The sequence below is a fragment of the Heterocephalus glaber genome, unplaced genomic scaffold (genome assembly GCF_053883595.1).
Source record: "Heterocephalus glaber isolate CG9 unplaced genomic scaffold, H.glaber_assembly_v1.0 deba00001504, whole genome shotgun sequence".
Lineage (NCBI taxonomy): Eukaryota > Metazoa > Chordata > Mammalia > Rodentia > Bathyergidae > Heterocephalus > Heterocephalus glaber.
In genome coordinates, this window is record NW_028258324.1 from 72895212 (window position 1) to 72966735 (window position 71524).

Genomic DNA, 71524 nt, shown 5'->3' on the forward strand with positions numbered 1-71524 from the left:
CAGTGAACTTTCTCATGCTAAGGACAAATGGTTCCCAAAGGAGAGAGGTCTGTGCAGGGGACGGTGTCCTTTGCATCCTGCTGGATATCCCCTTCCCATGGGGGCTCACTCTGTCCCAGTCAGCTCTGTTTCCTACAAGCTTTTTGGAGAATTTGTGAGCTCAATTCATTTTACAATTAAGATAGCTGCCAATCCAGATCTGAATTGATTTCCAGCAGTCTTAACTTGACAGATTCAAATACTAAGAGATTTTTTAACACGGGCACAGAAAGGCTCCAATTTCACTCTGACTTGGGGCTGAAAGGCTCGGTGTCCAGGGAGTGTTGCTCTCGGGGGCTCAGTGCCATCAGGGGCACCCTCTCTGTCCTCTGGCACCTCATCCTCCTTCGATGGGGAAAGCAGCCCCTTCCTGTCCCCCCACCCCGGTCCTCAGCAGCCCTGCACGTGGTTGCAGGTGCTCACCTAGCTGGCTGTTTTGTCGCGCTGTCCTGTGGGTCATCACTTTCCCATCTTGGAATTTGGAGCGGGGGGGGGGGGTCTCACTTTCTGCCAACTAATTCCTACTCTCACCACTTCCCCGGAAGTTCTGTGTCTGCAAACACTCATTTCCATACCCGTTCATCTGGATTGATAAACAGCCCCGACTTCAGCCAAGAGTGACTGCACGGGCCCAGTTTGGGTGGGTCTTTATAGAATGGACAAGGAATGACCACCAGGAGGCACCTGGACCTCAGCCCTGGACGCTCATGGAGCCTCTCTAGGCCACAGGCAGAGAATCGATCCTCCCCACCCATTCTGTGCCTTCATGGCAGTTTTCACTTCCAATTGGCCTAGCTTGGGTCAGGCTGGGATCAACAATTCCAGAGAGGAAGTCGAGGGAAACAGGGTCATGGCCACAGCAGGAATCACCGTGAGCCAGCAACCCCCACCCCCAGGTTGTATCCTGAGCAGTGTCACACCCATGGCCCACAGGAAGTGGCATCTACAGTCTTAATTCAGACACCAAAGTGCCGTTGCTTCCACACCTGCCTTTCTAATCTCCCAACCTGCACAGTTTCTCCATCCCACTCCGAGTGTCAGTCCTAAGCTCTCTCTGTTCCGGCCACCTCTGCCTCTGCTTGCTGCCCTCTTCCTTCAGGAAGCCCTGCCTGGAGAGCTACCCAACCCCTCCTGTGTCTTTTCCTCTGTGATCAGCTTTCCTGCCTGGGCTATAAGAGGTCTCCTTGTATCACTCAGGGTCCCAGCAGGAAACAGCTGTCACACTCAGGCAAGGGAACTTGTGGAGAGTATGTCAGAAGGACCATTTACAAAGAGGGCAGCAGGGAGAAGGGAGAACCAGCCCCATGAGGGGAACAATGGCAGAGACTTGTGACCAATTCCTGGGGCTACAAGTGGCACCTCCTTTTGCCACACAGGTGGACAAGGTCAGACTTAGGCATTCCAGTTTCTTGCTGTAACTTCACCAAAATCTCACCACCTACCCAGCACAGGAACTTACCGAACACAGCCCAGGGCTGGGTGTGGCGGCTACTCTGCCGCTGGCCAGCGCCCCCTAGTGTTCGCTGGTGTTAGGAAGCTGATCTGCACCCTGGGGCGGACTGGGCCAAGCCCTGAGTGGGCCAGGAGGAATCACGTCCACCAACAGGGGACCCTCCCCTCAACTCCACAAAGTCCAGACTGCATGAGGCAGCTCTGCTGAGGAGCAAGGGGCAGCGGGCAGTGGACCAGCCCATGGCTGGTTAGGAAAAGCTAACTGAAGCAGGCAAAACCAAGGTACATAAGGTTTTATTCAGAATTTCTGTAGTTAAGTCCATACCTATATGAGGGGTGATGGAAATGTATGGGAATGTTTAACTTTTAAAATACATGCTACAGTAAAGACACATTGCCATTAATTCCCTCAAAGTACTCCCCTCGTTTTGAATGCTCCTGAGCGCTGTTATGAGGTGCTACCAAAAATATGATGAATGCTGCTGCTGAGCGCCATCCAACAGAAAGGCAGCTCGTAAAAGTGCGACTCTGTGACCCACATCCACCTCTTTCACCAGATCTGATGCCGTGTGACTCCTGGCTCTTCTCCAAAGTCACAAAGACCGCAAAAGGTCAATGTTTTGAATCGATTCAGGACATTGAGGCAGCCAAGACAGCACAACTAGAGACACTCAGGAAGTGGCAAGAAGGGTGAAGTGAGTGTGCTCAAAATCAGGGGGAGGATTGGGAGGGGGGTTCATGTGATACCTTTTACTATCATAAATGTTTTTTTAAGTTAAACATACACCACATTTTTCGATCATACCTCATGTTTATCTTCATGTCCTATGTTTATGTCTACACAAATCTTTTTTTAATATATATATATATTTCTCAGTCAAGAGCTGGGTCTCTAACAGCCATATAATTTCTGCAAATTCCTGTAAGCTGCACCTGGACCTCAGAGAGCTGAAATTTGGGGGTTTTGTTTGCTCCCAGTGCACTCAATGGACCGGACTCATGAGTGCCAGCTGCTGTCGTACCCACTGTGCCTTTGCATTGAATTAGAGGCTGAATCTCCTCTCACCTCCAGTGAAAACCTGGGCAGGCCCCTGACTTGTGTTAAGCTCAGGTACAAAAAGGGCCATGATCATTTGAAGTTACAGTACAGTTTCAATTTGAAATGGAAGAGTCATCACATGGGAATCAAAACTCAGCTCCACCTGACGTTTTGATCCCCCTCCCCCTCCTAGGAGGCGGGAGGAGAGTCAGGGGTCCCTGGGTCCGATCCTACCTCCCTCTCTCCCCAACCACATTCCTGCTCCTTCCCCAGCGTGCTGAGTGCTCCTGCTGAGTCCGAGTCAGGGAAGGAAGAAAAGTGGAGGAAAGGAAGGTTGGGGGTGACCAGCTGTCCTGAGATGCATCGCCCTTCTGGCTAGTGTTCAAGAGGTGACCCTCACACATAGGCTGCTTTTGGGGTGTCACTGGAGACACCCCTGGGAATGTCACACAGAGCTGTGACTTCAGAGGATGAATTTTCGCCGACTATCCCCTCCCCTCCTCCTGTGGCTCTGGCCACCATCCACTGCACACGTGTGTTCTCCAGGTCCCCGCAGAGCACCCCCAGCCTGGCGTCCTCGGGAGAAGATTCCGAGCCCTCCATCGGCTCTGTCTCCTCCGGCCCATGGGAAAGAATTCCCCATTCTTGGCAAAATCAACTGCCCGAGTCCACAGCCATTCGATCAAGAGGCCACCTCATCTGCAGCACAGCCTCAAGTGGTCCCCTTGGCCTGATTCTTATCTGGCTTGAGGTAGAAGCAGGTGCCCACCAGCCTTCCTTCTCCCTTCCTGTCCAGAATGGGTGGCACACCCGGGCCTCAGCAGGCCTCTAAAAAGAACCTTTCCTAATACCTCCTGATTTCATCATCTAATCCCTTTGTCCCCTAGGTGAAATCTCTAGATTTGACTCCAGAATGGTGAAGTCTTCTTTCGCAATTCTTTGGTGAACTCTTTACTTTGGGATCTGGCATCTGTGGACCCTGTTCTCAGTGACTTCCTGTGTGATGTTTTAGCACCTACTGCTGGCATTTCGCACCAGTGAGCAGCTGTGGGCTAACACAGTCTAACTCTCGTTTGCTTGTTTTTGCACCCAGGCATAGGGTGAAACTGACGAGATTTCACCAGCTCGTCAGCCAGTTTTTCTCCCACCACCGGTCTCTGGGCATGGCTGTGCATACAGAGACTGAGGGAGTGTGGGGCATGGATTATCAGGACCCAGAAACTTCTTCCATAGGAAGAAGAAAGTAAATATTTTATGGCTCTCCTGTGACAAGTACCATAGGCTGTTGTGGCAGTACAGTCTGTTGTGGCGAGGTGTGTTAGAAGTGCACAGAAACCCTGTGCTACCGACAAGAGTGTGATGTAGCACCTGGTCCCTGGCCCTGGCATGGGAGGACGGAGAAGTGCGTGTGACACAGCACCCCACCATTCTCTAGTGGCTTTAACCTCGTCACCCCACCCCACCCACCTGCGTGTGCTCTTTGTGACCATCTTCTGCTCCTTTTTTACTTCCCCAATCCTGACTGGAGTTCCCCGCTTTTTTCAAATAAACTCATTGCTTTCAAATTCTGACTCAGGGTCTGTGCCTGGGGAATCCCACTGAAGCAGAGTGTCACTTTCTCTGTGTTCCTTTCCCCAGAGTCTCCATCCTGCAATCCATGGCAGGGACCTCTGGGCACTCAGCTCGCCTCGTTACAGTCCCATGGGTCAGATGGGTCCCTCCCCCAAATACCAACAGGGTTTCCAGAAATGTGTCCTTATTTTGCATCACTCACCTTTCCTTCCTCTGTCACCTGTTTACTGGCCACAGGAAGCTTCCTGTGTAGGTAGGGGAGAGGCCCAGAGGCAAGTTCGAAGCAGCCAATGCTTTGCCACAAACCACAACGGAGTATCCACTGGCCACACTGGCTACTTAATTCTAAACCCAAAGTTAATTAAATTGTATACAATTTTAAAATTCAGTTCTTCAGTCATATTACCCACATCTCAAGTGCTTGATAGCTTGCATGTGGCTCATGATAACCAGATTGGTTTCAAAATATTTCCATCTTTGCACATCATTCTATTGGGCTGGGAGTAGAATAGAGACTGCTGGATTCATGAATTGGTGGTGTGTGGTTTTGAGTGGGTCTCCAAGCTCCTAAAAGCTTCTGGGTATAAACAAGATATAAAGCTTGCAGGTATAAACCTGTACCCATCATTTGTGGTTACCTAAGGGCAGACAATATTTCATAACGCAAGAGAGAAGTAGTGGCATAGAGTTAAATTTGTAAGTCATGTTTTATTTGGATTCTGGCTGAGCCACAAAAAAAAAAAAAAAAAAAAAGAGCGAGAGAGAGAAAAGTACTTCAAAGTCTCCCAGTCAACTTGAGATTCAGTTTCGTGGTTTAGAGTGCTCCAAAGTTCACTTCCTGTGGTTCCCGTGTAGAGCTTTCAGGTAGAGAGAATGAGAAGAGAAGTCAGGGCCACTCACTGAGGCTGGGGCCAGACAGGAGGGACAGCAAGAAGATGCACAGCCCTCTCCACGCATTTGGCTGGGAAGGGAAACATGCTTCCTGGTTTGACACGGAAGTTTCTCTCATTTGGGCTAAAATTAGGTGCTGGCAATTCCTCTATAAGACCTGGCTTTGGACCCTGGCAGTGGGGGACAAGAACAGCGTGCAGTCAGTGGTGCACTCAATGCACTTTGTTCCCTCAGGACGTAGCTGAGAACTTCTGCCAGGTTTGCTGAATGAATGAATGAGTGAATAATGAATGAATGAAGTCAGATGACCAAAGGAGCAGGCGCCACCTGAGTACACCCTAGTGAACAATGGCGAAGGTACCTCCAGCTCCTAATATTTTTGGCAAGATCACAGTCTATCTCGGATATGGGGCTCATGGAAATGACCTAATCCAGCTTCATTATTTATTATGTGGATGAAGAAATTTGAGTCAAAAGAAGTCAGCGAATTTGTGCCAGGTTGCAGGTTAATTTATGGTGGGACGCTACAGCTGAACATTAGAATAGCAGCATAGCATTTTATTTTTTAAATATATTTCTGAGGTTTTATTTGAACAGGTAGCATGTTTCTACAGCTCAGAGTCCAAACAACACAAAGACTTGTTCTCCAACCACCCGTGTCCCTCCTAAAGACTTTATTGGCACTGGTTTCTTTGGTATCCTTTAGGAGACAGTCTGTACATCTAAGTGCAAAGAAAAATACATGTGGTTTTAGTGTACTGACATGCTTTGAATGTGGGTAGTGTCCCCAAAGCTGCAGGTATTAAAGGTTTGGTCCCCGGGTGGCAGTCTTTGGAGGGCTGTGGACCTTCAGGGGGTTGCCCCGATGGGAGGTCCTTTGATCACAGGGTGGGGTGGGCAATGGGGTGCCCCTTAAGGGATCGTGGACCCCGGTCCATCCTCTCTGCTCAGTTCCCTGGTTCATGATGAGGTTCACTCCAACATCCGCTCCCTGGTATTGCCATCTGGCACCCTCACCAGAAGCCCAGAGTTATGGTGCTACTGGATCTTAAACTGAAACCTCCAGAACCTGAGCTAAATACCTTTTCTCTTTATAAAGGATTGCCTAGGGCATGTCACTGTAGTAACACAAAGCTGCCTAGTACACACATAATACACTCACTCTGTCTTGTCGTTTGATTTTTATAACTAACCATATATTGCTCCTAGTGCTTTGACTCTTCTTTCATTCCATTTTGTGGTCAAATTGTTCTCTGGGGGCTCCTGGCACTTCTCAGCCACTATCATTTTTTTGTCTCCACATTTGCATTCACCTCCTAACTTACCTCTCTGCACAGTTCTGGGGTCTCCAGCCATTTACATTTATCGTTTTATCCCCCTTTTCTAAACCCTTCCTGTTCTTTCCTAACAAAGCCCCTGATCCTTTGCCTGAAATTTATGACCCACATCAACCTGTTGCTCTCACCCTACTGTGGACACAGGTGCATGTTCTCCTACCTTACCTTTCAATTGGGCATTTCCTTGACTTACAGTGTCTTCTCCCACATTCTTTCCCTTTCTAAATGCTGCCTGCTCTTCAGAGGACTTCTCAGGAGCCACTTCCTCCATGAAGTCTTCCTTCCCTCAAGTTCCCACTGGAAATGAATTTTCCCTTCCTGGCCCAGTCATAGCAGTAAGTCCCCACCCCGTTGCACTGGGGTCATTTGTTCCTACCTTGTACCTTCTACTGGACTGAAGGTTTAAGGGGAGCAGGGATTGTGCTTATGTATTAGTCAGCTTTTCAGTTCCTGGACAAAATACCTGATAAGTACACTCAAGATCTGCCATTAGTACGAGCAGTAGCCAGGCCTCCTCAAACCATGGCTGCAATGACTTCTGACTGGCTGGATTGCTGGGCACCATGAAATGAATTGTGGAGAGCCAATTCCCTAGATGACCCTTCTATAACAAGGATCCCATAGACTCTCTTTTCAAATGAAAACCTTACACTTTCACACCTTGAGCCTCTGTGGGTGTGTCTGTGTGTGTGGAGGGAGGACCTTGCTGATTCCTGAGATGCCCTCTAGGCATCTTTCTTTTTGTCCCTGCTAAAAATATATTTTTTTTATAGCACAATCTCCTCACACATGGTCCCTTTCAGGCTAAAGTTTAAAATTTTCAAATATTTCTGTTCAACTTTTTGCTCCAGTTCTCACTATAAATCTGGCTAAAAGCAGAGAGGAGCACTCATGCCACAGCCTGAACATTGGGCTGCCTTGAAATTTCCCCTATCAGATCAATGAATCCACTACCCTTAATTTCAGCCCTGTGCAGAGTCGCAGGACAGAGCAAAATATAGACCAAAAAAGGGTTTTTTGGGGGTGTGTTTTTTGTTTTTGCCAGAAAGTAACACTTATTGTCTGTAGTCTCCTGCTGAATAACGTCCTAAATCCCAACTGAAATGTCCTGAGCCTGGCCTTTCTTATCTGCATTCCTATCAGCATTCTGGTCTTCAGATCTCTGAGCATAACCACCCATCAAGCTCTTACAGCATTGGCCTAGAGCTTCTCTAGGCCAAATCTCCAAACCTGTCCAAACTCCTCCCATAAACCAGTTCCAAAGACTTCTAACCCACATGGTCACATAAAGATACAGCAACAATCACACCATCAACATCAATTATCTATATTCGTCATCTTTCCCATTGCTGGACAGAATGCATGACACTCATAAGTTAAGGGAGCAGATATTTATTTGGCTGGTGGTTTCAGAGGATTCCATCCATGGTCAGCTGGCTCCAAACCAGCATATGATGGCAGAAAGATGTAGCAGAGCAAAGCTACTTAGTTAATGGTGGTGGGGAAGCAAAACAGAGAAATAGTGTCAGATAGGAATGAAGTAAGGACCAGATGTAGTCCCCAGGTCACACCTCCCTGATGCGTGCAGACACACCCAAAAGTGTGCTTCGCAAATCCCCTCGGGAGTGCCCAAGTCAATCAAGTTGTCAAGCTCAGCTGTCACAGTCTGTCATAGATTCTTGAATCTTCATTTAAACTAAAGCAGTGTTTGTGCCTGATGTCCCTGTCACCTAACAGGAGGATGAACAGCTGGTGGGCTCACTTGACACTGTCTGATGTGATGGTCTCTAGTGAGAGGCACATATTTAACAGAAATGTAGAACTCACTTTCCCAAGAAGCTATAAGCAGCAAGAAGAAAAGGAAATGAGGACCTAGTCCACTCCTTTTTTTGTTTTGTACCAGGGATTGAACTCAGGACCTTGTGCTTGCAAGGCAGGCACAGTGCCACTGAGGTAAATACCCAGCCCTCCTTTTTAAAAAAATACTTTTACATTAGAAGTTGCATTTCCCTCCTTAGGATGTACCTCACCCAAGTTCCATTTGTTTCTGTGTCTCCCACTGCTTTTGGTACAAGGTATTAAATACTCAAGGAAAGCTCAGCCAAGTAAAATTGGAGGACTAGAAATTCCCACTAGACCACTTGGTTTTGTTTTTTTAAAAATTCTTTTATTGGTACATTTTAGGTATACAATACATTTACATTTCTCATTGGGAACTTGTACCTTTACACGATGTATCTTGGTTCTTGTTTTTTCCCCATTCCCAGCCCACCCTTCCCTATTTACAAAGACTTTGTTTCCATTTCTCATAGTTTTTCCTTTCCCTTCTTTCCTTTCCCCCGCCCCTCCCACTTCCCCTACCCCTTTGGACCTTTTCTTCCTATTTCACATTATCAATTATTTATTCTAATCATTGGTACATTTTAGGTTTACAATATAATGACATTCATCATTGGAAATTTGCACCTTTACATAATCTCTCTTGGTTCTTATTTTTCCGCTTTCCCCTGCCCTCCCTTCAACCCCTCCATCCCTCCCTACTTTCAAAGATTTTGTTTCCATGTTTTCATTTTCTCATATTAATTCCATTCCCTTCTTTCCTTTCCCCTACCCCTCCCACTTCCCCTTCCCCTTTGCCCCTTTTCTTCCTATTTCACTTTATCTATTATACCTTTTAGTCCTTATTTACACTTTCAGTTTCTCACACTAGAGAAACTATTTGGTATTTACAAATGTGTGTCCTATTTATTTCACTTAAGAGTATTGCCTCAATGTGCATCCATTTAGCTATAAATGTCTCTAATTTCTCATTTTTTATGGCTGAGTAGTACTCCATTTTATTTAAAAAACCACATTTTCTTTGTCCAGTCTCCAGTTGATGGGCATTTGGGCTGCTTCCAAGTTTTAGCTATTACAAATTGTGCTGCTATGAACATGGGTACACATATATCACTTTGGTATGATTCTTTTAATTCTTTGGGGAAGATCCCCAGCAGTGGAATAGGGGGGTCAAATGGGACTTCCAGTCCTAGTTCTTTGAGGTATCTCCATACTGATTTCCACAATCCTTGCACCATTCTACACTCCCACCAGCAGTGGAGAAGGGTTCCTCTTTCCCCACAGCCCCACCAGCATTTGTTATTGGTTGATTTCATGATAGCAGCCATTCTTTCTGGAGTGTGGTGGAATCTCAGCATTGTTTTCATTTGCATCTCTCGAATGACCAGTGATGTTGAACATTTTTTCATGTATTTATTTGCTATTTCTACTTCTTTGTCTGAGAAATGTCTGTTCATTTCAGATGTCCATTTTCAGATTGGGTCTTTAAATTTGAGAGGTCTGATTTTTTAAAGTTCTTTACAGATTCTAGATAGTAGACCTTTGAGGAACTGCTAGTGAAAATTTCTTCCCACATTGTGGATTGCCTCTTCACACTGCTGGTGGTTTCTCTTGCTGTGCAGAAGCTTTTTCATAAGAAGAGATCCCACTTGTTGATTGTTTATGGTAGTTCATGGGCAACTGAGGTTCTGTTCATAAAATCTTTTCCTACACCCATGTCTTCAAGAGTTCTACCTAACCTCTGTTCCAGCCAGTTCAGCGTATCTACTTTAATATTTAGAACTTTAATCCATTTTGATTTTAGTTTAGTGCATGGTGAGAGATACAGGTCTAGTTTTAATCTTTGGCAAGTTGAAACCCAATTTTTCCAGCACCATTTATTAAAGAGGCTATCTTTCCTCCAGTGAGGGTGTTTGGCTCCTTTATCAAAGATGAGATGGCTGAGTGTGTCTGGAGTTGTTTCTGCATCTTCTAATCTGTTCCACACGTCCTCAGGTCTGTTTCTTTGCCAGTATCATGCTGTTTTTATCACAGTAGCTTTGTAGTATAGTTTCAAGTTGGGGACTGTGATACCCCCTGCCTACGTCTCTGTAACCTAGAATTGATTTTGCTATTCTGGGTCTCTTCTTGTTCCCAATGAATTTTTGGATTGTTTTCTCAAGGTCCATGAAGTATGCTGCTGGGATCTCAACTAGGATTGTATTGAATCTATATAGCAGTTTTGGAAGTATGGCCATTTTCACTATATTGATCCTTCCTACCCAGGATCAGGGGATTAGACCACTTGGTTTTGGAGACTGACATTAGAGGCTACCCATCATGATGACTATCCTTAGCACAGCTACATCCACAGGGCCTTTGGCATTTCCCTCTGATCACTGTGTAATCCTGTTTCAATGATAAGGCCAAGTGTCTCTAGGAACCTCTTGGCCAGAGCAGTGGTTCTCAAAGTGTGGTTCCAGGGCAAGGCGGACAGTCACTGAGCTAGAGCTGCAGAACGGTCTTTTGACCCTAACCTCTCCACTGTGCACACATGGGACTCGTGTGTAGGGGAGGCCCTTGGCCTGCTCTGTCTCAAGAAGCTGGCATTTAAGAGGACAATGTGTACCTTCCTGGGCTGTGGGAATCACTCATGAGAAATCAGGTCATTTGGTATAAACAGGAAATCAATGATCTAGAACTGGTATACCATGCTATTATGTTGTTTGGGAATATTTATCCATATACCCTCCCCCCACCACACACAGAAGAGCCTTTCACTAAGCAGAGAGAGAGAGTGAAGCATGTCAGGAAATAAAGTAGATAACGTGTTGCATTTTGTGCAATGTGTCACTTTTGTCAATAGCTGGCTGAAGTAAAGCTCTGAGTTATGAAATGTGTTACCTGTTTGTGGCTGAGCATAGTAACTATCTAACATCTAGGTGCATTAAAATGTAGGTAACTCTTCAGGGAATCAAGCAGTGGTTTTCTTGCTTGATGAGGAGGAAACTGCCCAGCCCTTGGCCTCTGGTGATGACCTTGGGGTGTGAGCACATCCTGTCACCATTGTGTGTATTGTAAAGATTTCAAGAGCTTCAGCATTGCGCTGCAAGTTCAAAGGACTGGGGAGAGGTCAATGCAGTTGACTTAACCTGTTTGCTTCTTCTGCCCAGTCCATCTTTAGGAAGCTTTCTGCAACAGATCTAAAACACAACAGAGAGTTCTGGGTCCCCTGAAGATGGGGAGATGGAGCTGCTCCTCTCCAGTTTCTCACTAGGGAGGAAGGGGATATACTTGCTCAAGTGCACAGCCACATGCCTGTGGAAAAAGTGGCGTAGGTACTTCTGGAACCTCTCACCCACAAAGGCATAGATGACGGGGTTGACGCAGCAGTGTGTGTGGGCGATCACCTCTGTCACCTGCATGGCCACGTCCAGCTGTTTGCTCTTCTCACAGTCGTTCAACAAGCTCACTTGAAAGGCAGAGAGAAGGAGCACCAGGTTGTAAGGTGCCCAGAAAACAAAAAAGACCACCATAATGACAAAAATGAGCCGCATGGCCTTGTACTTCTTTTTATTGGGACATCTCATCAGTGTTTTAATGATTCCTGTGTAGCAGACAATCATAAGGAGCAGAGGAAGTGCGAGGGCAAAAATGTTCATCCTGAGAGCTTGGAAACGCTTCCAGTGGTCTTCTTCATTCTCTGGGTAAGCAGGGCCACAGAAAAATTCTTCGAAGTCCCCCTGGGTCCCCTGGAAGATGAACTCAGGGAGGGCGGCTAGCCCCGCCAGACCCCAGGTGATGACACTGGTTATGACACCAAAAGTCACAGTCCGGGCTCTCAGGGCAAACACAGCATGGACAATCGCCAGGTACCTGTCGATGGTCAGCAGGATAATGAAGAAGACCTCACTGTACAAGCCCAAGTAGTAGAGCCCGGAGATGAGCTTACACATGAAATGGCCAAACATCCAGTTATTCCACATAACATAGTGAATCCAGAAGGGAAGCGTGAGGAGGAAGAGCAGGTCAGAAATGGCCAAGTTGAGCAGGTAGATGTTGGTCATGATCCTGAGCCTCCTGTACTTTGCGAGGATCACTATCACCACCACATTTCCCAGGAGGCCAACAATGAACACCAGGGAATACAATGGGGGCAGGAACTGGGCCCCCAGATCCCGGATGCTGATTTTGAAACAAGGCAGTGCAAACACATAGTCATAGGTTGTGGTCCTATAGGACTCAGCTTCAAGCTCGGCCTCCTCTGGGTAGGTTGCCATTCCACTGGTCCCTGTGATGGAAGAAACAACAATCCCATAATTAAGCACACTCATCTCTGGTGAAACACGCCAGTGAATTGTTCATCCACCCAGCAGAGATGCGACATGCAGCCTGGGCATTGGAGAGGTTCTTTAGCACACATTTCAAAAGCTGTATCAGAAATGCTATGAGGAGGGACCAGGAAGTGAGACCTGAAGATGCAGGGATGGCAGGCAGATTAGGGCAGGGGCCTGGGTAAACTGAGATATGAAGCCTCAGGAAACTGGAATGCAAGGGACAAAGTTAGTGCCTTGCATTCTGCTAATGACAAGGAGCCCAGCAACAGTGACAACTGCATACCTGCATTTTCACACACCTGTCACATTTAAAAACGGCACCTGGTGACACCTGCCAATGGCAAACTGCCTCTTTCATGCACCAAAGGCTACATATGGGCCCCTACATGTAGGTGCTTCCTCTCTCAGAGGTCCTCTTGGTTAGACAGAGCTTTTCTTTGTTCTTTCTAATAAACCACACCCAGTCCATTTCCCACTGCTGTGCTGTCAGCCTCATTTCCTCGTTGTTCCCAGGACAGGGAAAAATTGGTTGTAACTTTGGTGTCCAACATGAAGCTCAACTTCTCTATGGAGCGTAAATGTGGTGGAATGGCTGGCTCTCACACACACTCTTTTTCTATCCTTGTTATGTTCTAAGAAACACTAGGTACCTGCTGCCAGTTAGAAGCTACCAGAGTGGCAGCCACTCTTGAAATTAGGGAGGGACCGGCTCCCCAGAAAACTCCTACTCAGTGCTCCACTGATTCCCAGGGACACTGGAAATGTTGGCCAGACAGTGAGCTGGATTCTTTTCTGAGGCAGATTTCTGGATGTGGGACTTGCAAAAGTTGGGGTGACAACTTCAAGAGTCGGGTGGGAGCTAGTCCCTGGTGGGTGCCCAGAGGTCCCTGGTTGGAACCTGGGTCCTGGCAGCCTGACTGGGTATTCAGCAGAGAAACCTGTGCTTGCCTACTGCGTCCAGACTGCATGCCTCTGTGAGGTAAGAGGTGCTCTCTGGGTGTCCCCTTTTCAGAGTGACCTGAGACCCCTCAGTCAGAGCCCTCTCATAAACCTCCATCAAGGCTGAGGGGGAGTCCTTAGGCCTTGGTCTCATCACAGCACTCTGGAGATGTGTTTGGTTCTAGTCCAGAACCTTCTCCGGTGCTCTTCAAGAGCCAACTTCCGACCCTGTCTCATAGACTCCACGTCTTGGGGTGGGGCTGCCTCCTGAGTTGCAGTCAAGTCGGTTACTATAGAGACTGATACTCATTATACAGAAACTGATACTGGAATACAGACCGTATTCATCAGTTCCTCCAGTTCCTGAGAGAAAAACTCCTGCCCCTCTGACAGTGACCACCCAGCATCCTGTCCCTCCTGACTGGAGGTGGGGCTGAATCCTCACCAGGTCCTTCGCGACTCCTGGGAAGCCCTCAAAGGGTAGGTTGCCCAGGCTCAGTTGTCCATCCTGAGGATCAGGCCCCAGATGCTCCCTCCCAGGATTCATCGGCACATGGCGAGACCTGTGGAGGGGTTCCTCTCCTGCTGTTGTGAGCAAGGAGAGGTGGAGAAGAGAGAGCAACAGGGGATGGAGGGGAAACCTCTCCTCCTGTGTCTCTTACAGATGGGGACATGAGACTCAAAGTTTTCTGGCTCCTCCCCACTGGACTACACCCTTAAGAAGAGGGAATTGTTTGACTCTTAAGATTTGGAGGCAAGGTGGCTAATCTTCCATACATGCACACAGTGGGGCTACACCTTAGGGGATGAAGAAAAGTGGCCACTAGGAGGGAACATCAGTTATAATACAATCCTCTAACTAGACCTATTTTGCAAAAAGCAGGGTAATGTCCCAAAGCGCCTTATGTGCAGGATTTCTTTGCTTTGAGGGACAATCCTGAGCTCTGCAGGTCATGTTGCATAGACTCAGCCCTGTTGACAGCTCTTACTCCTATACCTCAGGAGACCCTCCTCCCCAGAAAACTCTCCTGCAGGGTCTTCCCATCTTCACCCCCTCCCCTCCCAGGGGGACCCTCCTAAAGAGCCCTTCTATCCACCCAATCCTGGGCCCCCAATTCATGGGTAAGAACAAGGACCCTCACTTTGATTCCCCTCCAGGTGATGGGGACAAAGCTAGAGGGGACCTCCATATGGGCTCATGTCCCTTTCCCCCTGGGAGACCTTCAAAAGATCAAAGCAGACCTGGCAAGTTCTCAGAGGACTCTGATAAATATCCAGGGTGTTCAGAGAACTGTCCCGTAACTATGAATTTTCATGGAGAGATGTGATACTTCTTTTAAATTCAATCCTCTCTGACTCGGAAGGAGAGGCAGTTCTGAGAGAGGCATGGATGTATGGGGATGAACTATGCCTAGCCCAGAGACCAAGTGAAGGCCAGGTCCAGGCGGGGCTCCTGGCAGTTCCCCAGCGGGACCCTATGACTTGGTGGAATGAGGGATCTGGAGACACAGACATTGCCTGAACTGTGTATTAGAGGGCCTCTGTAGGACCTGAGTCAGACCTCTAAACCATTCCAAACTATCTATGGTGATCCAGGCAAAGGAAGATAGTCCCTCAGCCGACCTCAAGTGACTCAAGGAAGCCCTAACCAAACACACCTCCCTGCGATCTGAATCACTTGAGGGACAGCTTATTCTGCAAGATAAATGTATTATCCAGTCCACCTGCATCATTCAGAGAAAGCCACAGAAGGTAGTGGTCTTTTTCAATCAAGATCAACAGGATGCCAAGCAGCAGAACTGAAGGGATAGGAATGAGGCCACCTCCACAGTGGCTGCCCTACAGACTCACCCTACCAGGGGTCCTGGGAGTCCTTCACAGGTAGATGTTATAAGTGTGGAAAGCCAGGATACTTCCAAAAGGAGTGCAAGTGGCTTCTGCTGGACCCTGTCCTAGCGTCCAAGGAGACCACTGGAAGGCTATTTGTCCACAGATGAAGGTCCCAGGGGTCAAACTGGGCTGACATAATGATTCAGCAAGGTAAGGAGTTTGGAGTCTTCACTTGTGGTTCCCAGGACCCAAGACAAAAGGCCATCACAACAGCCTGTCAGCTACCTAAGCAAAGAGCTAGATGTGGTTGCCAAAGGCCAGCCAGCCTGTCTTCAGGAAGTTGCTGCTGTTGCCCTGCTAATTCCAGAAGCTACCAAGCCTACCTTGGGTAATGAGCTGACTGTGTCCTCTCCTCAGCATATCTTAGGACTGCTGTCCTCCAAAGGAAGCTCTGGCTCTCAGACAGCCAACTCTTGAGGTATCAGGCTATGCTGCTGAAGGAACCTGGTGTTCAAATAAGAACTCACCCTTCCTTAAACCCTGCTACTTTTCTTCCAGAAGAACAAGGAGAATTAACCCCTGATTGTAGCTAGGTGGCATGGAAACTTATGCCACAAGGGGAGATTTGAGAGATTACCCATTAAAGAGTCCAGATTGGACACTCTTCATAGATGGAGCTCCTTCATAGAACAGGGTGTTTGAAGAGCAGGATATGCAGTGGTGTCCTTCACAAAAGTCATAGAAAGCTCATCCATTTCTCCAGGAACAAGAGCTCAGCAAGCAGTAGTTGCTCTTACTTGGGCTCTTACACTAAGCAAAGGGAAGAGGTCTAACCCATACATAGACTCAAAGTAAGCCTTCCTGGTCCTTCATGATCATGCTGCCATCTGGGAAGAACAGAATTTCCTCACAGCCATGGGGTCCCCAATAAAATATCACCAAGAAATCGACCACCTGGTGTGTGCATTATTCCTCCCCCAGGAGACAGATGGTAACCCACTGTACAGAGCACCAGAAGGGAGCAGATGAAATAACAGATGGAAATGAGATGGTCAACACTGCAGCTCAAGTGGCAGTGTGAGAACCCCTACTGGACAATGCCACTTTAAATCCTTTACTCTGAGAACATTCCCCAGGAGAGGCTGAGGCCCAGTACGCTCAGGTGGAATCTGAAGAGGCTCTTGGCAATGGGCTGCACTCACAGCCCTCAGGATGGTTCCAAACAAATAGGGAAAGTTGCTCTTCCCAACAGCTGGTCAATGGAAGGTCCTTCACCAATCCTTCCACTTAGGGAAGGAAAGGACTCGTCAGATGGCAAATCAACTATTTACTGGCTCAGACATTGAAATTACTATAGATCGAATTGTCAGGTCATGTGAGTTGTGCCCCAAAAAACAACACTTTCTGTTTCACAGGAAGGCTCCTGCTGGCATCCAACAAGAAGGGATGTACCCTTGGGAAGGCTGACAGATAGATGTAACCTGCCTGCCCAGAGTAAAGGGGACCCAGGTCCTCCTGGTCTGGGTAGACACATTCACTAGAGGCACAGAGGCATAGAGGCATCCCCTGCAATACTGAAAAGTCCACTAGGTGGTCTGAATACTAATAAATGAGATCCTCCCTCGATTTGGCCTTCCCCAGGGGCTCCAGAGCCACAGTGGCTCACCCTTACAGGCTGAGATTCCTCAGGACATTTCAACAGCCCTGGGTACACAACATCACTGACACTGTGCATGGAGACCCAGGTGTTCAGGGAAAGTAGAGGGCCAACAGGATTTAAAAACCAATCTCCACAAATTAACCCAGGAGCCCAGGCTTTGCTGGATCCCTTGTTACCCATCACCTTACTTAGGACATGGAACTCCCTTCAGCATTGAGGCCTCAGCCCCTTGGAGGCTCTATAGAGAAGGCCATTTCTTCCCAATGACTTCTTATTAAATCCAGAAGTAGCTGGCCCACCTCTCTGTCCCACTTCCAGAGGCCCCTCCAGGAAAACAGAGGCCCAGCCCAGAGAGGATGAGCACCATCCTGCCCTCCCATTTAACCCAGTTGACCAGGTCTTAGTAAAGTCTTTGCCCACCTCCACCCACTTCCTGGACCCAATATGGAAGGGACCTCATACAGTAATTCTCTCTACCCTCTCTGAGGCTAAGGTTTCTGGACATTGCAGGAATCCAACAACTGCCATCATAGGCTGACCAGAGGCCACTTTAAGCCTTTTCCAGCCCCTTATACTTTCACATCCACTAAAAATGTTTAATCATGGGTTAATAAGGTCCAATAATCTCAGCCTCACCCTATAACTCCATCACATTCTTCAGTCCTGCTCCAGGCAGATGACCACCATACCCTGCATTTCTCAAGCCTTATCTTTACCAAACAGCCATGACTCCTTTTTACTGAGACTTTTCTCCTCAGAGCCCCATTTTGAATTTTCTCTTCACAGCCCCCCTTTATGCTCATGACCCTATAAAACACCTCAAAGCCTGTATGAGAGTGACCAGTCTGGTCTACATGCCAGGGCAGTCCCTCTCAGGTTTTGTCTACATAAAGCTGTCCTGATTGCTGAGCTTGTATCTTTGTTCCTCCTTTTCCCTAACAGTTGGTGGCCCATAAGGTCGAGAGGACTACTCCAGTATGCTTTACCTCTTCCTCTTGTGGCCCTACCTCTGAGGCTATCTCATACAGCATAAGGCAGTCCTGCAGGAACTCACTATCCCTGGTCAGATCTAGTCAGGGGCTTATAGTGACCTGCCAGTAGCCAAGAGACACCTTCCAGTAGGGCCTTCCTCTCCCCATTCTATCTCTCTTCCTCAAGAACTCCAGCCAGCAGAAGATGAATTTGCTGTTTCCTGCTTGGTCTCAGGCAACTCTGGACAACTAATTAAGCCCAGGACTGGTAAGACTAGCCCCTGCCTCCCACAGGCACCTAGAGAGGGCAGGTTATCCATCCTGAGGTCCCTGGGGGGTTCTCCACTGGGACTACCTAGAAATCAAAGTGGGAATGCCTGCCCAATCCCTCAGGAAACCACTTTGCCTGACATGGCCAGGTCCCTAGTCTTGTCCAGGGGATGCCCTGAAACAAGCTACAGATCCCCAGCCATTCTTTTATCAGTCACCATGGGCTCCCAAAATTCTCAGATGCTGGCTGATTCCCCTTTAGGCTGCCTTTCCCACGGGACATGGCTGGAGAATTCTCTCAGTATTAAAAGAGGCATTTGGCCCAAACATCTCATATTTTATTCCCTCATGGCTTGGCCTAAAGCCCATGGTCTAAATTTGGTGTGTTTCATTTCCAAATTCTCCATGACCTTAATAACTACTTATCTTTGGAGAAGTGGCAAGTGGTGAGAGGTCCTGGATGTCCTAGCCTTTTTGACTCCCCTTTCACATCCCTCTTTCTATGAAACCTGTACTGCCATCCAGTCGTCCTCCTGGAGGAAAAATCTACATCTAACCTCTTAGATGCTGACCTTAACCCAGCAGACGAGCCTCTGCCAGACTAGTTTACCCCCATCCCCACCCCTCTTGAGCCAGTGTCCTCCCTTGAGGGTCTACTGAGGTTGACCAGCAGTCTGCAGCCTCACACTTACAGATGCAGCCTAGGGAGTTGCAGAAACAGCTCAACCCTCCCCTCCCTCCCCTTGGCCTTCTCTGCCATTCACCTGCTCCTATTCCACCCCCACTATCTTCCCAGGTGGCAGGGACCAAGAGATTAGTATGTTATGTATCCATGTCCCTTTATTCCGTGATTGAGGGATTCTTACATGCCTGTATCACTTTTTTCCATAAAGAAACACACCTGGGATCCTTCTTTGAGAAATCATGCTAGGTATAGAAATTACTCAGGGACCTGACCAGAATCCGGTTCTTTTTATGTCCTACCTAAAATATACTGATAAAAATCCTAAATCCAGTGAAGGACAGATCTATCTCTACCTCCTGATATTAGGAAAAAATCTTCAGGGCCTGGGATGTAGCTCAGTAGCACCCTACCTGCCTGGCAAGCATAAGGCCCTGAGTTCGATTCCTGGTACTGGAAAGAAAAAAAAAATCTTCAGAAGTTAAAAGAAGGAATTCATGGCCCTAGAAATAAACTCATAAATTCTGCCTTCTATGCATTTGGTTTTGTTTTGTTTTTTGGTACCGGGGATCAAACTTGGGTCCTTGGGGTTGCACAGCAGGTGGCGAAATCACTGAGCTAAATCCCTAGCCACTTGCCTTCGACATTTTTAATAATTGGGAGGGTGAGCAACAGACCCAAAAGTAAAAATAAACTAAATTAAAATTCCACATGTTTGCCTCCACTGTTCACAAACCTACAAAAGGGGCCTGGCATTTGTTACAGATTTTTTTTTTGTACCAGGGATTGAACTCGGGTCCTTGCACTTTCAAAGCAGGCGCCAGAACCCTGAGCTAAATCCTCGGCCCTGTTACAGATTTTATTCAGTTCTTGTTCAACTCAGTTTGTGATCAGAATAATGGAAAGAGTCAGGTTCATGAACCAAGGTACCACTGCAATTTCCCTCCTGGTCACCCTGGGAATCCTGGCTGGGGCCAGAATTGGTTCTGCTGGACTTTGTGTCTCCTTACATCAGGTTTCCCTTCTACCTAAACAGCTCTCAGAAAGCCTTGAGGAAATCTCAGGCCAGCTAATCACCATTCAACTAATCACCATTCAGCTAGACTCCCTCGACTCGGTGGTCCTTCAAAACCAAAGGGGTTTAGACCTGCTCACTGCCACACGTGGCAAAATCTGTCCCTTACTTCAGGAACAATGTTGTTTTCATACTAATAAATCTCAGCTGGTCAGAGATGGGGCACAGTGCCTCAAAGAAAAGGTGCTTGCCCTCCATCTTCTTCCACCTGGCCCTCATGGACGCCTCTCATCCTATCTTGGATTCTTTCTTTTTTGGTGCCTCTTCACCACCTTTTACTTGCCTGTTTATCATCACCATGCTTAATCCATCTGTTTCAAAGATTTCTCACCAACAGGATTGTGGCCATTCCACAGTCAGTTGCTAAAAACCACGTCAAGATAATTCTCCTTCTCCAATTCCAACAAAACTCTGACTACCACCCCTGATTTCAGTAGTAAGTAGTTAAGAAAGAGATGCACTGACCCTATTTGTTGTCAAACCATAGAATCTGGAATGAAGGGATCCAACCACCACCATCCTAGGCTGACCAGAGGCCACTGTAAGCCTCTTCCATCCCATTACGCTTTTGCATCTGCTATGATGTAAAATCATGGGTTAATAAGGCCCAGTAACCATGGCTTCACCCCCTAAGTCCCATCACACTCTTCAGCCCTGCTCCAGGCAACCACCATACCCTGTGTTTCTCGAGCCTTATCTCTAGCAGATACTCACAACTCCATTTCATTGCCCTTTTCTTCTCACAGCCCTTCTTTATGCTCATGACCCTATTAAAGACCTCACAGCCTGTATGAGAGTGGCTGGCCTGGTCTAAGTGCCAGCGTGGTCCCTCTCAGGTATGACCTGACTGGTGAGCTCGTATCTTTGTTACTCCTTTTTCCTAACAGATGTGATTCCTGGATCCACCACTCTTGGCTAAAACCATGGTGAGTAACACAGGAAAAGGTCTCACTGGATGGGCCAGCTGGAGAGGAATTGCTTGCTAGATACACCTGCAAACCAGTGCAAGACTTAAGATGTCTCTTCAAAAACAATGCCACCTCCTCCTCCAAAAGAAAAGTAGTGATCAATAGAGACACCCTAACCCACCCCCTGTTCTGGTTAAACCTCCTGCTAGGAACTCTCATTTTGATTTTCCTCTGGTGTCACCTAACCTTTCAGCTCCCTGGGGAGCTGAGTCATTTTTCACTGCTGAACCAGATAAGCATCTAGGTTTGCTTCTTCTAGTTAAAAATTAGCCCTGTCCCAAGACTAGGCCCCAGGGCCCACAAACTGATCTCAGGATTTCATGTTGCTCCTACCCCTACTTCATCCAGTTTACCTTTGAATTTCTCTGTGAACTACAGTGGTGTCCCAGCCCTCCTGATTCTACCTCACCGAGAGGCACCTTTATATTTCTTGTACACAAACTATGGCTCCAAGGCACCTTCTGAGAGTTTTCCCCCACCCGAAACTTGTTCTCCTGCTTCTGTCTTTGCTCGTTGGTGTAAACTCACCAGCCCAATCCACAGTCCCAGTTCTGCCTGGGATAGAATACCTGTATCACATTCTCCATTTTACCCATCACCTTCTCAACCAGTTCAACCTTACATTCACAAAAAGCTGCTAGCTGTGCCTCTCCCCTACTGTGCCATGGCCCACTACATGGTCCCCATACCGGCCCCCACCTGGCCCCACATAAAGGCATCCACCACCTGCACAATCAGGTGCAATCTGTTCTTAAAGACAATGACCATGGCCCTGGACCTTGCTGCACAGCTCAGCCCTGAGCTCGGTAGCCTCAAGCCCCGTTACTCCGTCACGGGACCCTGGCCCGCACGCCACCACACCCTGACCCACACAGACCCTGGCATAAGCACTTTCTCCCAGACTCCTGCATGCTCTTCCCAACCTGCAGGGACTCAGGGTCTGTGGCGTGATAGAAGGAAAGACCGGAAGTTCTCAGAGTCAGCACAACCTACAAGGGGGAAAGAGGCCAAAATGTCGCGGGTTAGAGGGAAACAATGGGGACAGGGATTTCTGAAAGCATTTGAAAGAGGAAATTCAAATTTACCTATGGAAGAAAAAATGGCTAGATCATGAGAATAATAAAAATATGATTATTATTGCATTCTTTAAGGCACCTTGCATTTTATATTTAATTTTTTAAGGATTGCTTTCAAAAGCACTGTCTTCATATTCAGAAACAAAATGCTTATGATGATAGACTTATACTTATTATTGCCATTATTACTATTACTACACGTAGCTGTGCCTTTGCAGGGCTCGGGAATAACGTACACCGCGTTCATCAGAACTAACAGGGAAGCTGAAAGTTTTGGTATCCGGGATCGAACTCGGGACCTTGCGCTTGCGACACAGGCTGCGGCATCACTGAGCTAAAACCTGGGCATGGGAAGCTGAAACTTGAAATCCGGTAGTTTATCCAAAATCATCTAGCAAGTCAATACACAGTTTGGAAGAGATCCTTAGTTTCTGCCTGTGTCTCATTCTCTCATCTCCAGATGCAAATGTAGTGGCTTCTACATCTGACCCTCGAAGACTCCGCTCTAACTCCTGCCGTGGTTACCGGCCTGAGCAGCCGCGCCTCAGTAGCTCTCCTGTTCTTGGTCCTGCTGAACCAAGCAGTGCGTGCCAGCAGCAGACTGCTAAGGATGCCGCCTGCGCCAAGGAAGGGTTGGTCAAGGGGATTTCGGACTCTAATTACTTTCTAGACCAAGAGTTATGGGGTGAGTACCTGCTTTTCTGAAGACGACAGACTCAGGAGGAGGAGAGAAGGCAGGCGAAGCGGGAGCCCACGCGGCACCGCGTGCTTGGAGGTGGAGGCCCACTGACTCCCTACCCACTTCGAGGGAGGGGCGCGTGTGCGGAGGTGAGTGCGTACGCCAAGGGCATTCTTAGAAATGCCGAGGAACAGTCTCTACTTCTTTCTTTCTTAATTTTTATTTTTATTGGCCTATGTTTGCTGTACACAGTGATTACACTCGTCGTGGGGAGCTGGAGATGTAACAGCACGTCTTGATTGTTTCCATGCCCTCCCTCCGCCTCTTGGTCCTCTTCCCTTTTGCAAAAGATCCCTCTCCCTGTTCTCCTTCTTAATGGAACGCTCAGCAGAGCACCGAGGCCACAGCTTGCGCCTCCGTGTGCTCAGAGCATGTCGGGAGAGACGGGGAGGGCAGGCGCCGGGCACGTCCCTCGCGCAGGCTGCGGGGGATGGGCCAGCTGTGACCCCGAGCCTCGTTTACTCCGCGCTAAAACAAGTATGGGGCCTCCCAGGCCGCCAACCAGGGCCAGCGCGAGGATCACAGCCTTTAACACCGAGCTTCATCCACTCCTCTCCTGTGTAAGAGTCAGGGCAGCCCCGAGGGCCAGCGGGACCAATAAATGAGAGCAGAGCGGCTGGAAGGAAGACAGGTTAAACTCAAAGACGCAGCGGGCGTGGAAGAGAGGCAATGAGAAGCCATTTCAAGCCATTTCCTTTCCCCCTCGGGCGTGTTTTTACGGTTCTTCCCAGGTACCTCTCCCACAGGCCAGGCACGTTCTAGGACCTGAGGGGGGAAATGGGATTGAGGAACATGTGCCTGGAATAACCCACCAGCGTTTTTATTCCCGATGACGTAATCCACAGAGGCGAAGAAACAAGACCCATGTATTTTGTCTGTGCTGCAGGGACAGTGTCCCAAACTTGTGCATCCAAAGCGAGAAGGAACAGAGCTGCTTCTCTGAAGGGCGAGGAGATAGCAGCCTCTACTCACTTATTATTTGCATTGTTTCCCTTTTCTCCCACAGTGATATTTTAAAAGAAAATGCATTGAGGTTTGCTCAATTTGAAGCGAGTGTCCTGCACCATGGAGCAATAGGGTCAGTATAATAAACGCATGGAATCTCGTGGCGTGGGTTTCACAGCTGCCGGGGAGCTTTGCGCTCTTGAGGTCAAAGCTCAGGAAATGTGTAGGTTTTTCCAAGTCAGCAGCCGAGTCCTCGATTCCTAGTTACATGGGGCCAGAAATATAAAAGCAGATGTGGGTGTCCTCAGTCTACCTAGCCTTAATCAAGATGAACACTTACGTCTGAAATAGTCAAAAGGTTCGAATTTGGCTTACCGAGGTGGCTTCTTACATGTTGGAAAAATAATAGGGTAAGTAGGCAAACAAAACCAAAGTTAAAAAGTCACAAAAACAGAAGCAAAACCCACCCCAAAGCTCCCTGGGCAGTTTCCACCATTTTGCTCTACACAGACGCTTACAATTATTCAAGATTTACAGAAATGAGAGCGACTGTTTTAGCTCTTCACTAGTTACACACACTCGTTCTGGAGAACAGATAGAAGAATCACAGACACACGTTTATGGAAAACAAAGGGAAAGGAAAATATGTCACTGAGATTGCAACACGAAACTCCCATTGGCCAGAACGATGAGATAAGTGTGTTAGAAGCAAGGGGGAAATTTTCAAGGGGAATTCATGGCCATATGTCTTACTGTAACAATTTTTAAAATTTAAATATATGTATGCTGACTTTATCAGAGTTTTTGATTACTGAGAACACCGAATCATCAGCTAAAGAGTTTTTTTTTAATTGCCCTCTATAACCCAGATATTTGCCTTTGATAGCTTTTATCATTTGGGCTAAATAGATAACCCCAGTCTCATAGTGGCCTGGGGTCCTAATCAGGCAAGTGTATTCAGTCTTTTCACTTGTTTGGCAAGTTCCCCAAGTCAAATTCTACATACAGTCTTTGGTGCCTGGAACTAACTTTAGGATTTGCAGAGGGCATGAGAAAATATCAAAAGAATTTCTTGTCTCTCGTCCTAAAAAGAGAAATGTTGAAGTAATTTGGCCTGTGTGATACATTAAATTGCATGTGGGCCGGGGATTTAGCTCAGTGGTTCTGCCACCTGCCATGCAAGAGCAAGGACTCAAGTTCGATCACAGGTGCAAAAAAAAAAAAAAAATTGCATGTGAAGCCATGTTCAATAAGAAATTATGTTAAAGCTTCATGTTACATTTGTATATGTTAATAACACAAACATTCTATAAATTATGTGAAATTTCTAAATATCTGATATGCCCTGGTATATTATCACTTAAAATGAGTGTTATCATAATAACTAAATTTTTTCTTCACTGGCATTATAATAAAATCTCAAGGCTGTCATAAGTCTTTTTTTTTTTGGTACTTAGGAATCGAACTCGGGACCTTGCGCTTGTGAGGCAGGTGCCAGAACCACTGAGCTAAATCCCCAGCCCGAAACTTTGATTTGATGTAATCTAATTTAAAGTATGTTAATCTAAATGAATAAAAGCATTACATGCAGATCATGGGAAGCGATCGTTTCCCAGCATCTCCAAGTGTAACACTGATCACCTGAAATGCAGCTGAGATTCTTGGGGATCTAATACCTAGAGATGGAAGAGATCGGGTCCCCAGCCTGCTCCAGATCAGAAGGCACTGTCGATTGATCAGTCGATCAGTTTGGTTTGTTAAATCTTAGCTCCAGGGCATGTTGGTTTGGGGTATATTTCAAACTCTTGGTTTTGCCCTCCTGTAAGTCCTATAGACAAGAACTCTCCTGATTGTATTTTCTCAAGGGTCTTAAATGCTTGGCAGCAGCCACTCACTCCATACATGATCTCCATGAGAACTGAACATCAAAACCACAAGAACATAGCCGGGCGTGGTGATGGTGGTGACGCACACCTGTGATCCCAGCACTCAGGAGGCTGAGGCAGAGGACTGCAGTGAATTCAAAACCAGCCTGAACTACATAATGAGACCCTGCCTCAAAACACAAAACAAACAAAGACCACGAGAACACAAATCATCAAAAGAATCTCCTTAGCATCTAGCTCTTGACCTACGGAAGACTGTAGACGGGGAACAACAAGCAGTGGCCGAGGTGTTTGCAGTTGGAGGGAGACAGTAACCAGGAGGGAGCACTGTCACAGGAAGATGAAAATGGAGGCTACAGAGTGGATGTGCCCCAGGCCAATCCCCAGAGCCGCACACCGAAGCTGCAGTCCCTGTGACTTCCCCAACGGACAACTCTAATCAGGAAGGAGACGCAGCGTGTGTGGTGACAGTGGAGCCATGGGGTGTCAACTTCTGGGGTGAGGCAGCTCTGCTTCTGTCAGTGTATAACAGGCCAATCAGGAAAACGGTCACAACACTCCCTCCTCATGTTTTTTTGTTGTTGTTTGGTTCGTTTTTTTGGTACCGGGGATCAAACTCTGGTCCTTGCGTTTAAGCAGCAGGAGGCAAAACCACTGAGCTAAATCCCCAGCCCTCCCTCACGCTTTTTAAACTGCTGTACTCGGGATTCTTCTGCTTTCAGTACAAGCCTCCCAGTTTTCCAAGTGGTCTTTTGTGTGCACAAGAAACTTTTATAACTTTAAAATTTGATCTGATTTTATGTTATTTTATTTGGTACTGGGGATCGAACTCAGTCAGGACCTTGTGCTTTCAAGGCAGGCGTGGTGCTGCTGAGCTAAATCCCCAGCCCCTGATTTTATTTTTGACAAAGACAAAGTCTCCTTTCCTCTTTCTCCTCTCAATTCCCTCCCCTCCCCAGAATTTGTTGTTCATCCTCTGGATGTTTATTTATGCAGCTATTCACAGAAATATGTGATTTTCTTTGTACATAAATCAGAGTAAAAATATTTATTGTTCTGTGACTTTTAAAACTTTGTAATGCAGCCTGGAAATCATTCTGTGTCAGGACTTACAAAACAGCCTCTTTCTTTTTAGTAACTACAGAAAATTCCACTGTGTGTAGTTTCCAGTTTTCTATGAGCAGACATTAGTCTACCCACACTGGGGGTCATCACTTCCAAACAAAAGTCCTCAGTTCTAGTTGACCATGGAGGTAGCTTGTGACGGGTTAGTCAAAGCAAATCTTCCTATACGTGTATTTCATTTAATCTAATTTAATTTGATCTTAATTACCTTAGTGTAAATTAGGAGAAGTATTATGTGCAGCTTACAGGAGATGGTCATTTCAGAGCGTGTTAAAGTGGCCCAGCTGTGTCCCGATTAATGGAAACATTGATCACCTGAGACACAGACAAGAGGCCACTGTGCCCAGTAAAGTGGAGCTGACGGAGTCCAGGGATCGCCCTGAAGAAAGGCACTTTGGGGAGGAGGAAAAACAGCATACTGGCCAAGTGGATGAGCATCTGAGTCACATGCAGAGGTAGCTGGGTGAGGCTAATTCAATCGCCATGTGAGGAAGATGGTAATGAGTTGATCAGACCCTACCACAGGTGACTCATGAAGCCTTGGGGGAGCTGTGGCTGGAGGGGTTCAGGCAGAGGCAGTGATTACCTGTTGGGGGTCCCCTGGGAGAGAAAGGTGGGCTACACCAATGCTTCCTGACTTGGCAGCCCTGGGGAGTTGCCAACGGCCCCTGGGAATCCCAGTGCCCAGACACAACCCTGATCAATCAGATCAGCCTCTGGAGAGGAGACCCACCTCATGGTGCTTCACCCCCATGGAGTCACAGGTGCAGCCAAGGTTGACAGTTCCAGAACATGCAACATAAAGTACCCCCTAGTTTTATGAATCCATTTCTGTCTCTGAGTTACAAAATTCTCCAACCTGTGTAAGCACAGTGGAAAGAGGTCCTTGTGGTAGAATGATGCCACGTGAGGCTCCCAAAGCACCCTTAACTAACTTTTTCATGACAAAGAGTTGTCTAATGTGTGTAATTGACCAGAAACACCATAATTTTCCTAGTGTATTCACCAAAAAGTTATACGTTGTGCCCAGTTTACCAGAAATAATTTGATACTGTACTCACCATTCAAGTTGACATCTCTGGCTTGCAGGAAGGGAGGATGAATGGAAGGTGCTTACTGTTTGGAAGACAGGCCCCTTCCATGAGAACATCAGGAATTGGCTCTCTGGTGTCCTTTCTCTCCTCAGAACAGTCTGTGGCCCACTAGGACCTGCTTCTGGCTCACTAGGTCTCAACCTTTTCATAACTAAAACTGGTCTAAGGTTGTCTGTTTCTGCCTTGTCTTTAATACTGTTCTGTAGAATGATGTGACATTGTCATTAAGCAAGTGAATGCAACGACTGGCTTTTTCTCTCTCTGAGTGGGTTTTCCCTACAAATGTTTGTGCCTCTGTCCATTTTTTCAGGATTCCTTTATTTCAGAAGGACTTTGTTGCAGTGATTATTGCTACTCCCTCTCCTCTTCAGAAAGCTCCTCAGCTGCCATTCTCTGTTCCTCAGCCAGAAGTTGCTGAAGTTCCACTGTAGACAATTCCTCTGAGTGTTCCTCCACCAGTTCCCCAACATCACTGTCTACTTGCAAACCTACGGACTCTGCTATAGTGACAGTGCCATCAACCACAGGGCCAATTGAGGCTCAGCCTCTCCTACACAGCCTTCAGAGTCTCTCTCCTGTACACCGGCAGATCTCAGTGTCCTTAGAGAGATATTGGCCCAGGGTTTCTCAATTAACCCCACACAGGAAAGACTGGCAATTGGGTCATAACTCAAGGCTTTGGTCAGAAGTTAAAACTAAAATTCTGGTTGTAACCCAAGTTGTTTATATGTGAGGCCGGTTGTAATTTGAGGGCCCACTGTATTCAGCTTTCTGGGCCCCAGGACTTCCACCTCACAGAAGGTAGAAGTGGCTGTGGAGAAAGAGCTATTGCTTCTTTTCTACCAACCTTGTGCATCATCATTGATAGCACAGTGGAATATTGCATTGCAGTCTAACCCTTCCCATTCCATATCCTGTTCCTAGTTCCATGTGGTCAAAGCTACGAGAAAGTATGGCTTGTCATAGTGCATAGACACTCTTGACTATTTAATCACGGTCTTATTATGTCATGAAGTTGGTCCCAGTTTGCCCTGTTATAAAAAAATGCTGCAATAAACATCTTTGTCTGCGTTTTCAAAAAATCATTTCCTTAAAGCATTTTCCCACAGCACAATTTCCTACCCTAATTATATCTCAAAGCTCTTGGTGCAGTTTGCCAAGTTGCTTCCAGAAAGGTCACCATGTGCTGAGTCTTGCACTGTGGGGGGGTGGTGCTGGTTTTCCCACACTTCTATCGACGTGGAAAAAGTCTCAAAGAAAAAACCACGCAGCCAATGAGAAGGGCATAAGGGATCCATTATTGTTGTCATTATTATTTATTTCATTGCTGAGGGGTTTTGAAACTGTTGAGTGAAATAAATCAGACACGCAAGCTCAAATACCAGATAGTCTCACTCATTTGAGGGAAGCAAATTCAAATAAAGAGCACAATAAAGGATGGATAGAAGGAGATGAGAGGGTGGATGGATCTCGTGCCCATGGGAGGGGTCCTGGAGACCAAGAGCAAGGGGCGGGGGAAGGAGAGATGCGCACAGCGAAGACGTGTCATGTGTGAAAATCCAATAGCCTCAATGCGTGTAAACATTTTATGTCATGGGCCAGGGATGGAGCTCAGTGGTTCCGCCGCCTCCCTCAAAAACGCAAGGTCCCGAGTTTGATCCCCAGTACCCCAAAACAAAAAAACACTTCATGCTATAAACATGAACTAAGATTGATAATATCAACAGGAAGGAAAATGGGGAAACGGGATTTAGAAGAGGCAGGAGGGAAGGGGAAGGGGATTTAAAAAGGAACCAAGCTGCACTATGTACCCACACCCACTCCCCAAGTGACCTACAGTATTGCAAACATGGACTGATTGCAGCTATTGCAAACACGAACTGATAAAAAAAAATGAAACCAACTATTAGTCATTCGTATTTCCTTTCCTGTGTGTTCTTTGCTGAATTTGTTCTTCTGGGTATGTCTGCTTTTTTTTCTTACTGAGTCACACAAACAACTCACATTTCTTTCCCCAGGAGAAATAACTGGGCCCGCTGAGTTCATTACATTTTGAGACAGGGTCTCTCATTAAGTGGCTAAATAGCCCAGGCCCACCTCAAGACTGTGATCCTCCTGCCTCAGCCTACCAGAGTGCTGGGAAGATTAGCGTGCACCAGCATCCCTGGCTCATGCCACCTGATGAAGAGAGCCTCAGGTCCAGCCAGCTCCAGGCCTCTCAGGTACTGAAGACCCCTGTGTCACTGCTCTCCTCAAACTCGCATCCAACAGCAGCCAACTTCCACCCTCAGCCTCAGCAAGGTTTTCCAAACAACTGCGCAGGGCTTCCCAGCTCTACCGGTGACACGGGCCCAGCAAAGTCAGCGACCGGTCAGCCTTGTCCTCCAGACAGAGACCCCATCAGTCCCCAGCCAGACCACCCCACAGCTGGACTTAGAGCAGATTTGCAGTGAAACGGTGAAGTAAATATATATTTGGGCACATACATATTTAATGCATGCACACATACACACACATATACCAGTACAAGTTATATTTCCACGGGCTGTTTTTACATCCGAACCGATAAACACAGACTGCTAAGAGTAGCACTCTGGAATGGCTGTATTCTCTAGAACAGAGAATTTATAAATGTACACAGGGAAGCAATGAGGCAAGGTCAGTCGAACAGGTGTAAAAGTCAAATTCAGATGAGTGCAAAAGACATGGATGGAAAAAAGAAAGGGAAAAGAGGAGAAAGCAAAAAAGAATGTGGACATATTTAGCAAAATCCTCTCCATTCTGGCCCCATCCTACTTAGATTGCCATGTGCACCCCTCCTCCGCCCACCCAAATCCAGGAAGGTTCTAGAAGGTTTGTCTCCCACCTCCCCTGCACCTCACTTCTCCCATCTCCCTTTTCCTAGAGCCCATCAGCATACCTGGTAATCCCTTCTACATAACCAGCTCCAGTTGCATTTCAGTATGCTCTCACCCAGGTGAGAACAGAGAGGAGACAAGTGGAACCTGGTGGCTTGGTGAAGTCAGAGTGGCAGGTGTCCAGTGGCAGCCTCGGTCTCCACTAACGAAACAGAGACTCTATCTGGTGAGATGCAAGGTAGTAAACAGGGAGCTTCCTGTTTTAAACAACCTAGCTTCTCAGGTTTTGCAAGTTTTCAGAAAAATATTGAATTTGGTACAGTTCTTCTTTTTGATTATTGTGAGCCCACACTGAGCAGCCAGCTGGGGAACCCTGGGGATGAAGACTGTTGGTGTTCAGCAGCAAATCGGAGGCTCTTTGCTCCCTTGGCATCGCTCGTGTTTGCTTTGGGGAAAGGATCGCAGTTCCCTACTAAGCATTTCTTTGACCCAAGGGGAGACAGGCTGAATGAACTAAGACTTTCCCCAGAGGGAAAGATGACAACTAGGGACAAATTAATTGTTCTGCAGGGCCCAACCAAAGACTGCTGGTTGTCAAGTTGTGGCAGTGAAGGGTGGGACGACTCAAGAAGGCTTGGGCTTGAGCTTCAGCCGTGGCACCAAACTGTACGGCCATGGCGTAATCACTTAAACTCACCAGATCTCAGCTTTCTCATCTGGAAACTGAAAAGGACACGATCTATGTCACAGAATTGTCATGGAATCAATGAAAATCTCATATACAGAGATAAGCCAATGTAAGGCATAGGTCAAACTCTACTGTGACACAGGTTCACATTCAGTGCCACTCGCCTTTCCCATGTGTTGACATGTCCCTGGGGACTTGGCATGATGCTCTACAGAGAGAAGATATTTACTCATTACCATGGGGAAAGCTCCATCCATGCATGGTGTGATCTTTGCTAAACTGGATAACTGGGCAAGTCCATGAGTTTACCAAGTGTTCATCGGACATTTGATGTGTGAATAGCACTCTGCTATATATGTTTCATGATAAAGAGAAGGGCAAAGGAAGTGGGTAAGGAAAGAGAGATGGAGAGAGGAAGAAAGGGAAAAGGATGGAGACAAGGCTCCTCTCTAGATAGACCTACATATCCATCCATCCATCTATTCAACCATTCCATTCCATTCCATTCCATTCCATTCCATTCCATTCCACTCCATTCCATTCCATTCCATTCCACTCCATTCCACTCCATTCCATTCCATTCCATTCATGTGACATATTCAGAAATTCCAGGTGTGCAGAGTACTCAGAATCATTAGCTGGTCTCTTCAGCAGAGGGCAGAATTCTGTAGGATCCCTGTTGCTGGTCGAGCTGGCTTCCGCTCCCTTCCCTGCACATTGGGATTTTCTTTTTTGTACCAGGGATCGAACTTTGGACCTTACATGTGCAAGGCAAGTGCCAGAACCACTGAGCTAAATTCCCAGCAACCTGGGGATTTTTATCCCTAGAGTCCATGAGATGTCCACAGATGGCTGATGGCCTCTCAAGACAGGGTAGAGAAGAGTGGAGAAAGATAAGATCAACTACTGGTCTTGGCTACATCACAGACAGTTGAGTTCAGAGTAGACTTCACAGGCATTTGGGAGCTATTGAAGGTTGTTGAGTAACTGTACCCATGCCACCTGATTTGAGAACAGTGTTTGAGAACTTTCAGAGCATTGGCACGCACATTTTCTGTGTAGAAACCCACAGCCTTTTGACTCACTGGGGCAAGTATTACTGGGGCCATGCCAGAGTGGCCTCCATGGACTCCTCTGTGGGTGCAATTCACACCACAGTGTGTGCAAACAGCTCTCCTGGAAGTGCACGGCACACCACCGTGGGAAGTGAGGCCTGGTAATCCCCTGCATTGCAGAGAAGAGAACCAAGATCACACGAGACCGAAGAGCAGGATGGGAATTGACACACCAGCCTCCTGCTTCCCGTGCTCTCCTCTCACCAGTGGCGGCATGGAGAGCTCTGGGCTTGGTGTCGGCTACTACAGATCCAGTGGATGAGTTGCCCAGGGTTTCGAGTCAGTGTCCTCACCCACAGTGGGAATGACCGCTAAGATAGGCACATAGTGGGGCTCAGTGAACACTCCCAAGCACCGGATGTCAGACCTGCAGAGAGGAGACTGTGACAAAGCGTTCCTTATCTGAACCCAACAAATCAGTACTTCCTCAAAAGTCAGAAGGGTTTTAAAAGCATTTGGAGATTTCTGTAAGGAAGCAATACGCATGCTTTTCTTGTTTTTGTGTTTTCTCCAAGCAAGGCTCACTTTTTATTGGTTATGCAATAGAAAGCAAGTGGCTTTTGTTTAGGTGGATCCGTATATGCGTGAGGCATACTTTGGCTGGCTCGGCCCCTCACCCCTGCCCACTGTCCACTCTGGTCTCACACTCTGCGTGGGTATTTCACTGTGTTTATTTGGCTCCTATCCATGCCCCATTACTGCCCTCGTGCCCCCCACTCCCTTCCTGTTATCTAATAACACCCTCCTTTCCACTTTCTTGTCATCTTTCTTAGGTTCCACCTGTTAGGGAGAGCAGGTGATATTTGTCTTTCTGTGTCTGGCTTATTTTGCTCCACATGATGTTCTGTGGATCCTTCCACTTTTCTGCAAATGGCAGAAATTCGATCTTTCTTAGGGTTGAGTGTACTCCATTGTGTATGTAGTGCATTTTCGTTACCCATCCATGGTGGAGGAGCCTCTAGGCTGGTTCCCAATCATGGCAACTGCACCACAATAAACACGGGTGGTCAGGACCCTCCAGTGGGCTCACTTCAAAGGCTCCGGTTACATAGCACCCAGGAGGGGAAAGGCTGGATCAGATTGTAGCTCTGTTTTTAGGTTTTAAGGAACCGCCATACTGCTTTCCATAACAGCAGTGCTAATTTACATTCCCGCCAGCCTCTTGGAAAGGTTCCTTTTTCCTACACCCTCTCCAGCATTGATTGTGGGGGTTTTTTGTATTCTTGATGACAGCCATTCCAACTGAGCTAAGACAGAGTTTCGTTGTGGTTTTGACGGTATTTCCTTAAGGCCTAGAGCTGTTGAACAATTTTTTCAGACAGTTTTTGGCTATTTGTACTTCTTCTTTTGAGAAGTTTCTATGTAAGGTTTTTTTAAAAACTAAGTTATATGAGATGTTAAAAATGTGTTCACTTCTATTACTTGAAGAAAAACAAAGAGGATGAGAAGTATTTTCTGACGTTCGATGACAAAAGTTTAAAAAAAAGTTCAATAACTTCCAAATTTTTCGATGAATAACACATCAAACTATCATTTACTTGCAGTGATTTTAAATGTACAGTTGAATAAATTTGAAAATCACATGCTCCTCTGAGTACCACTATAATCAAATACAGACTATTTCTACTCTCCACAAAACCACTGTGAGTCCCAGTGCAGTGGACGATTCCCGAATTCCAGTCCCAGACAACCCCTGATCTGCCTTCTGCCAGGCTGGTTTAGTTTTACTTGTTCTAGAATTTTACATAAATGGAATCATACAGCATCTCTGCCTTTGGGTCTAGCTTTTTCCTCCACGTAATGTGTTTGAAATTCATTTGTACCTTCCATGCATCACTAGTACCAGGGTTCTGTGTCCCCCACGTTTTTCTCTATCCTGACAGAGAAATATGGAGCGCATCAACCTCTCAGTGACCTGGCCAGCTTTGCATTTCCCCCTGCAAACCTGAACAAGATAGCCCTGAGCTTCCCCAGGTGTTCAGACACTGCTAAGGCTGTGGCCCGAAACACTGAAAGAGCCAGGGATTTAGCTCAGTGGTTCCGCCACCTGCCTCACAAGCACAAGGTCCTGAGTTCAATCCTTGGTACCAAAAAAAAAAAAATAATAATAACTTCAGAGAAAAAACACTGAAGGAAACAAGCCCCGGCCCCAGCCTGGGCCAACTTCCCTAATCCCTGATATCAACTCCATCACCCACCCCTTCTCAAAAAACGTCTTTCTCTCAGTGTCCATTGTGAGGACCTTTGCAGAACTTTGCAAGTTCCTCTAATAAATGCTTTGTACTCAACATCAAGAAAACAAATAAACCAGCCCTATAAAAGAGATCTGAATCGACATTCCACCAAAAAATATGTAGTGACGGCAAATAAGCACATGAATAGATTCTCATAATCACTAGTTATTAGGGAAATTAAAACTGCAACAAAGAACCATTCCACTCTTATTAGAATGACTGATTAAAAAAAAAAAAAACAGCCCTGACAATATCAACTGTTGTTGAGGACACAGAGCACCTGGAACTCTACCCATGACCATGGGCATGAAAAATGGTAGAGCCACCAAACACAAGGTGGTTTCTTATATATAAAACGCACTGTAATTAAACATGACTTATTTATGGGTTATAAAGAACTAAAAATATCAGTCTGTTAAAACACTGGCAGTTCTCAAGAAAAGCAGAAATATGTAACTGAAAAGATAACATGAAGCTATATGTTTAACTGTGAAATGCAGGGTGATCTTGATTACTTTTAAATGCTTAAAACTTATTGTTTTAATACCACAGAGAGGAAGAAGATCCAGATAAGGGATTGGGATTGTGAAAAAAACAGTGTTCTGGTTAACCTACTGCTGCAAAAACAGTGGTCTTATGAGGCTGGGGCTTCCAAGAGTGATTGTCATAACCCTTGCAGCTGTGAGACAGCGGGGGTTTCCTGAGCTATTCTTCTGACCCACGAGACTCCATCCAGGCTTGGAGTCAGGTAGCAGAGGAGGGGCTCCCTCATCACAGAGCTAAGCCAGGCTGCCTCACAGCGTGAGGAAATCAAGATACGAGGCATGATGGAAAAATATGGCGAATGCTTAAATTTTGTAAAACTTATTACAGTAAAAGATACTGTGTTAGTTACTTTTTCTCTCATGGCTGAGACAAAATACTCGACACCCAAAGTTAAAGGGGGAAAGGTTTATTTGGCTTATAGTTTGCAGAGGTTTCAGTCCATATCCCTTGGCTCCGAGGCAGGGAGGGCAAACAGGTGTCGCAGAGGGGAAACACTGCACACACAAGGCAGCAAAAGCAACAAGAGACCTCAACAGCATCTTTCTGCCCCTTTTATCTTACTCAGACTGCTTAGGGCAGGTAGCACTCACACCCTTAGTCCTAGTGCCCTCGGGCCTAGCCCCACCATGAATCAATCACACACTCTAGATTCAGCCCCCTCTGAGAAAGCATGGGGCTTTGGGGGGCCATCTAAACACGAGCCGTAACAGATACACTGCCATGAATCCCCCTCAAAACATCCTCCCTGCTTTCCACACACTCATCCCATTGTTCTTGTCACCTTCTGCAGCAGCTCTGGAGCCCTCTTTCCTGAGCCTTTAGTTGCACTGTTGTGGCTGCCTCAGTGTCCTGAATGGTTTCAAAATGTTTCCCTTTCATGGTCGTTTTGACTTTGAGAAGAGCCAGTGGTCACACAATGCCGGATCCCGTGAATAAGGTTGATGAGCACACAGCATCATGTTTTTAAGAGCCCTCCTTTCCATTGGATGGCACTTTCCAGTAGCATTCACCATATTTTGTAATCACATCTCATAAAGACATTCAGGAAAGAGGGCTTCCATAACTGCTTCAGAAAATAGCAAGAAAAATTTGATAAGTGTATTTGAAGCAAAAAGGAGTATATTGAGGAGAATTAACGGCACTGTGTCTTTTATTGTAATATATTTTTAAAATGTAAACATTTACCATATATTTGATCACCCCTTGTAGGCACACTACTTACATGACTGCTGGCCACACCCAGAGGCAATGTTCTGCTGGAGTCTGTTGGTCAAAGCCTTCACCAGCTAGCCCAGAGTCAAAAGAATAAAGAAATAGACCATCAATGAAGGAATGCCTATGGCTTATCATGGGAAGGGACGGAATCCGTGGTGGCGTTTGAGGGATAAATCACCTCAAGCTAAGATTACAATGCCCATTGACCAAAGACTAGCCTAGCCCTTGAATTCCAATTGCGAAAGAGGCTTGAGCTTAGACATCTTTTATGCTCCTGAACCAGAAGAGTACTGATGTGTGTATCTGGAAAAGAATGTGCTACACTGACTCTAATTAGGACAGCTGCTATGGAAAGCAGTATGGTGGGCATATGGCTTGGATGTTGTTGGTCCTCCAACAGTCCATGACCGGGAAGCTTGGTCTTCAGTGTGGCAGTGTTGGGAAGTGGGACCTTTAAGAGAAGGAACCTAGTGGGAAGTCCTTAGGTCACCTGGAAGGATGCCCTTGAAGCTGCTTCTCCTGTAACCCAGCCTGGTTCTCATTATGGCCCTCTCCCTCTCCCCGTTTCGAGATGTGATGCTACCTCCTGCTCACTCCCACCATAATGTGACACTCCCTGCCAACGGCCCTCACCAGTGGCCAAACCGGTGGCCCCTTCCCTCACCTGATCTTGGACTTTCAATCTCCAAAACTGTGACCTATGTAAACCTATTTTTCTTCACACATAGCTTGCCTCACATATTTCAGTACAGTAATGAAAAACTAATTGAATATTTTCTCCAAAAAAAAATTAAAAATAGAACTACAGTGTACCATCTGATCTAAGGATTCCACAGGTAAACAGGTATCAGTAGGTCAGAACAACGTCTGCATGCCCAAGTTCCCAGCAGCATTATTCACAAGAGTCACAGGACAGAATCCACTGTGTCCATTGGCAAGTGGATGCTGAACAGGTGTGGTATGGACAGATGTTCCTTGACTTATGATGAGGGGATAACCCAAAAGGCCCCTCACAATTGAAACATGTTATGCACCAAAAATCCATTTAATATACCTGCCGTACCATACAGCATAGCTTAGCAGGACAGTACGTGGTGGGTGTGGCTGCTCCACCCACAAAGCAGAGCAGTGTAGGAAGCGATACCACACACTGCTGGCCTGGGAACAGACCAAAATTCAAAATGTGAAGTATGCTTTCTACTGAATGCCAAGGCTTGTGCACCATCATGAACGCAAAACATCTTAAGCAGAGAAATCATGAAGTCAGGGCCAGCTGGAGACACACAAGAGAATCCTACTCAGCCCTTTGTCGGGGGATCCTGTGGTCTGGGACAACATGAGGACCTTGGAGCCATATGGTCCCACTTACACGCAGAACCTGAGAGAGTCCAGTTCATAGGTAAAAGGAGAAGGGTATTACTGAGGGCTCAGGGCCGGGGAGACGGGAGAGATTTGCCAAAGACTTTAAAGTTTGATTTCAGGAATAAGTTCAAGAGATCGGTTGTACATCGTAGAGGCTGTAGTTAATCACAATATATATACATTTGAAAATGACTAAAAGGTTAGATTTTAAGTCTTCTCACAATAAAAAGTGGTACGTACGTTAGTAGATGTGTCAGTTATCCTGGTTTAGCCATTCCATTGTGTATATATTTCAAACATCGTGCTGTCCATCCTACTTATATGTAATTTTTATTTGTTAATGAACACACACACGTATATGCATCTGCACTGAGGTAGACTGCCTGTCTGTCCATTTGCAAGGCGGCATTTGCACTTCCTGCCAACCCAGGAAGTCGTCAGCGCTTGGCTTGTTCCAGCTGCAGAGCCCGAGGTGGCGCATGACTGCTCTGGAGCCAGGTCCCTGGGCTGCATTGTTTCTGCCACTGTCCACCTATTGTCCAGCCTCACTAGGCCTCAGTTTCCTTCACCATCAGAGGCCTGTGCTGATGTCGTGGGTTAGTGAGCGTCAGGTGCTTAGAACAGCAGGTGCCCCATAGTGCACAGCCAGTGTGCTAAGGATCGCTGGTCATCAGGGCTCAGGTGCTGAGGGTCCAGGTATGAGGGGGTGGCCCTGCGCCTGTCCTCAGCTGCACATCTCTGACCAGGCCATGTGACAAGGCATCCAGTGTCCAGCCCTGTTCGGGTCATGGAAGAGTTAGAGGGACTGGGAGGCTCTGTTGTGAAGGAGAAGGGAAGAAAGCTCCAGCTGCCTTTGTGATCTTGGCATTTCCAGAGGGCAGCAGGGAGCCCAGGGTGGACAGGTCACCAGGAGGCAGCAGTGTCGGGCCTGGCCTCTGGCCCCTGTCCCACACCTGCACACATCGGCCCTGGGCAAATCCTGCTGGACAAACAATGCCACCACGCTAAGTATTCCAGGCGGGCCTTGAACTCACCAAGTCAAAACAAAACAAAAACAACAACAACAATACAGCCCCGCCCTCTGAGGTCAGCCCTGAGAGGGTTGGTGTCGGTCCATCCTGTCAGTTTTGTTCTTTTATGTAAACATCAAAATTGAGTGCCAAGCAGTGAGTGAGGAAGGAAAGAACTGAATGAAGATTTAGAAATGATTCCGAAAATACAGCACCCCACTGCCCATGATGGGAAGTACCCCCTTATCAAATGCAAATCTGATGTACCGCTAGATAAACAGGAAGAAACACAAACAAATAATGTTGGTCAAAGAAGTCTTTGCGTTCCATAACACCTCGCACTCTGAGATGGACCCACAGAAACAGAGAGGAGAAGACAGACAGGTTAGACAAAATAGACAAAAGAAACGAGATTTGAGGGACAGCTAAATAATAGATTTTCTTTCGTTTCGTTTTGGCTTTTGAGACAGGGTCTCACTAGATAGCTCAGGCTGGCCTTGAACTTAGAGTGATCCTCCTGCCTCAGCCCTCCTGAGTGCCGGGATGACAGGTGTTTGCCACCGTATCTGGCAAATAATAGATTTTTAAAAACTTCTTTATTAAGCTGGACATGTGAACACCTGTAATCCCAGCATTCTGGGAGGCTGAGGCAGGAGGATCACAAGTTATGAGCCCAGCCTGGGCACCTTAGTAACTTAGTGAGACCCTGTATCAAGAATAAAAAATAAAAAAGGCCCGGGGATATAAGTCAGTGTGAAGTCCCTAGCACTGCAAAACCCAGCACTGCAGCACACACACACAAAGACTCCTTCCTGAGGCATGCCTGACTCACACACAAAAGCTCTATACAGTTCATGTGTATAACGTGAGGGTTTGAGGTAAGTTTGGTGCTGAGGCCTCTTAGTACAAGGTCTCCCTGCTGGCAGATCCTCAACCCCACTCGGCAGGGTCTGTAGCTGTGGGCGCCCCGCTGCCCCCCCTGGGACTTGGTCATCATGTGTCACTGAAGCTTCTGCTTGTTGGCCAGTACAGGTAGATCTTCAAGCTAATCTTCTCTCCAAGCAGCAGCCAGAGGTGCTTCTGATCACACGGGGAAGTTTAATGTCTGCTACATTCTTAGCTAAAGAAGGAGGCCTAGCCGGCATCATCACCAGGGGCTGGAAGGCCCCAAGGGCCACCTCAGGGCAGAGGGCAGCAGCAGACGGTTTCCATCTGAAGAGATGCAGCCCAGCCTCCTCCCAAGATTAAGCTGGAGGCCGGCAGCACACACAGAACTCTGTTTAAATTCTGAATAAATTAAAAGATGTGCTGGGTCCCTGCTGGGAAGGGACAAAGGAGCCTGCTCTGGAGGAGACAGGGGTCTGTGCCGAATCCCAGAGGACACCCGCACAGGGGCCTGCAGGACATGGAGGGCAGAGGCAAGGGGGCAAGTATGGGGGTCACACAGCATCCTGCCGGGGCCTTGTTCAAACCTGCCAGTGAGGTAAGCGTGTTTGTTTCTGCCCCTTATCAGGGGAGGAACTGAGGCAAACAGTTAAGCAATATGCCTGAGTTCACGCAAGCAGAGAGCAGCTCAACCCGAGGTCAGCTCGGTCAGCTTCATCCCATGCCAGCTGCAGCCTCCCTGGAGGCCCAGGACGTGGCCTGAGGAGGCATCCATGGCCAGGGGCTCGTGGGCCAGGGAGGCAGAGGGTTTCCTTGGATGTCACACCAGAGTCCCAGCCAAGACCCAGCAGTTTACCTAGGCCAGAAGAATTATACACTTTGCTTTTAAAAAGCGAAGAAAAGCAGCATGTGTGACTTCACTACAACCAGAAAGAGGCCTCCCCTGCAGGGGGAGTGGGGTGGCCCTGGGCAAGACCCTCCTTCCACTTCCGGGCTCCCTTCCTGTTCTGCAGACTTTGGCTTCCAGCACCTGCCCGTGTCTCCCTGAGCTCTGCCCTGCATCCTGGGCAGCTCTGTCCCCTGGTACAGAGCCAGGAGGCTCCCTCCTGCCGCCTTGCCCTGCGCCGGGACAGACTGAGTCCCTACCCAGCTCCACAGCCCTGCGGATGAAGCTGGGCTGTCCAGGCCTCGGCAGCCACCACAGCTTGCTCACCTTCTGTCTCCCTGCCTGCGCCCCGCTCCCTGGCTGGCCTTGTGCTGAGTGCACTTCCTTATGAAGTTACTCACGCAGGAATCTCAGAGTCAGGGATCTGTCTATATGGGAGGGTTGTTATTTTTAAAAACAACTTATTAAGGGCCAGGGATGTAGCTCAGTGGTTCTGGTGCCTCTCTCACAAATGCAAGGTCCCAAGTTCGATCCCTGGTACCAAAAAAAAAGCCATAAAAACAACTTATTAAGATACAATTTATGCACAATAACCCACCTCCATGTAATGTCTACAATTTGTGAATCTTGAAACAACTCCCATCGCAGACACAAAGCACTTCCATTGCACTACTTGGCACCCATGGGGAGCCCATCCTCTACACCCCAACTGCAGATGCTGCAGCTTTCTGGCTTTCCATCCCTACAATCAGTTTCTTTGCAGCTCACTGCCTGAATGTTTAGCTAATGTTACACATTTCAAGGTCTTCTCTGCTCAAGGTACCAATTTCTACACTAGTTAAGAAAATTCTAGCCGCTGGAACAAATCTAAAATGTGAACTTGTTTGGAGGCTCTAGCAGGGGAGTGCAGCTACTCGTATAACCTTGACCAAGGAAACAGCCTCCTCTATTGGGGGTGGTCCTTCTTTGACCAAGTGCACAGCTTCGGGAGGGACACACATGGAGCAGTGAGGGAGGAAGGGAACACCTGCCTAGCCAGCCACATCAGCCAAACCCATCCTGGCAATCAATGGAGGGACAGATGTGGCAGCCACATCGCCCTCAGATCCAGCAAATCTAAAATGTGTGAGGGGCTGCACGTGAAATAGTACATTTCCTGAACATTTCCTGACCCCGCACTCCAGTAAGGATGATGGACTGGTTGGCCATCTTCCTCCACTCACTGACTCAGAGATCAGGCAGCTTTGGCACTGGGATTCTGGTTTATAAAAGCTGGTATCCGAGCTCGCCATCCATACAGCTGCAGACAGGAGAGGCGGGGACAGAGCTCGAAAGAAGGTTCATGGAAGGGCTTTAGGGTCAGCCTAGAAATTGCCTGCGCACTTCTGTCTACACTCCGTTGGCCAGAATTCCCTCAAGTGACCCTACAAAATGCTGGAGGGGCTGGAAATGTGGCCTGCCAGTGTGTCCAGAAAGTAGTGATGCTTTCACATGTGCACAGAGCTATCTGGCCGGCAAAGGAAAAGCTGGAAAGAGGAAGAAGAAAGAGAGGCTGGCAATAAGACATCGCCATCACTCATAATAGTGCACAGCAACAAAATAACTGACCCAGAAAAGAATGGCTAAGAGATAGAGGGCAGGGGAGAGAAGAGGAAGGGGTGTGAAAGGAACCAAGATGTGTCAGGTACGTGCGCCAACTTCCCTCCAAGATGGTAATCATTGTGTGCCGCAAACATGGATTTAAAAAAGAGGAAGAAAGAAAGAAGACATGGTAGAATGTGGTACATACACAAATGAAATACTACTCAGCCAGGAAGGAGAATGAAACCATGTCATTTGCAGGAAAATGGATGGATCTTGAGATCCCAATATTAAGTGAAATAAATCAGACGCAGAAAGTTAAATATCCCATGGTTTCTCTTATATGAGGAACCTGAAATATAAATAAATAAAAGAGTGAAATAGAGGAGAGAAGGTAGGAACCAAAAAGGCAGACTGTGTAGAGATGAGGCAGGGGTCTGGGGCAGGAAGGAAGTACGGGTGGAAAATGATCAGGATATGACGTATGCATGGACCAGTTCCCCCAAAACGAACGTAACTATACATAACACAATGTACACTAACAAAAATAATTAAGACAAAAAGAATGACTATTGTCTGTTGAGCAGTTCCATGCTGAATATTTTATCACACATTCCCATGTTCATCCTTGCAACTGCATGGTTGTCTGATTTCCAGGTGAGAGTAGAAGCTCAGGGAAGGAATATGATTCATCACATTCACAGGACTGCGAAACAGAAGAGAACAGAGTGTGCCGGGGTCTTTACCCCCTCGTGAGCCTATGCCGTTAACATCAGGCAAACAAATCAACTGAAGAACCTTTTCCATCCTCTCAAGAGCTATGAAATATCAGCAGCAGATTTTGAAATAACCCAGGTCACCAAGAATACCAAGATTATGTCATGTTGTTCAAGTATTCTAGAAGGGCAAAAGATAAAGTCTCACAGCTCAGACCTCAGGGCAGGTGGTCAAGAAGATATCCAGACCACAGATACTGGGTGGGGCACCTCAGAGGTGGAGAAATTTGTTTCCTGTTTCTCATGGCTTCTGCATTCTACAGAGTGGATCACAAGAAAATCCCTTATGGGATGACGGGTGAGGGGCGAGTCTGAGAATCTGAGGGAGAAAACTGTAGGAAAAGGGAATGGAGGTGGTGGCATGGGCTGTGGGTAGGATGTGAGCTCGGGGGATGAAGGCCAGGGTCCGAGTGACCTTGGAAAGGCTGTGGGGACCAGAAGAGGAGACTCAGCCACCCAGTCACAGGTGGGATGGAATTGGGCAGAGGGGACAGAAACAGAAAAGGGTGTTCAGGAAGGGCTGGAGGCAGGTATGGGTCAGCTTGGTCCTGAAAATTTCCCTGCAGGTGTGTTGATCAGGAAGGGGCTTGGTACAGTGTAGATTCCTTCTCAGCTAGGAAAGATTTTCCAAGGGGCAAGGAACACTCACCAAGATAAAACATATTCCAGGCCTCGATATTTTTAAATTAAAATTATACAGAGTATGTTCTCAAGCCAAAATGGAGTCTATTAAAATTTAATAACAGAAAGATAAAAGGCAAATCTTTAAACACTAGAAAACTTAAAAACATAGTTTTAAGTGATCCATGAATCAAAGAGGAAGTCTGAAAGGAAATAGAAAATGCTCAGAATTAAATATAAACAAAACTACAGTGCTGTTTGCAAGATATGTGAGACACAGCCAAAGCAGTTCTGAGAAATATGAAATAGCACTAAATGCTTACACTAGAAGAGAAGAATCTCAAGTTAATACCTTGACTTTCTTCCTCAAGACAGAGCAAAAGAAACCCAAAGTATGCAGAAAGAATGAAAAGGTAGAAATAAAAATAAAAGCCAGTAAAACTGAAACACAGCAAAGAAAAACAATGGAGATAATGAAGCAAAAAGCTGATCTTTAAAAAAATCAATAATAGTGAAAACTCTCTAGCAAGATTGGGGCTGGGGATTTAGCTCAGTGGTTATGCCATCTGCCTTGCAAGTGCAAGGACCCGAGTTCAATCCCTGGTACAAAAAAAAAAAAGACATATATGCAAAATTGATGAGAGAAAAAGAAGACAAAGAAAAGGAGAAAGAGAAAAAGGGGAAGAAGGAGAGGTGTAGGGGAGGGGAGGGGAGGGGAGGGGAGGGGAGGGGAGGAGGGGGGGAGGAGGAAGAGGAGCAAGAACAAAAAGCAAGAGGAGGAGGAAGAAAGAAGAGGAGGAGGAGGAGGAGACACCAAAACCAGGGGTAGCCCTACAGATTCTGCAGCCACTAAAGAGAAAAATTAAGAGAATGCTATGAACAACCCTATGCTCATAAATTCCACAATTTGTTAAATATTAACACAAAAAAACAAAGTTAATGAAATATTTCACCCAAAGTAAAAAAGCTACCCATGAATGGAAAGAAACTTCCTCAACTTGATAACATCATAATTAATAGTGAAATATTGAATGCTTTTCTCCAAAACAACACAACAAGGGATTCATTTTTACCACCCCTGTTCAACTAGAAGTTCTAACCAGTGCAATAAGGAAAGAAAAATAAATAAGAGGAATAGAGATGATTGGAAAGAAAGAAATTAAATTGTCCCTATTTGAAGATGACATTGTTGTCTATATAGAAAATACCAAGGAATCTATTTTAAAAACTTATAGGAGGTGAGCTCAGCAAGGTTCCAGGAACAAAGCCAATGAACAAATGTTAATCACATTTTTATATACTAATGCACATGTAAAATCCCAATTAAAAAGCATATCATTTTTTGGCCATACTTCCAAAACTACTATATAGATTTAATGTAATACCAACTGAAATTCTAACAATATACTTCACAGAACTAGAGAAAACAATCCAAAAATTCATTTGCAACCAGAAGAGACCTAGAATAGCAAAAGCAATTCTAGGCCACACAGACATGGCAGGGGGGTATCACAATCCCCAACTTGAAACTATATTACAAAGCTACTGTGATCAAAAACAGCATGATAAAATAAAATTAAAAAAAAAAACCACAGCATGGTACTTGCAAAGAAACAGACCCGAGGATCAGTGGAATAGATTAGAAGATGCAGAAACAACTCCAGACATACTCAGCCACCTCATCTTTGGCAAAGGAGCCAACCACCTCATTGGAGGAAAGATAGCCTATTTAACAAATGGTGTTTGAAAAACTGGATTTCAACCTGCCAAAGATTAAAACTGGACCCAAACCTATCACCATACACTAAACTACGAACAAAGTGGATTAAAGATCTAAATATTAAGACAGAAACACTAAACTTGCTGGAAGATAAGTTAGGTAGAACTCTTGAAGACATTGGCATAGGAAAAGACTTTATGAACAAAACCTCAGTGGCATGGGAACTAGCACAAAGAATCAACAACTGGGATCTCATCATATTAAAAAGCTTCTGACTCAAAGAGAAACCACCAACAGAGCTAAGAGACAACCAACAATGTGGGAAAAAAATTTTAGCATCTGTACTTCAGACAAAGGACTACTATCTAGAATATATAAAGAACTGAAAAAAATCAGACACCCCAAATTTAAAGACCCAATTCAAAAATGGGCACCTGAAATGAACAGACATTTCTCAGACAATGAAGTAAAAGCAGCAAATAAGCATATGAAAAAATGTTCAACATCACTGGTCATTGGAGAGATGCAGATGAAAGCAACGCTGAGATTCCACCTCACCCCAGAAAGAATGGCTGCTATCAAGAGATCAACCAATAACAAATGCTGGCAGGGGCTTGGGGAGAAAGGAACCCTTCTCCATTGCTGGTGGGAGTGCAGACTGGTGCAACCACTGTGGAAATCAGTATGGAGATACCTCAAAGAACTAGAACTAGAGGTCCCATTAGACCCAGCTATTCCCCTGCTGGGTATCTTCCCCACAGAATTAAAAGAATCATACCACGGCGATATATGTGCACCCATGTTTATAGCAGCACAGTTTGTCATACCTAAAGCTTGGAAACATCCCAAGTGCTCATCAACTGGAAACTGGATAAAGAAGATGTGTTTTTTTAATAAAATGGAGTACAACTCAGCCGTAAAGAATGAGAAACTAGAACTAGAGACATTTATCACTAAATGGATGCATATTGAGGCCATACTCTTAAGTGAAATAAATAGGACACACATGTGTAAATATCAAATATTTTCCTAGTGTGAGAAACTGAAAGTGTAAATAAGGATCAAAACAATAAAACAAATAATTGATAATTGGAAATAGGAAGAAAAGGTCAAAAAAAGGGGTAGGGGAAGTGGGAGGGGTAGGGGAAAGGAAAGAAGGGAAAGGAAAAATTATGAGAAAAGAAAAAAATGGAAACAAAGTCTATCTAAATAGGGAAGAGTGGAGGGGGTTCAGGGAGGACAGGGAAGGGGGAAAAAATAAGAACCAAGATACATCATGTACAGGTACAAGCACCCAATGATAAATGTAAATGTATTGTATACCTAAAATGTACCAATAAAAGAATTTAACCAAAAAAAAATCATTTTCAATTGCTCCAAAAATCTTTTAGATTATACTTAAGTATAAATCTAACAAAATTTATGTGCTGAAAACCATAAAATGCTAATAAAATCAATCAAAGAAGACCCAGATAAATGTAGAGTGATCCCATGTTCATAGATAGACTCAACACAGTAAAGATACCAATTTTCCCATAATTGATATACAGGCTTGAGGTGATTTGCATCAAAATTTCCACAAAATTTTCCTGGCCATTGACAAGGTTATTATTCTTATGTGTGTATGGGGAAAAAAAAAATCACAGGACCTAGACTAGCTAAAATAATTATGAAAAAGAAGAATAAAGTGGGAGAAATCACTACTTGATTTCAGTACTCATAACATGGCTCCAGTAATCCAGACAAGGATACATATTGAGCAGTGGAACAAACACAGAACCCAGAACTAGACTCACAAATATGTCCAACTGCTTTTTGACAAAGATCCAAAGCTACTCAATTGAAGAATGATAGCTTTTTAGACAAGAGTGCTGGCCAGGTGTAGTAGGGGTGCATGCCTACAACTCCAACACTCAGAGGCTGAGGCAGGAGGATCGTCTCGAGTTTGAGGCCAGCCTGGGCTACATAGTGAGCTCAAGCTCAGCTTGAACTATATAGCACAATCCTGTCTCAAAAATAAATAAATAAACAAACAAACAAATAAATAAATAAATGAAGCAACTGGACATTCATGAACAAAACCAAACACAAAACCTCAAAAGGAACTTCACATTTTATATGAAAAGTAAGAACATTTATCACAGACTTAAATGCAGAATGGAAAACCATAACACTTTAGAAGATAGCATAGACATAATGTCTGGGAAATAGGAGAGGTAAAGAGTTCTTAGATCTGACACCAGCAACATTATCCATTAAAAGAAAAATTAGTAAATTAGGCTCCTTGAAAGATCCTGTAAAGCAGACTCAGAGAAAAATACTTTTAAACAATATGCCTAACAAAATATTTGTACTTAAAATATAAAACATTTTGAAATCTCAAAAGTAAGAAAAACAAGCATCCAATTAGAAAATGGGCTAAGATATCAACACATATTTCATTTAAGAGCTCTACAGAAATGAACTGAATAATGGAGAGATGTTCAGTATCCTTAGCCATTAGGGAAATGTAAATGTGAACTACTATGGCATCTTACTACACGTCCGTCAGAATGGCTGAAATAAAAAATAGTAACAAATTTTTCTGGCAAGAATGCATAAAGCTGGATCAATTGTATACTGTTGCAGTGAAAATCTCACACCCTCTCTGGAAGACAGCATGGCAGTTTTCTGAAAAGCTAAGCATGTGCTCATGATACAACTAGCAACTACATTTCTGGGCAACTGAGCTCAAAAATTTTTCAATATTTTAAAACATCAAAGTAACATGCACGCGGTAAATGCCCAGAGTGCACAGATTTGCATGTGGATGCCCCATGTCCCCACCAGCCAGGACACTGCTGAACTGCAGGACATCTGAGTGCTTCTTCTCAACCCGCATGCTCCTCCTCCAAGGCCGTAGGAATACTATGTCTATCGCTACACATAAATATTGACTGTTCTCAAACTTAATATAAATGAGGTCATAAGGTGTGCGGTGGTAGTAGTTTTTTTGATTTTCCTGCAAAGAATTCCATCATCTGGATTTCTTGCCCACTGAAATTGAGGGAGGCTGAAAAGGGAAAAGAAATCTCTCCAGGCATATGATAACACACACACACACACACACACACACACACACACACACACACATACACGCACACAGGCAGACAGGCACACACACATGGGCATCAACCTTAATCCACCACCACTTCCGTGGATGGGCCTGGGCCCAGCTGCCAAGCCAGTCACAGTGTTGGGGAGAGGGAAGACTTAACACTCAGAGAATTTTCAAACCAGGCTTGTGGCCCGCAAAGCACTCACTCGGGCCAGACCCGGAGAGGAAGTTTCTAGCGCACTTCCGTAGGGTGCTGTCTCCTTCTGCTTTTACATGGGGGTTTCCAGACAGCTTCCTGTGCACGGGAGACGCTGGACAGAGCTACAATTTTGGTTAAGACTTAGAGTGAGAAGAGAGACAGTTGCCTCTCTCTGTCAGCCCAGAGCCTACCAGGGGCCGGACACCTGTGAAGGTACATTTAACTCCCATGGCAATTCTGAGGAGGAAATATTAGGGTCTACTATTTTACAAGTGAGGAAACTGAGGCTCGGACAGGAGAAAGAAAATCACCCAGGTCACATGGCGGCATCTGACGGGGCGGTGATGCACGCTGACCTGGTGTGCTTGTATGACACATGCCATCGCCTGGCACCTGCACAAATCGGAGCCTCAGGGGCCTGGTCCATGGGTCACAGGTTAGACCCAGGCCCGGGGATGCCAGACCTCCAGGACAGGACCCAGAGGAGCGGGGGTGGCCGGGCCTGTTCTCCTGAGCCCCATGCCACCTGCAGCCCGTTCAAGGACAATCCCTGCTGCCAACTGGTTTTGCAAGGCAAGGTGACAGCAAGAAGGCAAATCTGAGAGGACAGGATCCAACCCGGCCATCAGCAGCTCCAGCTTAGGAGGTGGGATCTGTCTGTCCCCAGTGTGCTTGGAAGGTCACTGTCCCCTCACTTCCCTGCCCCCTCTCCCCTCCAGGCTCCCCTGGAGGCCACACTCTGAAGCCCTGCTTGGAGCCAGGACTGCTCCGAAGTGGTGGCAACAGCAGTGTTGTGGCCTGCAGTCCTGCCTCTCGTCTCTCTGTCTGAGGTAGGAATTCGGATGGTGCCAGCCCCACTGTCTGGGAGGCCCAGAGAGCCGACCAGGCCCTGCTTGGCCTCCAGGGCTCTCCGTGTGGGGCTCCGTGGAGGAAGCCATTGCCAAGGGAGAAGACATCCCTCGGGGGCCAGGTCGTGGCAGAGGCTGGCAGTGGAAGTCTTCTGATCTTGTCTTTGTCTCTTCTTATGTAACCACACCCTTGGATGGTGGTCACTGCTTCTCTCTTTATGCACTTGGTCTCGTTTTTGCTGGTCAGAGTCCCCGTGGGCCAAATAACCCCGAGTCCTTGTCCCATGTCCTGTGCTCTGTCTGACAAAGGCCCCCAGAAGGGAGAGGAACAGGCAAGGACACTCCACAGCTCCACACCCACAGCCCTCGAAGAACAGGAGCAGCCAGAGCAACAGGAAGAGGGAGGGATGCTCACAGTGGGAGAAAGGGCCAGGTGTGGTGGTACACACCTATAATCCCAGCACTCAAGAGGCTGAGGCAGGAGGATGGCCTCAAGAACAAGGCCAGCCTGGGTTACATAGCGAGACCCTGTCTCAAAAAACCAAAAAAGAATGGGAGAAAGATGAGAAAGGATGGTGGGGCAGGAGAAGCAGGGCAGGATAGAGGAGGCTCAGGGGCCAGTGAGATAGCCTTCTGTCCCCAGTGGCCTTGGGCAGGCGGGCCTGTGAGGGGCATGGAGCCAGGGCCATGGGCTGGGAGAGCTAAACGAGGCCCCGTGACAGGGAACCTGCCAGGGGCTCTTAGAGAAGAGAGAGCCTAGCAAATGAAGGCCAGAAAACAGAATGACACCCTCCCCCCCAAAAAAATTCTCAGAGGGAATTTCCCAGAGGGAAAAGGAAGACAGTGAAGAGACTGCACAGTGCAGAAAAGAGAAGTAGGACTTGGGCGGAAGATGCCCCAGCTCAAGGTGCAAACGTGTGGTTGCAACTTGTGTTTGTGTGTCTTGAACCAGGGCCAGGCAGGAGGCAGGGGGCAAGGCTGGCAACTCGCCGTGCTATGAGGGTCGCCCCTCCCAGGGGGCTGAGGAGCGGCAGACAGCCAAGATGAGCCAGTTTCTTCACAAAGCAAAGAGGTCTATAAACCCAGAATGCAAAACATGTTCCTGTCACCGGACCCTTGTCCTGGAAGACCTTGGATTGAAGAGATTCGAAGATCTTCCCTGTACATTCACAGCCCGGGAGCATCCTGCTGCAGGGTGCCAGTAACTGATTAACTCCCTGGAAGCAAAATCGAAGCAGAGACCAGTGGACAGCATTTGCCAGTTTCTGGTTTCCTTGGGGTGCATCCTCTCCCTGAGGCCAAATTCAAGCTGCCAACTTCACATCACCAAAAGCAGAGGGGATCCCAAGGCTCCACAGGACTCAGATAACACTGTGTTTAATGGGCTATACTGTGGGCTAAATACTTACTCAGCATCATTTTATTCGTCCCACAGAGGAGAAAAAGGGGGCTCAGAAAATAACTAATTTACCCCAGGCCATCAGCTACTAATAGGTGGGGGCCCAGGAGTGTAAAATAACTACATTGGCCTGCCCTAGGTTGCTACTTTGAAAGCTCTTTGGGCCCAGGAATTTTCTCTTTACAGGCACTAAAGAGCTTTTGTTTATGTGGGTTACTAATATTTACTGTGGTAGAAAGTAAAACGGAGAACTGGATTGCAGTAATTCCCTTAAAATAATTTTTAAAAACCACTTTCACAGCAATAGTTACAGTTTCCGAAGTGGAGCCTGTTTAGCAAGACAAGATGCATGGTCTTCCATTTCTGTCAACCTCCAGAATGCCCGGCTTTCTAGAAATCAGCTGGGTTCTCATAGCTGCTTCCGCAGCCTCTCTGGTTGAAGTCTATGAGGGAAAGCCAACCTCACATAGATACAAAGATGGGAGACCCCCTGGAATGGGTTTTGGGAACCCCCAAGATCCTCGGACTACATTTTGAGAACTGCCAGCTGGGAAAAGCTGCACTTGGTGCAAAAGAAAATCATTTAAAATGATGCATCAGACTGAGGTCCCGAGTCGCGCGGAAGACACCAAATCACCCCACTGCAGACAGGCAGCCACCTGGTTCCACACTACAAAGACGCAGAGGACACCAGACCACCAGACCACGGTACTGAGTCCCGCTGCTCCAGGCCCAGAGGTAGGGCCTTCTGAGCTGCCATCCCACTGCTCCCGGTCCAGAGCAAGGGGCTTTCCAGTCACCATCCCTCCCGCTGCTCCCAGCCCAGAGGAAAGGGCTTTTGGGCCACCTTCTGTCCCACTGCTCCTGGCCCAGAGAAAGGGGCTTCTGGGCCACCATCCCTCCTGCTGCTCCCAGCCCACAGGAAAGGGCTTTTGGGTCACCATCCCTACCGCTGCTCCTGGCCCCTGTCCCACCTCTCCCAGCTCAGAGGAGGTAATCCGTGCAGGCGCCAACAGCCCCCCACCCCCCGCCCCAGTCGAAATGAGAAAACACATAAATAAGTCTCAAAACCAGACTTCCAGATCACCTACAGCAACCCCAAAGGGAAATGAGATGGAACACTTTGATACTCAACCACCTGGACCCACTGGACTGGCAACAAAAGGGGATCTGGAAAAAATGAAACCAGAAATAATTTCTCAGATAACAGGAGAAATTGTGCCCCTAGTGCAAGACATGGTTAATAAATCTAGAGAGGAGCTCAGGAAAATGATGGAATCCCAACATAGGAAACAAATGGAATCCATAAAATGATGCATCATGAAAAACGAGTCTTTGCCTCCCTAGTTCCCCTCATTAGAGACCATAAATATCATTCCTCACGCCCCCTTCCAAAAGACACAGGTACCTCCAGCAGGCACCCTAGTTCCCCCAAAGCAGCACCACACCCATGGCCCTTGCTCCTGACTGGGCTCCAGCCAGGGACATCTGGAGCTACACACGGTGTGAGGGATTCCTAGGGATTGACCAACCCTCTTCACCCCGACAACACCCTTCCGACCTGCACCGTTCACCACCTGTGAGGTACTTACAAGGCACATTCCTAGATGTAGAACTGCTGGAGCAAAGGAGGCACACGCTTCAAAACCCGCCCTGGAGGGCTCGGGACTTCACCCTCAGCAGCAGTAGGAAGACAGGACCCTCCCCACCTCTCACGGACTCGGCCTTGCAGCCGGACCTGAAGTCAGCGCTGAACCAGGAGCAGCTGCCCCAGGCCTGCGTGAAGCAGCCTGCTCTCCTGACGGCACAGCAAGCCCTTCGCCGGGTCCCACGGCCACTGAGAAATGGTTGCTGAGCATCTGCACCTGCAGAGGTGAGCTGCAGTTGGCAGGAGGACTGAAGGGCAGGAGGTGGTGACAGACAGCAGCCGGCTCCGCATGCACCTCTCGGGCTACCTTTGGTTTCCTCTGTGTTTGTTTGTTCGTTTGTTTTTGTTTTGAGACAGTCTCACTATGTAGCCCAGACAGGCCTGAAACTCATGACAATCCTCCTGCCTCAGCCTCAGCACTGCTGAGAGGATAGACATTCACCACTACACCAGGCTGAGTCTGTTTCTGATGAGCTCCCGTTACCAGCTATCTGGATCCCAAAGAAACTCCTTCCAGGCTCTATCCCCCGTTTCTAGATGGTTTCTCTTCCCATGCGAAGGAGGCTTTGGGGACGCTTGTCCTATCAGAAGCTCACCTGGCCTGACATCAGATCTAAACTGTCCTATCAAGGACTCACTAGTTTCACACCAAATGTAAATGAAGAATTGAAGATAGCACTTTCTGATTGATCCAGCTGGTCCCCCACACAGTGTGTGGACCCACACTGAGACGGAGTGGACCCACACTGAGATGCAGGAAGCACGAAATCCTGGCCCGAACACCACGTTCAGCCCGCATGCAAGAGGCGACTGATGCTCGCCTGATTGCCCGCAGCCTGCATCTGGGCCCTGAGGATCACCCGCCCCTGCACGCCTGTCTGCCCCCTCTCCCCATCAGCCCCAGGCCACAGTGAGTTGCCGGTCTCTCCTGGGCTCACTTGGCTTCCAGTGGAGCAATGTGTGGTGAGCCAGCCGCCACGGGCTTCTCTGAAACCCTCTGCGGCTGCCGCTGGAGGCTGCCCCAGACGTCGACATTTGGGGCAAGGAGAGGAAGGAGCCTGAGCACCCACAATAAGCTGGCAAATCCTGCCCCCAGGGTCTGCTTTTCGACACACACCTCCTGGAGGACTCCAGACTCCGCCCACCGCCCCACCAGACCGCTTGGGGGATTGCTTCCCAGGGCTTTCTCGTCCTGTAACCCACAAAGGAAGAGAGTCCCTTTGCTGTTCTGTGTTGCCATACCTGTGAGAGAGCACAGAAGAAATAAAGATAGGTAGAAAGGAGACAGGGAAAATCAGAAATTTTAAAATTGCACTTTTTTCGAGGGTCTCACTATGTAGCCGAGGCTGGCCTTGAACTCACAGCAATACTTCTGCCTCTGCCCCTAAATGCTGGGATGACAGGCGTGCACCACCATGCCCTGCATAAAAATAAATTGTACTTTTAAGAAGACTGCAACTCCAAGACACAAAGTTACCCAAGGTATGCACATCAGTCCTCCCTAAGCCTGTTTTTCTTCATTTCTTCTAGGCTCATCACAGCCCAAATCCCTTGAAGAGTCTTTAAATTCATAAATTACCTTGGTTGATAGGGTAAAGGGCAGAAACCTGATCTTATGAACAAAGGAAAAAGGGGTATTTTTAGGCAAACTTCTTAAATCACCCACCTAAAAAAAAATGGTGGAACTCATGCTTTTGCCTGTAAAATGGGCTGTTACCTTTCTGTGGTGGGCCATCTGCTCCCTGTAAACCAAGGCCAAGGGAGAACTTAATGCTGATTCACAAATTCCACAGATGTCCACACTAAAAACGCATAAATATTCCTAGCACCAAGTTGTAGCTTCTCTCTCTCCCTCCCTTTTCTCTCCCTCCCTTTCTCCCTCTCTCGAAGGTCTAGACTATTTCTCGAGTGTGTACTTTGAAATTTCTGCTTAACAAATCCCTTTATGCCTCTTACTGAAAATTCTCTTTCCATGCCAGGAGTCAGCAACCCTGCAACTTGTTCCGCAGGGAGGCTGGGTTGAGGTCCTGCACTGTCATCTTGGGAGCCTTTTGGGACCCCCAAATGTGAGACCATAGCCCTTGAGCAGACCTGATCACTGCAGTCAGAGCAGAAAGCCTGGAGGACCTGGGTCAGAGGAGCCAGTTCTGTAGCCAGCCCCCCTCAGAAGTGGTGGCTTTTGGCCCCTGGACACCTGCTATGTGGGGATACGGCAGGGAACAGAGGAGGGGGCACCACAGGCCTTGGGGGCTGCCTTACATTGGAAGGGAGCACTGGACAAATAACTAAGTAAAACATAAATGCTAGGCAGTGATAAGCAGAGCAGGAAGGCAGCGCGGGTGCTATTTTAACGGAAGATGGTGGTGAGGCAGGAGGTTAGGGCAGGGCAGACTGGCTGGGAAGTGCCGGTTGCAAGGTCCCAGAACACATGTGCAGAACAGTCCCCAGAGCCCTCACGGGGAACCCTTCAGAGCACTGGCTTCTGTTCTCACTAAGCTGCCCTTGCGCTGCTGTCCTCTGTCCTGCACGGTGCTCTGCTCTCACCCTGTACAGTGTACTCCTTTTCCTCCTTTTACTTCATCCAAACTCACTCTGTGGAGCGTGTTTCTTTTCCTGCCTTTAATAAATGTAAAACCTCGCTACCTTTTGTGCTTGTCTTGACCAGTTCCTTGCTCTTTCTAAGAAAGATCTTAGAAATTACCTCTAGAAGGAGACTCTGGCCCCCAAACCTGGTGACAGTTGGACACCACCTCACTGAGAGTAACATTTCCTTAGAGATGAAGGAAGTGAGCTGCAGTCTCCACAAGCATCTGGGGCAAGGACCCCCCCCCCCATGGAGGTCCCCAGTAGAGGACATCCCTCAGGCTGATGCAGCTGCAACAGTGAGCAAAGGGGAGGACTATGAAGACTCGGTCAGCGTGGGGGTGTCCTCCAGTGGCCACACCTACTTGTGGGCCGTATAAGGCTTGGCAGAGGGCCGCCTGGCTGCAAGCAGGGGCCACTCTGCTTTCTGTGTTGGGAATGGACGAGGTGGGGGCAGGAGATGTGGTGAGAAGGAATTGGAGTCTTTGTAATTCAAAGATGGGACAAACAGATTTTGCAAAGAGGTTATGTGTCAGATCTGAAAGAGCCAAGTCCAAGTCTAAGAGTTTGGTAAGAGCGGTGGAAAGAGGAGCTGGTGTTTACCTCTGGGGGCGGACAGCCAAGGCAGGAGAGCCTGGGGCATCGGGAGCCCAGGTGAAGAGTGTTGGGTGTGAGCTTGGGGTGGAGGCAGGCGGCAGACGGCGGGGAGATGGCTTCGAGGGCTGCTTCTGCTCCAGCGTGACGACGTGGTGCGGTGAGGGGGAAGGAGCGAGTGTAGACAGGAAAGGGGTTCTGACTCTGGATTCACTGTGACTGTGACCGTGGCAGGAGCCGTTTCAGCAGAGTGGTGAGGACAGGATTGTGTGGAGAACGGGCTCCCCAGGGGACGGGAGCCATGGACGTGGGTGCAGGTGAAACTGTCGGGAAGAAGACTGAGGACATGAGCAGGAGTGAGAGAGGGAGGTGGAATCAAAGGTGACTGCTTGCCACACCAGAAGGCAGTGTGTGCACACGTCAGCCCAGTGGAGCAGGAAGACGGCCCGGTGGGGGAGAAATTCGAGAGCAGAGTCCTTGAGTGGGAGACAGGTCAGGGTCTTGTGCGAAGGATCTAGAGGAGGATCTAGATGGAGCATGGAGAATCCGTCCATGAAAGGGGCCAAGGCGGGACAGAAGGGACAGGAAGGACAGGCAGAGCGGCTCTGGTAGCTTGGCTTCTGTTTTCTCCGTGGTAGAGGAAACCACGTCTCAGGTAAGACTGAGAAGATGGCAGAGCTGGTGTTGATGCTTAGGGAAGAGGCAGGAGATGTGAGATAATGTCTTAGAGGGAGTGCAGGCGGTGGACACGCAAGACCCTTGGCATACCCCACCGTGCACTAAGAGTGACCCTTACCCCTCAGAACAGTTGTGTGATGCTCGCCGGCTGAGTTCAAGTCCAGGGGTGCAGGGACATGGGAGCTACCCAAGACTCGGGTCTCACCCATGGATGTGACAAGGTCAGAAAAGCGTGAAGGAGTTGAGGGTGTGTGAGGGATGGACTGTGATGGTGACCCGCGGATCGTTAGACGATGGGATCCAAAGGTGTGAGGAGCTGAAGGTCAATGGAAAATTGAAGTGTCCAAGGGTTGCAGGCCCAGCGAGGGTCATAGAGCACTGGGGGAGAAGGGGTGCTAGAGACAGTGATCCGTGAGGCTCAGAAGTGGGGGTGCCAGGAACAGGCTATGAAGAGCCACAGACACTGGTGATAGAGAGATCCAGGAATTCCGGTCCCGGGAAAGGAAGTGTAAAAGCAGGTTGAGGAGCTCTTTGGCTGGGGAACTAGAAGGAGCCTGTGCACTGGGGTAGAGTGTAAGACTCAGCCTCAGATTCCTCCCCTCCTGGTACACACAGCCTTTTACAGTGTGGTTTTTTAGCCCCTCCTAAAAAAGTAGCTTTTATTTTCTGATTCCCTGAATACGGCTTGCTTTTGACTTGCCATAGGTGGCAGAATGCAGCAGACATGATAGTAATTGCTGAGGTCATGATTGAAGACGCTCTGCAGCTTCTGCTTTGGCTTTTATAACACTGGCCGGTGACCCCCGTGCAAGAAGCCCGTCTGGTTCACTAGAGGCCGAGCTGCCACCTAGAGGACACTTGGGGACCGCCCTACACCCCAGATTCAACCAGCAGATGGGAGTGTTTCCGCTTGGGACCAACATCCAACCCACAGAGTCTCACTGTCATTGTGGTTTTGAGCCTCTTAGAGTTTAAACTTGTTAGGCTACAAAGACAAACAGGCACGTTTAGGAAATGAAATCACCAAGTATAAGAGAATGCTAGACAGTAATGTCAAACCACAGCCAATATCTAGGTTTTTGAGAAAAAAATATAACGGATTCTTGTTTCTTTTCTCATGTGTTTTGAGCCAATTGCCTTGTTGGTTATCGAGCATCCCACCTGTACCATGAGGTCTCCACAAAGCTATTTCCCCACCTCAAAATGGTTTAAAAATCTCCGAGCTACCACTCTTGTGCTTATTGGAGACTTTCAGCTGTGAGAAACAGGAAGGACGAGAGGGCCTGACTCGGATGTGTCCAACAGCCGCCTCCACGCAGGGCTGACCTCCCAGTGTCCAGCAGAGAAGAACCAAGAGGGTAGGTCACAAAGGACTCTAGTCCTCTCCCCTGGGCTTGTCAGGGCAGCGTTTGCAGAATGCTGGGGTGACCGAGTCTGGGGGACTCCAGAGGCCAAGCAGGCAGGGACAGGCAGAGCTTAGGGGGAAATGACCACCTGGGTAGAAGGAATATGGGGTGAAGTGGAGCTCTGGAAAGAGAGGCTGGGGAGGAAAATGCAGGGCCAGGGAGGGGCAGAAGGGCGAGGTGGTGTGGAAGGGTGGGTAGGCAACCTTTCCTTCCAAAGCCCCTGCCGTCTGCGAGTCACCTGCTAATCTGACTCTGGTGCCCTGGACGTGAAGTGACGTCTTTTGTTGCATAGACAAACTCTGCACCCCAGGACCCACCACGGCACCCCTGTCTCGCTCTTGGAAATGAAGAGTTGAACCTGCAAAGTTGGCCTCTGACATGCAGGCCACGTGAAGCTGAGGCACTTGGGCCCCGCCCCGCCTTGGTTAAGAGCATGAGGTTCTGGGAGACTGAGGCTGAGTCAGGAGGGAGGAGCAGCACAGGGCTTAGTCACCATCAGATGTCAGGGACGAAGTGCAAGACACAGAGGCCAGCATGTGGGGTGGGGTGGAGGGCAGAGGAGGACCACTCCAAGGAGCCAGAGTCTCCGGCAGGCTCAGGGTGGGAATCAATTTTTCTTTCTTTCTTTCTTTTTCTGATACAGGGTCTCACTCTGTAGTCTAGACTGGCCTTGAACTCACTATGTAGCCTAGTTGCTCTTGAACTCACAGAGACTCTCCTGCCTCAGCCTCCCAAATGCTGGGATTACAGGCCTGCACCGCCATGCCCAGCTGGGCTGGAATCTTCAGGCACCACCTCCATGAATGATGCTCATGGTTCCCACAACATCAGGACCCACAGCCATACCAGAATGCCCATCCCTGTGTGTGACCTTCAGTGACAAATGCAATGTGGAAGATGGATTAGTCAGCTTCCCACCACTGGGAGAAAATGCCTGAGATGATCAACTCCTGAGGAGAAAGGCTTTATTTTGGCTCATGGTTTCAGAAGTTTCAGTCCTTGATGGATTAGCCCTGTCACTTTAAGGCCTGTGGTGAGGCATTCACCATGGCAGGGGATGTGTGGAGGGAAGTCAGTCCCTTCAGGGCAGTGTGGAAGCAAAACAACAGAGAAGCAGGGCATAGGGCCTAGGGAGAGGAAATGAGATCATTGGGAGTCCCAGCATCCTCTCAAGATCATGCCCCCAGTGACCTGACTTCCTCTCCCTAGGCCCCACCTCCTGAGGTTCTGCAACCCCAGCAGCATCAGCTGAGGACCAAGCCTCAATGCAAGGCCCTTTGGTGGGTGAAGGGGCAGAAGGGCAAGAAGGGGAATGGGGGAAAAACAAGAACCAAGATACATCATGCACAGGTACAAATTCCCAATGATGAATGTCATCATAATGTATACCTAAAATGTACCAGTAAACCTAATGGAATAAAAAGAATAGAAAACAAATATATAAAATAGAAATAACCCTGTAAATCCCTTATCTTGATGTCCTCAGTCTTAAAAGGGAGGGACATCATCATGTAGATTTAGGGCTAATCAACCTTGTTTTGGCAAGTTTTAGATGAGCTCCCTCAGTGGTCAAGATGCAGAGCTGAGAAGGAATTCGACCTGAAGATTTATAGTACAAAGGCTACAAAATGAGAGGCAAGCTTTGTTCTACTTTTATTTATCTATTGGGCATTTGTAGGTCAAAGGGAAGAGTCAGGGTTTTTAGCAAAAACTGCTTTTAAATCCGTGACCGCCTTAGGGGAAAATGCAAATCTCAGTCCTAACAAGCAATGGGCTGAGGGCCAGGAGTCACCTGGTCCTTCCCCTGTGGGGGTCTCTGCTCTATCAGTTTCTGAGATGCTGGTTCCTGTGAGCAAGGTTACAGGCAAGCCCAGCAGTACAGCCGGTTTCAGTGCCTGCAGGGAGAGCCATAAGCAGCTTAGATCTGATGTTTTTCTTTTCCTTTTTTAGGGAGGAGTATTTATTTTTGAGACAGGATCTTACTGTATAGTTCAGGTTGGCCTCAAACTCACTGTGTAGCCCAGGCTGGCCTTGAACTTGCAGCAATTCTCCTGCCTCAGCCTCTGGTGTGCCACATCACTCCGGGCGAACTGATATTTTCCAGGCACCAGGTGACCTCATGCTCTTCCTGGGAGCATCAGTCCTCAGTAGCCTCATTTTGCAGAGAGGGAACTGAGTTCTAGGGACCAGTTGAGGTTTGAACTTGGCCCATGTTTGACCCTTGCATAAAACAGGGTTGGGAGTCAGAAAGGGAAGGCTAGAGTCAACCCCTAGCCCTGCAGCCCTCCCTGGATCCAGGTCCCTCCAGGGGATGCTGCCCTGGGATCTGTAGGACCAGGGAGCGGTTGGGGGTGAGTGGGTGAGGCCCCTGGAGGAAGCAGCTGCCTCTCTTGGGCCCCATTTACCGGTCAGATGGTTTTGAGGAACAGACGAGGGGTTTAAATCCTTGCATCTACAATCTTAAAAATAAAGCCTCCTGCTGACCACAAGAACCCTTGGCCCTCCCCGCCCCACGATGACTCTGTCCAATTGCTCCACAGGTTCTGGGAACAGCTGTCACCTCCTCACCCAACCCAAATTCACCCAGCACCACCCTCCCTGTTCCACTGAGCCCACAGCCACGGAACACAGAAAGTCCCTGCTGGGAACCCAGACGCAGGGCCGGCGGCGTAGCCATCCAGGAGCGCCCAAGCATAGAAAAAGAAGAACCTACCTGCTTCTTGGCATTCTGACGGCTAGTAACAGCAGAGCCTTATCTCCATCATCTGACCGGAAGCCGAGCTTCGTACTCAGGCAAGACCTGAACCTTCAGCACATAAGACGCCAAGAGGCTCTCTGGACAAAACGCTGTGGAGCTAGGGTAAGTGCTACTGGGCTTTTCTGTGCTGTTGCTTCCTGTTAAGGGTGACCCTGCTTAATACATGGGCTGCTCGGGGCTCCTCAGAGGTGGGGACTGCTCCAGGGGCCAGGCTGGTGTCTGGGTAGCCCTCAGGTGCGTCTTTAAAAGAGCTAGTATCAGGCAGTATGGACAGACGGTACTGAGGCGTAGCTGCAAGGCATTGAGTAGTAGCAGTCCCGGGAGCACTAGGCGGATTTACAAGGCTGGGGTGCAGGTGCAAAGCACTCTGAGGGTGTGCAGGCCCTGGAGATCAAACCCAGGGCCTTTCCACTGAGCCACATCCCCAGCATGTTCTCTTTTCTTGGTACTGGGGATCGAACTCAGGACCTTTTGCTTGTGAGGAAGGCAGGTGGTGGCACCACTGAGCTAAATCCCTGGCCACCCAGCTTTTTTTTTGAGACAAGGTTTTGCTGCATTACTAAGGCTAGGCTCAAACTCGTGATCCTCCTGCCTCAGCCTCCCAGAGTGCTAGGATTGCATGTGTGTGCCACCATGCCATGCTAAAAGGAAACTTTCTTATGTAATTTCTTGTTGGGGACTGATTAAGAAAGCCAGCTTGGGCTGGGGATTTAGCTCAGTAGTTCCGGCACCTGCCTTGCAAGCACAAGGTCCCGAGTTTGATCCCCGGTACCAAAAAAGAAAGAAAGAAAGAAAGAAAGCCAGCTACTCTGAAGAGATAGGAAATGACTTTCATAGGAAGTTATTTAAAAACAAATTACTTGCCACATTTCCCTCTGTAAAGGAAAACCAAATATGCTGTAGCAAGAGGAAAACACTAGAAAAACCACTGCAGATACATGGGGGCTCTGATACTGAGCCAATTTCCTGAGAAGACCAGGTGGCTTTCAGCATCACGGACCACCCTGTCTGTGCTCAGGGCTTTGCCGACTCTTGGGCTGAGGACACAAGGGCCGCACAGCTCCAGGCTTCAGGACAGCTGACCTCTGTGCAGTGACCTTGGGGCAGGTACCATGGCACCAGGCTCCTTGGGTTGTCCTGCAGGTCCCCTCCCCAGGTCAGTGTGCCCAGAGCAGCTGACCTGAGTTATCACGGGGCCTGGGAGTGTAGGGAAACAGCAACTAGAGTGGGGGCCGGGTCAGCTGGCAGCAGTGACTCAGCTTCCCTTCACTTTTGCAGCATTGCCCAGAATGTGGCTCCTGGGCACAGCCTGGCCAGCCCACCCCAAAGTGCTGAGTGCCAGCCTGAGCCGCCTGCCTCGCCGACACCTGAAGGGGCAGTGGAGGGCAGAAATCATGGCTCTTTGGGTGATGCCTGGGCATCTCAGAACCAGCACGGATCAGGGGGAGTAGAGGAGCCCTGGGGATGGATCAGATGGGAAACAAAGGCCTCCCTGCCTCCTGCCCTGAGTCTCTCCCCTTCTGACCAGGGCGCCCGCCACCACCACCACCTGCCTTAGTTTTCCCTGGCTGAGATGGACATGTGGCCTTCACAAGCAGGAAAACTCACTGAGGGGAGTAGAAGGAGGAGCCCAGGACAGCCAGGCTCCTGACAGGTTAATGACTGGCAGCTGGGTCCAGGCATTTCCTCCTGATGGCCATAATGAAAACCCCATTTATTTTTATTTACTCATTTTCCAAGGTGCAAACATTTCAGTCAACACACAGATGCCTATTTATGGGCTACGGTGTGATAGTTCCATGCATCTGTACAATGTGTAATCTATCACCTCAGGCGTTCATCATCTCCTTGGGCTAGGAGCATCCAAAATCCTCCCTAGGAACTATTCAAACACATGGTTATTGTCAACCATAGGTGTCATTGCCCTGTGCCACATGGCGTTCAGAGTCACTTCTCCCACGACCCACCACCCCTGTACTGGTTCGCCATCCGCTCTCCCCTGCCCGACCCCTAGTCCTCCCGGACTCTGGAAATCACCATTCTGTTTTCTGCTTCTCCAAAATCAGCTTTTCAGAAATTTCTAACCATCACTCACATGGGAGGGACTGTCACGGTCCATCTCTGCTCAGAAACAGCACTATCTGGACAATCAGCCTAGAGCCTGAGCAGACCTTCAGGGGACGAGGGACATCCACCAGGGCGAGTCAGAGCCTGGGATGTCCTGGTGTGACAGCCCCAGAGCAGGGCCACTGCAGGGAGGGGAATGTCCAGAAGGGATCGGGGAGCTCCTGCCAGGTGGCGGTCACTTTCTCATCTGCTTGAGGGACTGAGGTTCAGAGAGTGGATTCATTTATCCGAGGTCACACAGCCGGTCGATAACAACAGAGCCTCACTCTGTTTGGGGTGGCATCTTCAACAGGCAGTTGGGAAAGGATTTCAGAGCTATGCTAGAAAGTGGGAAGCACGGGACCAGTTAGCTCAGTGGTTCCGCTGCCTGCCTCACAAGCGCAAGGACCCAAGTTCAATCCCTGGTACCAAAAAAAAAAAAAAATTAGAAAGTGGGGGGCGGGAGAGGCACTCGGCAGCCAAGCTGTCTATCGGTGCCTTTTGGTTTGTTTCAAGGCACTGCTGGGTAAAAATATCTAAGCACTACTTCAGCAGAACCCCAGCTTCTCTCTGGTCACTGTGAGGTTGCCTCATGGTGAAGGCTTTTCTGAGCTTTACACGCCTGCGTGTACACACACACAGCCGGGCTTCCCTCTGAGCCCTCCCACGGCAGGCACAGCAGGTCCACAGTTACCTGTGGACCCACAAAGTAATAGGGTTCACCCCCAGTGTCTCACTGTGGCAGCACTGGGGTTTGGACTGAATGAGCGTCACATGACAGGACATCTCTGGCCTCTGTAGGTCCAGAAGCTGTGAAGCTCTGTTTGTAAGTTTACGCCCCACAGCCAGGACAGCTTCCTTCCCAGAGTCCTCCCGGGGACTCTGGGAGACAACGCTGCCACGCTTCGGTCAGAGGCAAGAGAGCCGTTGGGGTCTGGGCTGGGCACCAGAGGGACCCGCCCAGGGTCTGAGCACCAGTGCTCCTGCTCCCCAGAGCTGTGTCTCTGGGCGCATTTCCTAACATTTGCCACCTCCGTGTCGTCCCCTCTATACCGGAACAAGAAGGCCACAAGGGTCACTGAACAGTCTGGAGCCTTGGCCTAGGACGTGTATAGGAAGCCTTGACCATGGCACCATGGGAAGATCTGCCACTCTGTGCTGTCAGCCCCTGAGGTTGTCCTGTTTAAACTCAAGGCTGAAGTAACTGGTTCATGATTTGTTTATCACTGCCCTTCCGGTTGGACTGGAGGGTCCCAGGGCAGTGAGGACCTGGGTCTCCCTCCTGGCTCGCCATTTTTCCCCAGGGCACAGTAGACGATGGGCCCTTGGTAAACATTCGTTAAGTGGTGAAAGGAATATAACCACAGCCTTGTCCTCACTGCCCAGATCTTTGGGCCCTTGATAGAAAAGTGAATAACAGAAACCATTATCCTTGGTCCACAGGCAGGCCAGGATGGAGAGCCCGGCCTCCACAGAGGACTATGGCCTGACCACTGAATATGACTACGGGGATACAACCCCATGCCAGAAGGTGGCTGTGAGGGCCTTCGGAGCCCAGCTGCTGCCACCCCTGTACTCCCTGGTGTTCATCATCGGTGTGGTGGGCAACGTCCTGGTGGTCCTGGTCCTCATGAAGTACAAGAGGCTCCAAAGCATGACCAGCATCTACCTGCTCAACCTGGCCCTCTCTGACCTGCTCTTCCTCTTCACACTGCCCTTCTGGATCGACTACAAGCTGAAGGACAGCTGGGTCTTTGGCAATGCCATGTGTAAGCTCCTGTCTGGCCTCTACTACCTGGGCTTGTACAGCGAGATCTTCTTCATCATCCTGCTGACCATCGACAGGTACCTTGCCATTGTCCATGCCGTGTTCGCCCTTCAAGCCCGGACCGTCACCTTCGGCATCATCACCAGTGTCATCACCTGGATCTTGGCCATCTTGGCTTCTGTCCCTGGCTTGTACTTTTCTAAGACCCAGTGGGAGGCCACACGCCACACCTGCAGCCTTCATTACCCCTACCAGAGCCTGCGGGCCTGGCAGCGCTTTCAGGCTCTGAAGCTGAACCTGCTGGGGCTCATCCTGCCGCTGCTGGTCATGGTGGTCTGCTACACAGGCATCATCAGGATTCTGCTCCACCGGCCCAACGAAAAGAAAGCCAAAGCTGTCCGGCTGATCTTTGTCATCATGATCATCTTCTTCTTCTTCTGGACCCCATACAACCTGGCTATGTTTGTTTCTGCTTTCCAGGAGCACATGTTCACCAACTACTGTGAGCAGAGCAGACAGCTGGACCTGGCCCTGCAGGTCACAGAGGTGATCGCCTACACCCACTGCTGCGTCAACCCCATCATCTACGTCTTCGTGGGCGAGAGATTCCGGAGGCACCTGCGCCAGCTGTTCCGGAGGCTTGCAGCCGGGCACCTGTCCAAGTGCTTACCCTTCCTCACCGTGGACCGGCTGGAGAGGGCCAGCTCCGTGTCTCCATCCACTGCTGAGCACGAGCTCTCTGGCGTGCTCTGACTTGGACCTCTGGAGGCCCATGCAGGTTCCAGTGGGAGTGGCCTGCCAGGCCGGCCAGCAAGGCAGGGAGAAGTAGAGGTGGCATGGCTGTCCCCACCCAACCCTGACACCCCACACAGTGTGGAATTGTACCTTTGGGACAGAGGCCACTCAAAGGTGGTCTAGGCTGAGTCACCTGGGGCTTCAGTCTTGCTGTGACTCCTCCCCCGGTGGAGAAGGGACAAGTGGGTGACATGGGACATTCCAGAGGCTGAGACTGCAGGCTCCAGGAAAGGGCTGGGGTCCAAACACGATGCCCAGTGTGTGAACACTGGGATTTGCAAAAACAAAAAAAAAACCAAAAAACACCCTGCAGCAGCCCCGATGAGCTTGGAAATGGTGATTTCCACGGGTGATGCCCTGCAGAGTCCTAGAGCCAGCATGTGACCTGCAGGGCTGGGGATGAGCTCCTGGCAGTGAAAGGAAGGGGAGAAGGGTGGACTCTGGAGGTGCCTGCCCACAGGTGGGTAGACGGACTCTGTCCTGAACTGAGAGGCACTGAGCTAGAAGGAGCAGGTTTACCAAAGCTCTCCACTCCTCAGCTCCAAGCAAGGTCCCTGCTTATCATTCTTTGTCCGCTTCCCCTCACATGCGTATTTCTTTAAAAATTGTTTTTAGCAAAGCCCAAAGACACCAAGAAGAAAGAAAACAAGCATTGAAGTCATCCATCACCTTATTGCCCGAACAACCACTGTGCATTTGGAAGTGTTTTCACCGTGTTTTTAATTCTGTGTGTACTCGGGATTGGAGCCGAGGCGGTCTTTGGTGGTGCTCATGGTTCTGCTGCTGTATTTAATGAGCAGTATGTTGCGGCCGCTTTCTCAGGTCAATAAATCATTTCAAAGCACTGCTTTTGGTGTCCATATTGAACAGAGCAGAGATGCTCCCTAAATTACTCTCCCAGGGACCCCGTTACTGCTGGAAAGTTAATCTCCATTTCCAAGGAGCAAGTTAATCCACAATGGCGGGGCTGGGCTGCGCATGCGCAGTGAGCTACTGGCATGGTGGGGGCGCTTGTCCCCAGCGAGGACAGTTCCCAGCCCCTTAGGGTGGACATGTGCAGGGACCAGTTAGCGTGGCCAGAGGGGTGGTACCAGGACAGCAGCCCAACCAAAGGACGTCACCTGTGACAGACACTCAGGCCAGGCTCTCTCCTTTTTGTGCACTGGAGCTGTACAGCAAGCACTAGGCAGAGGCTGCCTGAGTGGATGAGCCCAGCCTCCTGTCTCCTCATCTTTTGAGGCAGGGATGGGCAGACTAGCACTCACCTCCTGAGGAGGCTCTGAGGATCAAGTGAAACAAAGCAAAAGAAACGGGCAGTCTTTTTCCAGCTTTAGCTGACGGCCATCTGCCTTCCACCTGCCAGTGCCTCCTCCATTCAGCCTGGACACCCCGCTCTTCCTCACCTGCCTGCCCTCTCCTCCAGGATCCCCGGCTTCTGGGCCACAGCGCCAGCCTCACTGATGTTGCTCCTTCTGTTTCTTTCCCACTCCATCCTTCAGAAAGGCTGTGCTGGGATAGCACGGACAACTCCCAGCCCTTCAGCATCAACATTCTGCCACCTGGGCCTTCAGTTCACTGTTCTTTCAGAGACAGACAGGGTGGGGGTGGGGACAGAGAGAGAGAGAGAGGATGGAAGGATGGATGGGTGAGTGGATGGATGGATGGATGGATGGAGAGATAAGTAAGTAGGTGAATAGATGCGAGAGAGAGGGAGGGAGAAGGAATGCAAGGATGGATGGATGGAGAGACAGATAAATAGATGATAGATAGATAAATAGATAGATAGGTTTGAAAGCAAGTTACAACCATGACTCCCTGTCACCTGTTACTTTTGGTGCTTCAGAACACTTTTACCAGCCCCAAGAATATTCTCCCACACAACCAGATAGCACTTGATGCAACATTACCAGGTCACCTACAACCCTTTCCCAATTTTGCTCCCTTTGCAAAGAATGTCCTTGCAAATCCCTGGATCCAGAATCACATTTACCTTTGTTCTCTTTCAAGTAAGAGAAATTCCTGAAGCTTGTGTTTATGATGTCGACATCTATGAACACTACAGTCACCTGGCAAACAGTTCCTCAATGTGGAGTCACTAGTGTTTCCTGGTGATTAGATTCAGGTTATGCTACTAAGGCCAATTTGCTTCAGCCTGAATAACTTCTTTGAACGAGTCTGGAGTAAAGCTCAGGTGTCAAAGAATATGGTGGCTTCGTTTATTTTGAAAATAACTTTATTTCTCCTTGTTGTTGAGGGATTTTGTCTGTCTCGCAGGGCACTGGCAGCTCTTCCCTTGAGCACTCTGAAGCCCACATTCTGTCACCACCTGGATGCCGTGCTCTTGAGGAAGTTAGCAGTGATTGTGCCACTGTTACCTAGGAGGAAGTGTGTACATTTTCCTCTGCCTACTTTTAATATTGTCCTTATCCTTTATTCTTAGCATTTTTTGGCTTTATTTATGTTCATCATCTGTAGAGTTACTGGACAAAATTTACTGGATTTTTAAGTTGCTTTTTCCCTAATTTGGGAAATGTGGACCGAGTAGCTCTTCAAAGACTTTTTTTTTAAATGACAAATTCTCTCTTTCTTCATGTTCAGAGATTCCTGTTACACCTTTGTTAAAGTGATTAATATTATTTCACATCTCCCTTTTTAAATGAGTTTTCCTTTCTGTTAACATAAGATACCTTCCAGTAATTGGTACTCAAATTTGCCAACCTGTCTTCCAGCGCCCATAGTGTGCCTTCCAATCAGATCATTGATGAATTACTTTGGATGCTGAGCTGACCATCTCTAGAATTTCCCTTTGTCTCTTTCATGTGGTTTCCACCTCACCACTGACATTTCACCTCTGATCTCCTCTCAAAACCGTTTATTCCTTTAAATTCTTGCTCCTCATAGTTGATTTAAAGTCCTTACCTGGTAATTCTAACTTCCCAGTCCTCCTGGGGTCCTTACTGACTTTTTTAAAAAAAGGTTAGGGTCAGGTTCTCCCACGTTTTCACCTCAACTGCTTCTCACATCCGCAGTGCTATGGCTGAGGCCTTGCAGGAAGCCTGTTAGTTTGTCTTCTTGTAGGAAGTATTAAGCGTGACCCTCGGGGGGCCTGTGAAGTCATCAGGGTGTCCTGGTGGCCCTGGTGGACTTAGTTGGGCTCTCCGTTGGGTTGTGTCTATTTCCATTTTGACTTCAGTTCTAGGGTTTGTCTTTTAACGCTGTGGTCCTCAACACTGGGAACTTGTTAAAAATACAAATTCTTGCTGGGCCTAGTGGCTCCCACCTGTCATCCCAGCACTGGGGAGGCTGAGGCAAGAGGATCGTTATGAGTTTGAGGACAGCCTGGGCTATATAGTGAGCTCAAGGCCAGCCTGAACTACACAGCAAGATCCTGAGTCCAAAAAACAGGAAGGAAGGAAGGGAGGAAGGAAGGAAGGAAGGAAGGAAGGAGAAAGAAGGAAAGAGAGAGAGAGAAAGAAAGAAAGGAAGGAAGGAAGGAAGAGAAAGAAAGAAAGAAAGAAAGAAAGAAAGAAAGAAAGAAAGAAAGAAAGAAAGAAAGAAAGAAAGAAAGAAAGAAAGAAAGAAAGAAAGAAAGAAAGAAAGAAAGAAAGAAAGAAAGAAAGAAAGAAAGAAAGAAAGGCTAATAAATAAATAAGTAAAATTCTCAGGACTTCCTCGGAACTACTGAAGTAGAAACTCCATTAACAAGCCCTTTAAGGTCCCCTGACACACGCTGAAGTAGAGAACTGCTACTCTGGGGCACGGCTTTTTCCGTCAGGGAACCTTAGTTCCCTCCCAGTGCCGGCCGACCGGGCCCCTCCGCTCAGCCCTCAGCTCCTCAGCGGCCCGCCCGAGTCTCACTGTCCTCCTCAGGACAGCCCAGGACCCGGCAGGAAGTCCCTGTGGAGACGTGGGAGCCCCGCCTCTGTACAGCGGCTCCCTCCCGGGCCCTGGTCTGGAAACCTCGGCCTCCTCAGCGCCTGAGGACCAGAGGGCGTCTCCGCGGCTCTGCCCGGGCCCTGTCTGCCGCACCACAGCAGGGGAGCCTCCCTGGGCCAAGACTCGGGTCGCCAAGGAACTTGCTCCATGCACTTCCGTTTCCTCACGGATAACACCCCTGCTTCCTGTTGCCACAGACCTGCAAGCAGTTGCCTCCTACTTTGTTTAGCTGCATAGCTGTTTTCAGTGGAAAGGCAGCGTTGGTCCCAGCTTCTGCATCATGACCAAACCAGGTCTATTCTTTTTTTCCCCACCCGCCCATCCTTCTTCCCCTCCTTATTTACAAAAGCATTGTTCCCATTATTTTCCTTCTATTTTTCCCTGTCCTTTCTTTCCTTTCTCCCCTCTTCTTTGTTCCCCTTCTCATTTGAACATTTCCTCCTCATTTCCCATTTTCTTCCCATTTGCCAATATCTGTTATACATTTTGGTCCTTATTTCCACTTTTGGTTTCTCATACCAGAGAAACAATGTGGTATTTAAACACATGTGGCTGATTTGTTTTACTTAAAGGTATGGTCTCAAGGTGCATCCATTTAGCTAGAAATGTCTTAAGCTTATCCTTCTTTATGGCAGAATAGTACTCCATTGTATGAAAAAAACCCCCACATCTTAAAATGAAAGAATAGAAACAAAGTCTGTGTAAATAAGGAAGGATGGAGGGGTTGAAGGGAGGGCAGGGGAATGGGAAAAAATAAGAACCAAGAGAGATTATGTACAGGTGCAAATTTCCAATGGTGAATGTCATTATATTGTATACCTAAAATGTACCAATAAAATTAATTTAAAAAACACATCTTCTTTACCCATTCATTGGTTGATAGGCATTTGGGCTGTTTCCAAGATTTAGCTATTACAAACTGCTGCTATAAACACGAGTGTGTATATATCACTGTGTGTGACGCTTTTAATTCTTCCAGGAAGATACCAAGAAGGGGAATAGCTGAGTCAAATGGAACCTCTAGTTTTAGTTCTTTGAGGAATCTCCACACTGATTTCTACAGTGGATACACCAGTCTACACTCCCACCAACAGTGGAGAAGTGTTCCTTTTTCCCCACAACCCCACCAGTATTTGTTATTGGGTCATCAGAAAGCCCATTCTAAGGTGTTTAATGTGTATCATATTCTTCTGTGTATCATGAAAATTATGTGCTGTTATTTTGTATGTATAGTTTTTAATTTAGGTAGATACTGTTTCTTACTTTCTTAACATAGCACTTGGTTTGTAAGAACATCTATGTTGCCATGTAGGAGAGCCAATCCTTTTTACCTGCTGCATAGTACTTCATAGAATGTATCTTCTATGTTCTACTTATCTACTCTGCTAGAAATGGGCACCAAGTTTGCCTCCAATTCTCTGCTCCTGAAAATAAAGTTATAATGTTCTCATTCAGACTGAGGCTGGGAATGTTGGCTCACAAGAAGTGAACTCAGCCTATCATGCATTCAGGCTCTTTCGCCACATGCTTAGCAACACTTGGCATGATCCTGCCTCTAACCTTTGGTAGTTTATCAAGCAAAGTGACAGAATTGGTTCACTCTGCATTTCTCTGGTTATTGATGAGTTTAAACATACGTTTGCCAAGCTTTTGAGTTTCTTCTCCTGTAAATCACCTACTCATACTTTTGACCACTTTTGTTAGCTTTAATGTCATTTCTTATTGATTAGCAGAGATTTTGTATGTCCCGGATTTTAGCATTTTCATGCTTTAGTCATTGCACATGGCTTCTGATTAATCTTTTTTTGTTTGTTTGTTTTTATTTTTGGTACCGGAGATCGAACTCTGGTCCTTGCGCTTGCAAGGCAGGCTGTGGAACCAGAGCTAAATCCCCGGCCCTGCACATGGCTTCTGTCTTTGCAGCATCTCTGTATTAGCTTATTTATGTTGTGCTTTGCTGAATAGTATTCCTTCATTTTGATTAATAAAATGAATCAAATTTTGTCCTTTGGTTTGTGCTATTTAAATGTAATTTAAGGACTCATTTCCCCTGCATAGGTACATTTTTTCGATTTTGTCCTACCTTTCCTTCTATAACCACAGTGACATTTCACTTTTTACTTAGGTCTTTAAGCTGGCATGGACCGCGGCAAGCTGCTCAACTTCTCTGGGATTCATCATCTCCATCTCTGAAACAGAGGCCACAGTGACAGCAGCAGCCCCCACCTGACAGGACTGCCATGAGGGCTGAAGGCTCAGTGTGTATCAAGTGCTAACAAGTCCCTGGCACGCAGTGTCATGTCCATGGTTGTGATAATTGAAATAAAATTATGTAAGAATAGTGTTTACAAAATAAGACAATATGTGAAACTATAGTAAAACACAAAAAGGAGATTCTAATAACTGGCAGTGGATACACACCAGTCAAAAGGAATACACTTTGTGTTGGTCTGGGTTTTATTATTTT

General features: G+C 47.8%; 2 protein-coding genes across 2 annotated transcripts; one reads left to right on the top strand and one right to left on the bottom strand.

Moving 5' to 3' along the window:
- Positions 1-8981: 8981 nt before the first annotated feature.
- Positions 8982-30933, bottom strand: Ccr3 (C-C motif chemokine receptor 3). The gene is made up of 2 exons (XM_087186862.1): positions 30666-30933; positions 8982-12439 (listed from the first exon to the last, which is right to left on the bottom strand). The coding sequence occupies exon 2, from the start codon at positions 12426-12428 to the stop codon at positions 11352-11354; it is 1077 nt and encodes a 358-aa protein (XP_087042988.1). The 5' UTR covers positions 12429-12439; positions 30666-30933; the 3' UTR covers positions 8982-11351.
- A 29366-nt stretch (positions 30934-60299) lies between these two features.
- Ccr1 (C-C motif chemokine receptor 1) lies at positions 60300-65968 on the top strand. Its single transcript, XM_004835032.3, has 2 exons — positions 60300-60554; positions 64002-65968. Exon 2 carries the CDS (start codon positions 64012-64014, stop codon positions 65077-65079), a length of 1068 nt encoding a protein of 355 aa, XP_004835089.1. The 5' UTR covers positions 60300-60554; positions 64002-64011; the 3' UTR covers positions 65080-65968.
- The last annotated feature ends 5556 nt before the right edge of the window (positions 65969-71524 follow it).

Bases quoted from the DNA above. Each gene is read 5' to 3' on its own strand.
- Ccr3 (XM_087186862.1), bottom strand. From the start codon at position 12,428: ATGGCAACCTACCCAGAGGAGGCCGAGCTTGAAGCTGAGTCCTATAGG.
- Ccr1 (XM_004835032.3), top strand. From the start codon at position 64,012: ATGGAGAGCCCGGCCTCCACAGAGGACTATGGCCTGACCACTGAATAT.